Below are 72,089 nucleotides of genomic sequence, written 5' to 3' on the forward strand. Positions count from 1 at the left end.
GGATCGTCATTGGATAAATATTCCAAATAAACTTTCAGCAGAATATGCTGCTGGAATGAATGAATTCATTAGTGTTGCAAGACACTCCATGGCCTCTAATGGGATGGTTCTATGCCCTTGTTGTCGATGCGTGAATAAGAAATCACAATACATGCATGTGATAAAGGTGCACTTGATCACTCATGGATTTCTTAGTACTTACACAAGGTGGTATCACCATGGTGAGCAAGCAGAGGAAGTAGAAGATGAAGGATTATTCGATACCGAGGATAATGTTGAAGATTCAGATCAACGTGATGATTTGGCGGCAGGTCTTCATGATGCTATTGGTAGTAAGTATTTTGACATTGGTCCAACTAGTGACTTCAATGATGAATCTCCACTTAATGTGGATGACAAGTATGATGCATTGTTTGAGTCACTTCATAAGCCTTTGTACAATAATTGTAAAGGTTTCTCTGTCTTAAGCGTGATGGTGAAGTTGATGAATCTCAAAGTTCTTAACAAATGGACAGATAAATCATTCGACGGTCTTTTGGAGTGTTTGAGAGAGATATTGCCCGAGGGTAATCAGTGCCCAGGGAATTATTACCAGACGAGGAAGCTTCTTTGTGAGGTGGGCTTAGGCTATGAGCAAATTGATGTTTGTCAATACGATTGTGCATTGTTTTATGGTGAGAATGCAAATGCAGTGTCATGTCCTGTATGCAAGTCTAGTCGTTATGTACGAAATCAAATCGCACATAAACGACTTAGATGATTCCCAATCAAGGCACGACTTAAGCGATTGGTTAGTTCGAAGCACACTTCTAAAGATATGTGATGGCATAAAGAGGTACGGAAAAATGAAGCTGGGATTTTACGTCATCCTGCTGATGGGGATGCTTGGAAGCATTTCAACAATGTTTATCTTGATTTTGCAGCTGATTCCAGGAGTGTACGAATGGGGTTGGCGTCAGATGGGTTTAACCCTTTGTCTAATATGACATCAACCTATAGTTTGTGGCCAGTGATATTAATTTCGTACAATATGCCACCTCGGGTCTCCTAATGGAACAAACTATCTCATGTCTTTGTTAATTCCAGGTCCTAAATCTCCTGGAAAAGATTATGATGTGTTCTTGAAGCCATTAATTGAAGATCTTAAAGAGTTATGGGATGGAGTCAATGCATATGATTTGGTCAATATGGTCAATGCATGTTTAAACTTCGAGCTGCAGTCTTGTGGACAATTAGTGATTTTCCCGCTTATGCATACTTGTCTGGGTGGAGAACTACTGGTAAATTAGCATGTCCTGTTTGTCTTGAAGATACAAGATCTAGAAGAATTACTGACAAACAATGTTTCATGGGACATCGATGTTATTTGAAAAGAAACCATTCTTGGAGAAAAAGTAAAGAATATGATGGATCTACTGAATTACGTTGCCCTCCTAGAACTTTTACTGGTGATGACATTTTAAAGCAATTGGAAGAAATTCCTATTCATACCCCTGGTAAAGCACCAAGTAATTCTTCTAGAAAACGTAAGCGTGGAGAGAAAGAGCTGAATTGGTGTAAAAGAAGTGTTTTGTTTGAATTGTCATACTGGTCAAAGCTCTTGCTGCGTCACAATCTTGATGTGATGCATATAGAGAAAAATGTATGTGATAACATTATTGGAACACTTTTAGACATTGAAGGTAAATCGAAAGACAATTTAAAAGCTCGTAAGGATTTGCAAAATATTAATATTCGTGAAGAGCTTTGGCTGAAGAAGGACCCTTCTAATAACAAGCTTGAAAAACCTTATGCTAATTACACTTTGACGAGAGAAGAATGCAAAGATTTTTGTAAATTCATTCAAAGTGTTAGATTACCAGATGGATATGCTTCGAATATTAGTCGATGTGCAACAGATAATGACAAACTAAGAGGAATGAAAACTCATGATTGGCATGTTTTACTTCATAAGATATTACCAGCTGCATTACTTCCTTTTCTGACAGACAACATTCGTGGTACTTTGATTGAACTCTGCCAATTCTTTCAAAAAATTTGTGCAAAAACATTACAAATTTCTGACATAGAACAATTGAGAGATGGAATTGTAATAATTTTGTGCAAGTTGGAAAAGATATTCCCCCCATCATTTTTTACCAAAATGGTTCATCTCTGTGTTCACCTACCCGATCAAGTGTTATTAGGTGGTCCAGTTGCTTCGAGATGGATGTTTGGGACAGAACGCCATATGGGTTTGTACAAGAAATATGTGAGAAACATGTCTCGGCCTGATGGTTCAATAGCGGAAGCTTTTGTTGTAGATGATGCTGTAACTTTCTTGTCAAGATATGTTTCTAACATAGAGACAAGATTCACAAGACCCGAGCGTAATTGGGATATACCTTCTCCAAATCATAAGTTAGATGTTTTCAACTCCAATGTTCGTCCATTTGGGGCATCTACTATCAAATTGCTTCAAAATTGGAGAAAAGTCGTTCAATGGTATATATTGAACAATTCTGTAGATGATATCCAAGATTTTATCGAGTAAGTAACAATTTCTTTTCTTCTTCTAAATTATATCAACAAAATATCATTTACTTATTCATAGAAATGAATTTGAATGTAGTGATCATATAAAGTTGTTGGAAGAAAAAGGTCTTTCAGATTCAGAAGTTGCCTTATAGCACAAAGAACAATTTCCTTCTTGGTTTAAGAATAAAGTAAGGGATTATCATTAATTGTTTCTTACTAAATTCTTAAGTTGTGACATCATTCATCATAATTCAAATTCTTTCATACTATAGGTGTCTCAAATGTGAGTTCAAAAATCACCTCTTGCCAATGATGATTTGTACTATTTATCTCAAGGTCCACTTGAACGGCACAACACCTACCAAAGTTGTATTGTAAATGGTGTTCGATTTCGATGTAAAGAGCGTGAAGATACTCTTAAGACACAATGTTCTGGAATTTGCACTGAAGGTGATCATGACAATATTAATATCCTATATTATGGTGTCTTGATTGAGATTTTGCAGTTGTCATTCGTTTTAGATCGGAAGGTGTTCTTATTTCGTTGTAAGTGGTATAACTCCAATCCAAAAGGTAGATCAATTGTTGTGGATCATAATTTGACTTCCATCAATACATCTACTGATTGGTATTCTAATGAACCATTTATCTTGGCAACTCAAGCACAACAAGTTTTCTATTTGCTTGATATGAAGCGTGGTTCAAATTGGCGGATTGTTCAAAAAGTAAATCATCGATCTATTTATGACATTCCTGAAATTATGGAAGAGGCAGTAAATAATGATGTGTTTCAAGAAGAAGAATCATTTCAATTTCCACCTTTTCAACCAACTGAGTATTTCATTGAAAGTTCATCTTTAGTTCGATTAGATGTTCCTTCTGTAACTCTTTCAGACCAACTTGTTGTTGATTTATTTTTAAACCAAAATCAAAATGTTGACAAGGATAGTGACTTAGATGAAGATTTTGATGAAGGAAATATATTCTGTAATAATGAAACATTTCTCTCAAGTGATGACACTAAAAGTTCTACAGAATCATAATGTGATGATGATGCAGATTCTTAATTCATAGTTAGTCATCTTGTCATTGATCAGTTAGTGCCTCGTGAAATTTGTCTACAAATGTTCTTCCCCAACTAGCCAACTAGCCAAGCACCCTGTACACAAACAGAAATACAAGTACAGAAACTAAGGTTTGCAAAAACTGAGATGAAACAAGATATATAGACATCCATATTCTTAATTCATAGTTAGTTTCTTAATATTTGTAAATATTTATTTACTAATCATTTCCTTTGTTTTATTTCACAGAATTTTAGTCATGGCACTTGGTCGTCGCACCACTCGATCTACTACTCAAAGTCAACAAGTTGAACCAGTCATTGATCTTCTTGCTCCACCTTCACAAGTTGTTCGCACTACTCGGTCGAGTATAGAGAATCAACAAGTTGAACCAGTCATTGATCCTCCTGCTCCACCTACACAGGTAATTCGCACTACTCGGTCGAGTTTAGAGAATCAACAAGTTTGTCACACCACTCGATCTATGGCACTAAGTCAACGACCTAGAACCACCACACAATCTAATGTAGAGAGAGAACACCCTCAAGGCTCCACACACCCTACTGTACAGGGTGAACAAGTCAATGTGACGACCCATTTTGATACCGAAGATGATAATCAATCTTCCCAAGTTCCATATGGTAAATTTAATGTCTTTCATGTTCATTTCTTTAAATTTCTATTTATTTTAATTAAGATTATATTGTATTGTAGGACAAACATCTTCCTTTAAGCCACGTGGAGTTACTCGCGGCTTGACAACTACAACTATAGCTAAGGCATCATCAACTGGAAAGTTGTCAGTGACTTTTAATGCGGAGTGTCGTCAACCAATTTGTACTAATGCTGAGAAATTTAATAATGAGATTGGATTCAATATTCGGAATCATGGTACATTTCATTATAAAGAGTGGAGAATGGTCCCTGAAGATGTGAGAGCTCCATTGCGACACTATCTTTTGGTAAGTCATTTCACAATATTACATTTATATTTGTAATATTTATAATTAATATTGTTTTATGTTATAGGAACATTTTGACATCAACTTGAATGATGAGACAACTAAAAAATGCATTGATGAGCAAATGAGAAAAGCTTGGAAGGGTCATAAGTACAAGCTGCACTTATATTTCAAATAAATTGGAGGAGAAAATGATCTTGAGATGGCCAAGAGCAAACGTCATCCAGACTTAAAAGAAGAACATCAAGAAGATTGGATGATTTTGTGTGATCGTTGGTGTTCTTCTGAATTTAAGGTAACATTTTTTATCATAATATTGCTATTATGATAGGAACAAGAGACCGGACATACTATTTGCATATTACTATTGTCCTTAACATCTAGCTTTTTGATATTTTTTCTGTTTTATTGAATTTATATTGTTGTATGTTTCCAAGATTGTCCACAAATGTCGAACTACTGCTTAATTTTGAAATATTGTATTGGCTATAGATGACCTCTTTGTTGAAATTTCTGTCTTTCTTTGACTGTGATACCCAATCAGTTGTTGTGTTTATTTCATTTTGGTTGTGGGAATGAAGTTTTTTCTAACTATGTAGTTGATGTAGTTAAGGTGTTTGGTTAAATGTTTGAATGAAAAAATGAAAGCTAATGTTATTATTTTGGCATCATCTACTCTTTCTAGTATTTGGCCCTACATAAACAACATCTACTCTTTCTAGTATTTTGTTTTGTCTTTGATTTACAGATTTTAGTGTTAAACTGTTCAATAAAGTTCGTAATAAATAGACATTGTGTTGTTCAAAAGAAAAGGTTGTGTAAAAAAATTTCTAATAAATTTTATTTGGATTTATTTCTTCAGGAAAGAGCATTAAAGAATACTACCAATCGATCAAAGAGGAAATGGGAGTCAAAAAATGGTTCAGTCTCCACACCACGACATCACATTCGACGTGGAATGGTGTTAACTTCTCCTACCGGTCAAATTGAGACATGGCGTCTAAAGCATTATGATGCTGAGAAAGGATGGACTGGAATAGAGCTCGAGCCATTATATGTAAGTAATTTAAATTTTTATTTATTATATTTCTTACTAATAATTAATTAAATATATTATTAGGATAAAATGATGGAGTTAAGGGGTCAACATCCTCCAGAAGAACTGTCTGATAAAGAGATTATGGAGCGTGTACTTGAACGTGATTCGGTATACTTGCGAGGGTGGGGGCGGTCACCTAGTGTCACAACTTCTACTTCACATCGTGAAAATATTGTGGGTAACCAACCAACTTATGAAGAGTTAGTTGAACGACTTAATGATACAACTTCCCGCCTTAATGCTACTAACGAACAACTTAGTGTGGTTGTGGATATACTTCGTCATAACAATTTGATGGCACCGCCTCCACCACCTCCAACAGACCAAGCTACAAATGCAAATTTAAGAGAGTCGCCATCTTTTTCAGTTCGGGAGTCACAAGATGATTCTTAGTTTATTTACATTAATTTACTAAGGAATGAACTTTATGAAGTTTTTTTTATTTTGGTAGGGGTAACCTTAAAATGATAACTTTATGACTTATTTTAGTATTGAACATTATAAAGAATTTTAGCATTAAACATTTTATTCTTGTATGGTTATTTTCTAGTTTATTTATAATATAGAACATTTATAAATAACTGTTATTATCTTTTACCTACACATAACCATTAAATTTCAACAAAATATAAATTGTGTAACAGACCAATAAAATAATGCTATGTGGGCTAATAAAATGACACCACGTAGGATGCCATATATGATGCCACGTAGGATGCCACATATGATGCCACATAGGATGCCATGTCATCAGCACATAAAACTATAGAAACCATGTCAGCATACACGTAGGATGCCATGTCATCAAACACGTCATCTGATGACTCATCAATTGATTTATAACTTAGTGGGGTCCACTGATTCTTTTACCTACCAATGTTAATAAGTGTAGGTAAAGACTCTTTCCCCACTAATCTTTACCTACCAATCTCTACCAATTCAATATTTGTAGGTAAACCATATTACCCACCATTAGGCTAGTTTTACCTACACTTACAATTGGTAGGTAAAGACCCCATTTTCTTGTAGTGTGGGAGATGTGGGACACGTGGCACGTCTCCCAGTGGGAGACGTTGGATGTATACGGGGGTACATCCAACGTCTCCCACTGGGAGATGCCACGTGTCCCACGTCTCCCAGTGGGAGACGTTGGATGTCCCCATGGCCACTTCTCAGCCTATTTCCAACGTCTTCCACCATTTTTAATGTCTTCCAATTGTAGTCATTAATAAAAATTTTCAATGTCTTACACCATTAGACATTTAAAACCCCTGATAAGTTTTAATGTCTTACACCAATGGTGTAAGACATTGTAGGGAGTCATTGTATATCAAATTTGTTGTAATGACTGAACGTGCCGAGAATGAAGACAGAAATGCTTTCAAGAATCATGAGCAGTACAAAGATTACACCCACCAGGGAAACCCACTCCCGGAAGGTTGGAAAAGGGGGATGATGAAAGAATTCTTGCAAAAGTTCTCAAAAGGGAGATCCTCCTATTAGATGGACATTGTAGATCTAGCTATAAGGATAGCTGACAAAACTCTGTTTACAAACTAGATCGTGCAAGAGCCAAAGCCCAAAGACTTCGTCATACCAACACTGTCGGTCAGCCTTCAACGAGAAAGGTGATCCCTTGGATCATATCTTTCAATTTCAACAAAAAATGTCCCTAAAAGTCAATAATGAGGCCATTCACTACAAGGTCTTTTCCACTACGTTCCCTAGTCTTGCGCTTCTATGGTTCAGAAAACTACATCCAATGTTCTATCAATGGCTTTGGCGATTTTAGAAAGCAGTTCTTGCAACTATACAACGTCGACCGAGAAGCACCTAATTAAAACTATGGGAGATCTATATCACATTGAGAAAGGTGAGAATGAACATCCAAAAGCATAACTTCAACCTATTATCGATTTACTACACAACATTGACACTGTCATCGTTGCCAATTTGTTCATCAAAAGCATGTGCAAGTTGAATCGCTGTTGTACGAGAACCTCACTATGACCCCATCATACAACCTCAATGACATAAAAATTAGAGTTGGAGGAGTCTTTCGCGTCCTAGAAGCACGAGAACACGCACAGAAGAAGCTGGCAGTGATTTCAGTCCTAGCTGTTAATAACCCTTCTCCACCAACCAAAAAGGACAAGCGGAAGTCAACCAATTTTAGCCAATAAAAGGACTCCAAAAGATCCAAGAACGGAGACGGACCGCCGCGCTATTCAGATTTTGAGTTCAACACTCCTAAAAAAAAGATCTATAAAGAAAATAAAGATCGCCAAATTTGGCGGACCCCATTCAAAATCTAGTCCCCAGCTAACAGAAGAGACAAAAAATATATATTGCATCTTTTATAAAGATCACGGCCACACAATAGTCGAGTGTAAAAGTTTGTACAGACAGATCCAAACACTCATGCAAAATGGGCGAATAACTCAATACATTAAAGTAGCCTCTATTACCAATCCGCCTCTGCCAGTGACCCCAATAACCATTCAAACCGCTGCACCCATATTGCTTGCAGAGGTGACACCTATTAATCATCAGCAACCATTAAAGCAAGTTCCCATAATTCATAGAAGACTCAAGCCAGCTCTTGAAGATGAACGTAAAGCCATGTAAAATTCTTATGTGTCAATTTCAATTTTGCACATTTTATTGTTGTTTTGATAATCTCATCAGACAACTCTCAAAGTTGCTCCTGTAGATTCACAATTTGCACAAACAATTTAAAGTCACTTCCACATATATTTAAGTTATGTTTGTTTAATGACTTAGTAATTATATAAATTGGAATTTCAATTGGTATTAGAGCTGGTTACTAAACTCTTAGTGCGATCCTGTGACATTCCATTTGTCTTGTACCTTGTCATATGAATTTCTTTGTAGAAGGGGGTTCGGGTTCCATAACCCATCCTCCATTACAGAATGACTATAACTATCTCTACTAGAAGGTAAGGATGAAGGCTCTTATCAAATTTCAAGACGAAAAGTCTGTAGATCAATCTTAACTTGCTGGTCTTAACTTGTTGAAATAGATGTTGCGTCTGATAGAACAAAGATAAAATCTGAACTTGAATTGACTGATGTGGAAGATAAATGTTCAAGTTGTAATATATAATAAAACTTTGCATGCTATTTTTAATGTTGTCAGTGAAGAATATACAATGTTAATTTCATCTTGTGAGTCGACCAAACAGGGTTGACAAATTCTTCAAATTCAATTTGAAGGAACTAGTGATGTCAAGTGCTCCAGGCTTGTAATGCTAACCACATGATTTGAAAATCTCAAAATGACTGAAATTGAATCTGAAACTCTCTCACTGAATTTTATGGGAGATAGTTTGATATTGCTAACGAATATTTTTCTTTGGGTAAAAAGTTAATTGGATAACAACACTCTTGTTAGGAAAATTGTTAGAGTTTTTCCTGACATGTTTCAAACAAAACTCACTATAATTGAGGAGGCAAAGGACCTAGAAACCATTAAAGTAAGAGAATTGATGGGCTCTCTCCGAACGTTTGAACTTAACCAACAAATCTTACAAAAGGAGAAACTAAGTGCTCAAAAAGAAATATCCATTGCATTGAAAGTTTCCAAAGAAAAAAAGGTAAATTCAGATGATGAAGGGGATGATGAAATCGCCTTGTTAATAAAAAAACTAAAAAATACATGGAAAAGATAACTAACTAGAAGACCATGTTTAAACCTTAAAAAAGTAATAATTTTTCTAAATTATTTGATTCTAGTAAAAGGTGTGTGAAATGCAGGGAATGTGATGGTTTTGGTCATATTCAATTTGAGGGTGCCAATACTTTAAAGAAAAATAAGCCACTTACAAGTGTGAGATAATTGTTAAAAAATGATGAAATTAAGTGATTGTCAAAAGACCTTGAGCTTATGGAAAAAATGGTAAAAATTCTTACATTTGGATCCACTATTTTTGAAGTTATTCAAAATGCAGGTAAAATAAACAATGCTGGATTAAGATCTAGTGGAACGAATCCTAAATGTAAAGCAATGGATATTAAAAATTGAAAAATTGCCTTGGTTTCCTAAACTGGGAAATCTATGCTATCAACACAGGTTCATGAGGAATCAACTTCGCAATTTGTCCCAACTCTTGGGAATTAGGTAGGTATGAAAGTTGTTTCTCAAAACAACAAATTCATGACATTTAATCCTTTTTGTCATGTGGTGTGAAAGGTCACATTCTCAAATCAAATTATTTTAATCATCATTTTGGAAAGTCAAAACAATTGTTTGAAAAAAAAAACACCCTGCCCAAGAAATTTTGGGTTAGAAAAAATGAATTAAATTGTTTTATTACTATTACTTGTCTAAAAACTCATCCATCTAACTCTTGATGCTTTGATAGTAGATGTTCTAGACATATGATAGGTGTTGAAAGCTTACTTATCAATTTCAAACCTAAAAAATGTGGTGCATTAACTTTTGGCGATGGTATGGATGGTAATATCCTTGGAAAAGTACCCTGAATTTTTAGGGTTACCCAAATTGAAAAATATGTTGCTTGTTGAAGGTCTGAAAGCTAATCTTATTAGTATAAGTCAAATTTGTGACTAAGGATTCCGTGTAAATTTCTCTTGTAATGATTGTCAAGTTGTAAATCAAAATGGTAAATGTGTTTTGAAAGGGTTTAGATCTGTTGACAATTGCTACACACTTAACCAACACTCTCTTGTCACTCAACCACAAGTAATCTGACAAACTTATTATGGCATAAAAAACTTTGTCATATAAATTACGAAAGTTTGAAAAAAAATAGCAAGTGCAGATCTTGTTCGTGGATTACCTAAATTGGGTAAGGAATCCACTAGTAAGTGTGAACCATCCCAATTGGGAAAGCAATTGAAAGTCTCTCATAAAGGTATAACTGACATTCACACTTCAAAAGTTCTAGAATTGTTGCACATAGATCTTATGGGTTCAATCCAGGTGGAAATTATTGATGGAAAAGGTATATATCTTTGTGTGTGTGTTGATGATTTTTCTCACTTTACATGGAGTTGACTTCTTAAAATATAAATTAGATACCTCTGATTCTTTTAAAACTCTGTGTTCTAAATTAAGAGTGCAACATAGGGAAAATTGTGAGAATTAGAAGTGACCATGGTAAAAAATTTGAGAATGTTGTTAATTTGTGATGAATCCAGTAAATCTCTTGGCATAGCTCATGAATTTTTAACTTCCAAAACTCCTAAATAGAATGGAATTGCTGAAAGAAAAAATCATACCCTTCAGGAAATGACAAAGGTAATGTTTAATAGCAAAAAACTTTCAAAAATATTGTGGGCAGAGGCAATTAACATTGCATCCTATATAATCAACTGTGTGTTCTTACGTCCATGTATAAAACACCTTATGAAATTTGGAAAGGTAAGAGACCTAACGTAAGTTATTTTCATGTGTTTGGTTGTATATGTTATATTATTAGGGATCGAGAAAATACTTGTAAATTCGATGCTAAAAATGATTGTGGAGTGTTTTTGGGTTATTCCAATAACAGTAGAGCCTGTCGTGTTTATAACATGAAAACTAAAACTGTTATGGAGTCTCCTAATGTGGTTTTTGATGATTTAAAAGATTCCTCAGAATATTCCAAAGAGAAAATTGAAAGGTTCTTGGAAGAAAAAGAAGAAACCCCTGTTGTGATAGTAGTGGAACTTTTTCCAGTAGCTTTGGAAATTGTTGCACCAGAAATGGAATTTGTTACAATAACATCTGAACGAACAAAATGAGAAATTCCAGAAATCATCTTTGACCCTATTCAGAAGAAACCCTCCACCAGAGTAAAAAAAGAATCATATTTCTGACTTAATTCTAGGTAATATTGAGGAAAGTATGGTCACCGAAATAAGGTATGTCAATCTTGTTCAATTTGAGTGTTTCATCTCCAATCTTGAGCCAAAAATTGTGAAAGAGGCCTTGAATGATGAATATTGGATTAAAGCAATGAAAGAAGAGTTAGAACAATTCACTAGAAATAATGTATATAGTCTTGTACCTAGGCCTAATCATACTAATGTCATAGTTACCAAATGGATTTTTAAAAACAAATCTAATGAGTTTGTTATAATAGATGGAAACGTGGCTAGGTAGGTTGGTGGCTCAGGGATACACTCAAGTATAGGGGGTAGATTTTGATGAAATATTTGCACCTATAGCCAGACTTGATTTGGTTGTTGCCTATATATGTTATCGTTTATACCAAATGGATGTTAAATTCGCCTTTTTAATAAAGAAGTTTTGTGGAACAGCCTAAGGATTTGAAGATCCCTACTTCCTTGATCATGTTTTAAGGTTGAAAAAGGCTCTGTATGGATTGAAACAAGCTCTTTAAGCTTGGTATGAAAGATTAACTTAGTTCTTGGTGTTACGTGGGTGTAGAAAAGGTGGTGTAGATAAAATATTGTTCATAAAAAAATGTAAGTTATGACATTATTATTGCTCAAATTTATGTTGATGATATTGTGTTTGCTCAAAATGTAGTCACATCATCTCTTACCATCAATTGGAGATGAGAAGGATTGGATATATTCCCAAAGACTACTTGAATAAAACTAAAATAAAGAAGTAAATAACAATGATGATCTAACTTTTTTATTACTGAAAGAACTTTTCACTCTTCAATAATATTACATAAAACGAAAATGACAAAAAAAACATGTATTATAAATATAAATACCCTTGAATCTAATCTTCAAAATATTGTACATGATATTAAGTTATACTACTTTATTATATATCTTCTAGTACTTGACTACTATAGGACTCCGGACATAGTGTTTCCCATCTGACCATTTAAGTTGTCCAAACACATAGTCTTCAGTCTTCTTGGCAACCTTTGGCTTCAAAATAATCTCAAATTTCTTTTCCTCACCAATTTTGCCAAAAGTCAAGCTGGTAGGTTTAACATATATAGAAACTCCAATTGGGGCCCTTACATAAGCCTTGTAAGTGCCTGGGGCACCAACATTCTTAATTATTCTAGTAACTATCACAGACGGTGAACTAAGATTGGTAATCACAATCGAAGGGTAGTTGAAGTTGGCTATATTGAATGAGGTGGGGCATTTATATGGCTTCTTGGTAAATGTTTTCAGCATTGTTTCATCATAGCCGTGAGCACATAAAAAGTTTAAATAATCATCAATAGTTGTGTCATAGACAAGCCCAGGGTCCATTGCTCGATTTGGTTGGATATGGCCTGAACCATATTGAAAAGGTGTTGCTTTTTTTCTATTCCAGTCCAACAGTGGTCCCTTGTTGCTATCTTGTATTCTAGCTGTAAATAATTATAACTTTAATGAGAGATAAAGAATTTTATAAGACAAGTATTTGTGGAATATACATATGTATGTATATGTAAAATTAACCTGTTGTCATGATCGCCGAATGAATGATGGCAGGACTCCAATTTGGGTGAAGGGTTTTGAGAAGACCAACAATCCCTGAAACATGAGGACATGCCATTGAAGTTCCTGACATTATGTTAAATTGGACCCGACGTTTATCAAATGGTAGTTGATCACTTGGGCCGAAAGCTTCAGGAAACGCTGCAAGAATATTCACTCCTGGTGCTGTGACATCCGGCTGTAAAGGTGATAATATGGAGAAAGTTATTTAACATATCATTAAACCAAAAAAGAAAAAAGAAAAAAAAGAGCTTGGAAGGTAGACCTTGAGCAAAGCTGGCTCAATGACATTAGGTCCTCTGGATGAAAATGAAGCCATGATTGGGGATGGCTTTACTTCTACTTCAGTTTTTGTCCGAGTTATGTAAGCTTTAGGGTTTCTGAAGTAGTCTCAAAAGTATCATGAGTTAAAGTGAAGCTAAAAATATTATCTTGTTGTAAAAAAAAAAAGATAAAGAAAAGAAACATACAAGGAAATAAGTCACTACCTAGTACTGTTGAGATACTCGTATACAAATTTTCCTTGAGTGCCATTGAGATGAGATGAAGGAAGAAGATGAGGATCGGGATCATTGTCATTAAGCAAGATATCATTAATTAGAACCACTCCTACAGCACCCGCAATAAAAGCTTGGTGACCCTTTTCAAGGGGTGAACTTCCATCCCCAACATAACAAATCAAGATCTTCCCCTTTACTTTCTTTGGATCAAGGCTTTTCGGCAAACATTTTTGACTGAATAAAATATATATACAACTATTAAATAATAATAATACCAGTATGATTTTTTCCAACAAGATTATTGTTAATATTATTTATACTTACGCAGATAAAGGATCTACTTTAGCAGCTTTTGACCCGCTGATCAACGGATAAAATTTTTTAGATGGCAAGCTACTTGAGGAAAGGCTTGATCCCTACCATACGAAACTTTTATTACAAAACATGAAATCAAACTTTGATAGACTTATAAATTATTTTTACCTTAAGTTGCTTCTTGTTTCCAAGAGTTACATAACTATTGAAGTCACGGTCGATTGTACTAGCTGCCACAGTTAATAACCACGGTGACACTTTACTCACAGTCTCAGGATCAGGTCCATTGTTGCCAGCTGAGACAACCACAACAATATTATTCATAATAGCATGAAAACCCCCAATTGAGATTGCGTCCTCAAAAAATTCTTGAGGGGCACCACCAAGAGAGATGGAAAGCACGTCAACACCATCACTTATTGCCTCGTCAAATCCTGCCATAATGTCAGCATCAACGCACGGTATGCCATTGATTGGAGTCCAACAAACTTTGTAAGCGGCGACGCGGGCTTTGGGAGAGCCACCCTTTGCAGTGCCGTTTGCATTGCCAAATATATTTGCACCAGGGACAAAGCTTCCCCCAGCTGTGGAAAGAGTATGAGTCCCATGCCCATTATAGTCATCCCGACTAGTGAAAAAGTTTTTGTTGAGTGTAGAGGCGTTGACGGTCTTTAGATATGCAAGATAACCTTTATTAAAGTACTTTGCTCCTATCAGCTTCCTAACAAATGGAAAATGGTGTATTAGACTATGGTGTCTCACATGGAATAAGTGTAAAATTATTGAACCATTAATAAGAACATGTGTAACTCCACTAATCACCAATTGGTTTTTAGATGGAGCGTCATGATTCTTGTCATGGTATCAAGAGCCAATTGCATTTGATCCACACCAATCCAAAGAGTGAGCAAAGTTGCATGAGATCCACATAGTGCGAAAAGACAAAATAGGCCACTTGTGATCAGGTGATTCAAGATGAGCGAAAAAATCACCACCATCTTGAGGGGGAATATTAGACTATGATATCCCACATAAAATAAGTATAAGAATATTGATGGAGTCTCATGATTCTTGTCATGGAGAAAAGTAGTAATTTTTTAATACTATAAATGAATAGTGGCATTTGGTTGCATTTTTTGCTTATTACAATAGTAAGGAATTAATATATGGATGAGAATGTTACAATTTGTTACTAACATGCACTATACATAAATTTCACATGAATAAAATATTACACATCTATACAATTATACATACATATTAAGTTATCAAAACTTTATCTCATGTTTGATACAAAAGAAAAAAAGTTAATTGTATAGAATTTAAAAAAGAGTAAATGGTGGCTAAAATACGTTTTCAAAATGTTGCACTTTTATACCTAACCATTTTTTTTGCGGTAAATAATATACTCAATGTCTTGAAAATGTTGCACTTTTATACCTAAACTTTTTTTCCCGGTAAATATACTCCATGTTCTTAAAATGTTGCACTTTTATACTCTTATTTTTTTTATTTTGATAAATAATAAGAAAGTGGCGGAAAAATATAGGATTTTAATTATTTTTTAAATTTTAAATTAAACAATAATAAATATTTTATTAAAATTATTTAAAATAATTAAAAACTTATATATTTTCATCAATTTAACATAAGTTTTTGAAAGAAAAGAAGTAAAGCAAAAATGTAAGTTGTAATTATTTTGATTAATTTTAAGAATCTTATTTCTTTTTATTATTTTGAAAGTGAAAATAATTTAAAATTTTAAAAATAACTAAAATCCTATATTTTTCCTTTACTTTCTTATTATTTGTCAAAATAATTAAAAAAGTAAGTATAAAATTTTAACATTTTAAAAATATTGGATATATTTACTGCAAAAAAAAAAGTTTAGATATAAAAGTGCAACATTTGAAGATATTGAATATATTTACCGTAAAAAAATGGGTATAAAAGTACAACATTTTAAAAATATTAGATATTTTAGTCGTCATTTTGTGAATATTGTGAAATTAGAGCACAATTTTCTTATGCTGAAATTTTCTATATATAATAAAGTTTAATAAATGCTTTCATGTAGTGTATAGATTTTATACCCTACGGCAGAAAACAAACTCCATGTGAAAAACATTGTTAGTAATAATAACAGAAAGTGGAGATAAAAGGACCAACCTATTACAATGGATTTTATCATCAATGACTGGTTGACAACTTCCACGCCACTTTGATGGAATAGGCCCAATCCCTTCATACTCGCTAAAGCTTTTTGATTCAGGCCAAACACCTATAAACAAACTCTCACCCCTCTTAAAAATAAAAGGAATATTTTTTCTTAAATACATAATTTTTTAGTTTTTTTTTTTATCAAGAAGGAAATGAGCTTCATTAATCAACCAACCAATACACCTAAACAAGACAATAACCCCACAAAAACCGTGCAAACAGAGGTAATAAAAACAACCCACCCAAACTAATTACATTGTAATCTTGTCTATAAATCTCTGTTACTATAAAGTTAATTTTTTATTGTTCTTAATTTTTTTTAAAAAAATATTTACTCAAATTTTTAAAAATACAATTTTCAAAGTTTCATATAATTATAAAAACATGGTCTTAAGAAAAAAAACTTAAAAATTACTCACTGCATCAAACTAAAATAAACTTAAAACAAAATACAAAAACACAATATTTACCAGAACAACTAAACATAAAAATGAAAAAATTTACTTAAAATCATAAACTTGATATAAAAAATATTTAACCATAAAAATGTAATATTTTAACAAAATTAAGTATTTTCTGTAAAAATTTAAAAATAAAAATAAAAACTATAATTTTATTAGGGACCAATTATGCCATTATTATAGTATAAGAAGAAAATAAAGTATAGTTATAATTAAGATAATATATTTTTGTCTTGCTAATATATATACATATATAAAGAGAATAGACGAGTAAGCGAAATATATACCACCGTCCAAATTTCCAATAATTACATCTTCACCAAAGCGTGCTTTGGTCCAAATAGATTGAGAAGCAACGACTTCGTCATTTCCTTCCAATCTAAGAAATTCCCATGAACGAGTCGTGTGCAATTTCACTCCTTTGCTCAAGAAAATTGATACCACATCTGGATGCTCTGTATTAATTATTATTATTATATATAATTAAACCAGTTGTATATTTAAAAAAAAAACAATTGTTTGAAATATTTAAAAATAGAACACGTGAACATTTGACCCGCTAAACCCGCAAATTCGACCGACCCGCAATCCGAAAACCTATTTTTTGGGAAAACCTGTTGGATTTGGATTAAATCCGATCCGAACCTGAAAAAAGTCAGGTCGGGTTCGGGATTGAAATTTGTTAAAACTCGAGTTCGGGTTCAAACCCGAAATCCGAAAAAAATGGTATTATTGAAAAAATGTGTAAAAAAATAGCATTTTTGAAAATAAGTGTAAAAAATAGTATTTTTGAAAATTTTGGTTTTTCAGCCCAAAACCCAATTGGCCCAGCCCAACCCAAAATTCAAAAATAAAATTATATTTAAAAAATGGTATTCTTGAAAAAAAAATGTAAAAAATGGTATTTTTGCAAAATTTGGCTTTTCAGCCCAAAACACAGATGGCCCAGTCCAACCCGAATCAAACCCAAATAAAACCCAAAAATTTCGGATAGGTTTTGGTACCATTTTTCTTAACCCGAAACCCGAAAATCCAACTCATGTGTACCCCTACGTAATATGTTGTATAATATGTTGTATGCTGCATGAAAAGAAAAGACAAATGACTTACTTTGAATTTCTGCAGCTTCTGCCTCATCAAGAATTGCAGCAAATCCATTAATATATTTATTATACGAGTAAAAGATGGCATCTTTGGCTTTTTCCTCACTGCACAAGAAAATTAAAGAATTATATTTTCATTTTATGAGGAAAATAAAAAGAGAAAAGATGTATGAGATATGATTATTACCTTCCTAAGTATGATCCAAGAAGGTTGTGATGAGAATTTGTGGCCCTTTCAAGATCATCTGAGGAAGGGTTCAGACCATGCGAATGTGTTCCCATGTAAACAATATATGGCTGCATGCATACACATATTGTAACATAAATCTTCAGATTGATTGAATAGAAGAGAAAAATATAACAGATTTAATATATTTACATGGAACGACTACAACGCATCTTTTTTTTTTAACACCGGTGCATCCTTTTTCTATTTTCGGCACCTGGATAGCTATAATACACACATTCATATAAATTAGTTTGGGATTATAACTATTCAGGTGCCGAAATAGAAAAAGGATGCACATGTGTTGCAAAAAAAAGGATACGTTGTAGTCGCTCCCTATATTTATATATATATATATATATGAATTATATTCTTGCCTTTTTAATGGCTTCCACGTCCGGTGATTGAAGCAAAATGAAAATAAAAAATATTGAAAGAAGAGAAGAAGAAACAGCACTACTACAATGTGGTGCCATATTATTCCTTTGAAGGAGAGCTATGGAATTGTAGAGAAGGCTTTGGTTTCAACTCTATTTATAGACAAAGCAATTAACTACATCTATAGACTTTCCATTATAACTATAGTACATCAATAATTTAATTTTGTGGAATTAATATTTACTGATCCAGTACTTTCTTTTGGATAGTGGGACATGGAATACCAGGCCTAGGGAAAAGTACCATGGTAAAACTACAGAAAATATTCTTGTGCCAAAAATATGACTTTTTTGAAGATATGTGATATATATTTGAAATGTGATGAGAATCCAAACACTAAAAAGATATATAGCTTGAATTTTAGTGTCTCAAGTGATAAAGAAAAATTAATATGGATCATTACACATATTTTATTTATTTATTTATTTATTTATTATTCATCTTATTATAAGTATATTTTTTAAACTGGCATTAAATTTTATTTTCTAACTATAGGAAAGTTTAATTAATGTCAGTTAAATAATATATATATATACATATAAGAAGGATATTTTTTATTGACAAAAATAAAAGGGGGACAAATTTTAATTTGTGTGCTGTATTTTTGTAGCACATATATTTATAAGTGTAGGGTTTTAGATAAAGTGATGATGTGCGATGCATTTTGATTTTTTGACAGGACTCAATTAACGTTAAATAATAGAATTAAAGTAATTATTTATTAGATTCCTTGTCACTTTAATTTGAGATATGGGTCCAAGACTCTTTGTTCACCTAAACTGTTTATAATTGAATCAATTAAATTGATTGATATGGAATAATTGTACCATAATGTTTTAAAAGTATGTTAATTGCTTTCATTTTTCTTCATCATCTAAAGTATGTAGTGTCGGTTAAAACTTAAGATATACACAAGCCTAAAATGAAAAAATTGTTTATATCGTTACTAAAATGTTTGTGGCTAGAAGTAAATCAGTTATAAAAGTTACAATTTATTATAACTAAAACTAGGCATTAGTAATAAGTTGTGAATTTTTTTTAGTCAGTGTTAGCATGATTTAAGTAATAAGTTTGATCTTAACATTTAAGTCATGACAAAAATACTCCGACAATCAAGTTACATCCTACCAAACATATTAGACCAAACATATTTACATCCTACCAGCACCTCAAAAAAGGCCTGAATTTTGATGTTCTAATTACAATTGATCCAGCCAATTCAAATCACTAGTTGTGAAGCCTTTGCCTGTGATGTCTTTTATCCTATATTTGACCACATTTTTAATATTTTGTACAAGTAAAACTGCCTGTTTACATTTAAGTTGCCATAACACTTCATTCCTATTTAGCCAGAGCTGATAGCACATAGCAGCCAGAGTGACTGTGAGCACGCCTTTCTTGAACTTGCTATGCCTTATATTGCTCATCAATCCATGGATCGAAGTAGCTGGTGTCCTCCATTTTAGCCAATTCTTTACTTCTGTTAATACTCTACTGCTGTACGTGCATTCAAAGAGAAGATGTTGTATGCTCTCTACAGCAACTTCACACACTACACATTCCACCTCTTGACATATATGAAACTTCTGTAACCTCTCTCTAACTGGCAGTCTTCCACACATGATTATCCAAACACAGAAATCTATGTTTTGGTACCGCTGTGTTATCCCAAACCAGATGATGCCATATGACCTTGCTCTGTATTGGACATAAAAATCGATAGCCTTTTTTTATCTGGTATGCTTCAGACTGAAATTCCTGAGTATCCACCAGCTGTTTGAAGCTATTTTTGACATTGACAATTTGCTTCCAGTACCAGCTACTTGCTGATGGAGCTTCATAACTCCACCAGTCAGCTGTACCCAAGTATACATGGTGAACCCACTTGATCCAAAGATTGTCCTGTTTTGTTGCCACAGCCCATATATATTTCCCTATCGCTTCTTTATTCCACTCTAGGACATTTCTAAATCCCAATCCACCCTCCTTTTTTGATTTACAGAGTGTTTCCCAACCAACCAAGCCAGGCCCCAAGAACTTGGACTTTGCTTTCCATAAAAAGGCTCGGCAAATAGCATTTATTTTCTGCAGCACTCCTTTGGGCAAAATCATGATCTAAGACCAGTATGAACTGATTGTGAGCAAAACTGAATTAATTAAAACAACTCTACCTGCATATGAGAGATTTCTAGAGCTCCAAGTTCTAATTCGAAGAGTCATTTTCTCCACTAACATTTCACACTCTTCAGCTGATATTTTTTTTGAACTAATTGGGATGCCTAGATATCTAAATGGTAACTTACTTCTCCCAAAACCAGAAATATCCATGATTTTTTGAACTTCCATGGTACTCATTCCGCAGCAATATATAGCCGATTTGGCTTCATTAGGATGCAAACCAGAAGTCTGAGAAAATAACTTGAGTCTTTGTAATAACAAATAGATTGATTTAAAATCACCATGGCAAAATAATAGGACATCATCCGCAAAACATAAGTGATGTAACTTGAGTTGGGCACACCTTTCATGATATTGAAATTCTGGTTTGTTACCTATTTTCCTCAAGATACGCGTGAGATATTCCATTCCTAACACGAAGAGTAGAGGTGACATGGGATCTCCTTGCCTGAGTCCTCTTTGTGGTGGAAAATATCCCTGCATTGAGCCATTTAGCAGTATAGAAAATCTGAGTGTTCGAACACAAATCATGATAGGCTTTACTAAATGCTCAGGAAACCTTAAAGCACTTAACATCTCCTCTATAAAATCTCATTCCACCATGTCATAAGCCTTCCTCAGATACGCGTGAGCTCCAAATTATTAACTATTAAATACACACTATTATTAACTGCAATTATTAGTCAGGAAATATATTTAACTAAGAACTCTTTTAAAATCTATAGCTTTTGTTTAAATTATTAAGTGTTTTATTTTTTAACTACACAATCAATCCATAAGGTTATGTGGAAAATTGTTGATAAATGTCTTTCACAGTAATTAATCATTTCTTTTTCAAAACCTAGCTAATATATATATATATATTTATATAATTCCATCCCTAATTGTGGCGTAAAGTAATATATATTACAAGATCTTGAAGCAGAAGAAAAGTACATTAATTCAACTTTATACATATATATACTTCATGTCTTATATACTTTATGCTAGGGGTGCACATAGGTCGGATTTTCGGGTTTCGGGTTCATCGGGTTCGGGTTTTACGGATTTCGGGTTGAGAAAAATGGTACCGAAACCGATCTGAAATTTTCCGGTTTCGTGTTTCGGGTTTTACTTGGGTTCGGGTTCGGGTTTGATTCGGGTTGGGCTGGACCATTTGTGTTTTGAGCTGAAAAGCCAAAATTTGCAAAACTACCATTTTTTTATATTTTTTTTCAAAAATACCATTTTTTCAGATTTCGGGTTGGGCTGAGGCTAATGGGTTTTGGGCCGAAAAGCTAAATTCTGCAAAATACCATTTTTTTTCATTTTTTTTTTCAAAAATACCATTTTTCGGATTTCGGGTTTGAACCCAAACCTGAATTTAACAAATTTTAAACCCGAACCCGACCCAACTTTTATCGGATTCGGGTCGGATTTAACCCGAATCCGTCGGGTTTTTCCAAAAAATGAGTTTTCGGGTTACGAATCAGGCGGGTTTGCGGGTTTTTCGAGTCAAATGTTTACCCCTACTTTATGCATTCACCTACTGAAAACTTTCTATTCTTGTAAGTAGAAAGTTGTTTCATGGTCAATGAGTCTGAATAGGGGAAACATTGCTAATGGGGCAACTGACATACTCCTTTATATTATGGCTTTATTAAAAAAAAATTAATCTTTAAATAACTGAAGTATATTATGGTATTAGAATTCAACATTGCAAATTAGGGTTTTAGGTACCATAATTGAAACAGTGCATGTCTATATATGATTAAGCTTAATATTTTGTATGGTCCATAACGATTCTACAATTTGTTTTAGATAAAGTGATAATTAATGTAAAAAGAGGAATCATCTTGATTTATTATTTAATTCAAACAAAGTATAATTAATTAAGCAATTTAAGAATCTACTTTTTGTGATATTTATATCATTGGTACCCCACATTACAATATCTAAGTACGGCTAGTGTGTGTGGTCATGAAAAAAGAATATTGTGATAATGGGAATAAAATTCAATTGCTTTCTATCTGTCGATCTTTTTATTGGTAAATAATAATTTTTGTGTAATTTCTCAATTATTATTAATTTTACACTAATAACCCTAACTATTATCACTAAGGTAAAGTACGGATATTCGCATTGGTGAGGATTGGATGCACTTTTACTTGTAAAAGTAATTGATGCAATCTAATCAACATCTATATATATATATATATTTAAAGAATTATAAATATATAATTAACATTTTAAATATTCAAAAATAATATATTAATATTTTAAAAAATTAATATATGATATTTTAAATAATTGTATTAATGTGCTTGCTTTACATATATATTTATTTTGTTGCTAGAGATTGAAGCCTTAAAGAGCTTAATGTTATATGCAATTGGAATTTGTTTATTTGTGATATTTAAATTTAATAAGAATACTTTATTTTAATATTTACGTGATTAATTGGTTATGAGAAAAAAATGTATGTATACTTTAGAGAAAATGATTAAATAATTTAATATTAAAAAAATGCACTAAAATAACCAATTCAATCCGCACTATGGCGGATTTGAATGGATTAGAAATTTAGAATTTACACTTATTGCACATCAAATAAATTATGAGCAATATAATGTGGATTGAATTTAATGTACACCCCTAATATATATATATATATATCTTCTATATAAAAAGTGTGTAAATAAAAAAAAAAATTGGTTTTAACGATTTATTTTGTTAATTTTAACGGAATATTATAAATATTTAATAAAATATACATTTAAAACTAACTAAAAATAGATATTTATTAATTATATTAATATAAATTCAAAAATATTATAAAATATCACTATTATAATAATATTTAATATAAGACTACATATATAATAATTATATTAATTCAAAATTCAAATGTTATAAAATATCATTATTATAATAATGTATAATACAAGACTAGATATTTAATAATTATATTAATATAATTTAAATAATATTATATAATTCTAATTTTTTTACTAATTATATTAATATGAATTCAAATATTATAAAATATTATTATTATAATAATATTTAATATTAATATAAATTTAAATATTATAAAATATCATAATAATATATAATACGTAATTTTTATTTGTATTTTTATTATAAAAAATGATCATTTATGTTTAAAAAAGTTATCATATTATATATATATATATTTTTTAAAATCATAAACAATGTTTTTATTTTATTTTTCATTTAATATGTTTATGTCAATATTTTATATATAATATTGTTTATTTATTTGAAATTTATATGACTATGATACAAATTTAATAAAAATAATTAATAAATTCTATAAATAAAACTAAGCAAACGTGTATTACACATTACTTGTATCAAATGTTTATATAAAGGAAAGCTACAATGAGTTAATGTGGCACTCTAAAATCTCTCCAAACTACTTAATCTATTTCCTAAATTTTTCTAATGTTTTTTTCTACATATATATATATAAAAAAATTATTCTACTTTTTTTAGAGATATTTTTACAAATTATTATATATTTTAAGTTTATTGTTATTAATTAATTACGGGAGAAACTCTATCTATTTTATAATTTTTTTTATTCTACTAATAATTATAATATATGTCAATAAAAAATATTTATAATAATAAATAATATATCTCTTCATACTTTTGATCTTTTGACAAAACATGAGGTCTAAAAGTTAATTTTCAAACGATTTATTTTGTTAACTTTAACAGAATGTTCTAAATATTTAATGAATATACTTTTAAAACTAACTAAAAATAGATATTTATTAATTATATTAATATAAATTAAAAAATATTATAAAATATCATTATTATAATAATAATAATCAATATAAGACTACATATATAATAATTATATTAATTCAAATTCAAATGTTATAAAATATCATTATTATAATAATATATAATACAAGACTAGATATTTAATAATTATATTAATATAAATTAAATATTATTATAATAATATTATATAATATTAATATATTTAAATATTATTAATATAAATTTAAATATTATAAAATATCATAATAATAATATATAATACATAATTTTTATTTTTATTTTTATTATAAAAAATGATCATTTATGTTTAAAAATGTTATCATATTATATATATATTTAAAAAAAATCATAAACAATATTTTGATTTTATTTTTCATTTAATATGTTTATGTCAATATTTTATATATAATATTATTTATTTATTTGAAATTTATATGATTATAATACAAATTTAATAAAAATAATTAATAAATTCTATAAATAAAACTAAACACCGGATTGAATTGCTTGTATCTAGTGCTGATATAAGGCCAAAGTAAAACTCCAACAAATTGTTTGGTAGTACAATAACAAGGAATCTCAATCCAACAACATGAGATAATAGTTAGATATATTCCAAATACTATTTGATCACATTAATTAAATAACTCCAATTATATTCTTGGAATTTCTATTAATGAATATTCGTATTATGAATAATTATAGAGTTTATACGTTTTTGGACCTTGTGTTTTGTCTAATTACTTATTTGGATCCTGTGTTTTGACAAATTACTTTTTGAACCCTATGTTTTGTAAAATGGTTAAAATAGAACCCTAAACTCATTTTTAATAAAGAAAAAATTGAATATAACAACACAGTTTTTAAGTAGAATGATTTTATTTTTGTTCTGAATTATTAGTTTAGTAAATTATTTGTGATTTTAGTTGAGAAATCATTGACCAAAATCGGGTTTAGGATTTTATTTTAACAATTTTACAAAATATAAGGTTTAAAAAGTAATTTGTCAAAATAAATAGTCCAAACACATAATGGAACAAAACAAATAGTCCAAAAATATATAAACACGTAATTATACTAAATTCATATGACAGACAATGCATACAATCTTTCTCGATGAATGTGCTTGAATAAAATAAATATTTTACATTTTAATCTGCCATACTAATTTCTGACTCCTTTTAGTACTTGACTACTATAGGACTCCTAACATAGCGCTTCCCGTCTGTCCATTTCAATTGTCCAAACACATAATCTTTAGGTTGTCCAACAATTTTTGGCTTCAAAATAATCTCAAAATTCTTTTCTTCACCAATTTTGCTAAATTGTAATGTTGTGGGCTTAACATAAACAGAAACTCCAGCTGGGGCTCTCACATATGCTTTGTAGGTGCCTGGTGGGCCAACATTCTTAACTTTTCTAGTAATGATTGTTGTTGATTGTGAACTTAGATCTGTAACTGTAATGGAAGGGTAGTTGAAATTGCCTAGAGTGAATGATTTGGGACATTTATACGGTTTCTTATAAAATTTCTTAAGCATTGTTTCATTGTAGCCATGGGCACATAAAAAGTTCATGTAATCGTCAATAGTTCTTTCATACACAAGTCCAGGATCCATAGCTCGGTTTGGTTGAATGTGGCCTGAACCATATTCAAAGGGTGTTGCTTTTTTCATGTTCCAATCCAACATCGGTTCATTGTTGTTATCTCTAACTCTTGCTGCAAATAGATTAGCTCGATGAGAAGTAAAGAATAATACCAGTATTTGTCAAATATTCATATATATATATATATAGATTAGCATCACTTTGAGTCCTACCGATGGAGCTCTCAGTGTTCTCGACCTGTGAACAGTTTTTGGCGCGATTTTTTTTTTGCCGCGTATATTGTAGCTATTTAGAGTATCCTGTAAATTTATAGAAAAATCCAAATTATTTACAGTACCGAAAACTAAGTTCAAACATATTATTGCACGCGTAACTAATTATTTTTATACGCGTGGAAAACATATTTGAACCTAGTTTTTGGTACTGTAAACTATTCAGAATTTTCTGAATAAATTGCAGGAAGCTCTAAACAACTACAATATACACGGTCATAAAAAAAAAAATTTGCCGAAAAACTGTTCAAGAGTCAATAACACTGAGCCCCACCGGTAGGACTTAAAGTGAAACCCCTATATAAAAATTATCCATTATATTTGGGCATATGTGAATAAATATACCTGTTGTCATTATAGCTGAATGAATTGCAGCTGGACTCCAATCTGGATGAAGAGTTTTGAGAAGGCCAACGATCCCAGAAACATGAGGGCATGACATTGAAGTACCTGAAATTGTGTTGAATTGGACTCGACGCTTATCAAATATTTCATCAGTTGGTCCAACAGCTCCACTATATGCAGCAATAATATAGACTCCTGGTGCTGTGATATCCGGCTGTGTGTGCAATTGAGAAAATTGGTTAACATTTCTTTATACAAAAATAGTAAAATCTAAATAAGAAAATTTTCAAAGTAGACCTTAAGCACAGCTGGCTGAATAACATTAGGTCCTCTCGATGAGAATGAAGCCATGGCTGGAGCTGGCTTAACTCCAACTCCAGTTTTTGGTCGAGTCATGTAAGCCATGGGAGCCCTAGAATCACAAAAGTATCATAATTATTATGTCAAATTAAATTTATTGTCTTTGATATAAAATCTACAAAGAAATACAGCTTTTAAGATTATTTGTTTGTACTTGGTAGTTTTGAGGTATTCGATCACTAAATTTCCTTGAATAGCATTGAGATGAGATGCAGGGAGCACATGAGCCTCAGGATCTGTTTCATTCCCAATTAAGGGATGATTAACTAGAATCATTCCAACAGCACCTGCAAGAAATGCCTGGTGGCCCTTTTCAAGTTTTGAAGTCTCATCCCCAACATAACAAACCAAAATAGTCCCATTTACATTCTTTGGATTTAGGCTTTTAGGCTTGCAGAACTCCCTGGAAAACACATAAACATACAGTGACGTGTCACTACTTTTTAAAACAGTGGGTAATGTTTTTATAAATGTGATTGGCTAGGCTAAACTGCCACATCACTGTGTGTAATGTTTGAGTGTATATTTTAGGTGCACGTATTATTACTCTTATTTTTTATACTAACCCATAGGTCAATGGATAAAACTTTTGAGATGGCAAGCCGCGTGAAGAAAGACTTGATCCCTGTGATTATATCAAAAAATGAACACTTAATTATATTTGTTTTCATATCAAAAGTTTGAGATACTTCAGGGCGTTTTACGTACCTCAAGGTGTTTTTTATTGCCAAGAGATACATAACTGCTGAACTCACGGTCGACTGTGCTAGCTGCCACGGTTATGGTCCATGGTGATGCATTAGTTACAGTCTTTGGATCATGTCCTTCGTTGCCAGCCGAGGCAACCACAACAATGTTATTCATAACGGCATGAAAACTCCCTATTGAAATCACATCTTCATAAAACTCAATCGGGTGATCACTACCAATAGAGGCCGAGATTATGTCCACACCATCACTTATTGCAGCATCAAAGCCAGCCATAACATCAGCATCGGTGTAAGCAGGTGCATCTTCAGTTTGCAGCCAACCACCAATCTTGTAAGCGGCGACACGGGCTTTGGGGGATCCACCCTTGGCTGTGCCATTCCCATTGCCGAGCACATTTGCTCCAAAGACGAAACTACCACCAGCCGTGGAAAGAGTATGAGTCCCATGCCCATTAAAGTCTCGACTGGTGAAAAAGTTTGCCTTGCGTATATAAGTTTGAAGAGAAGAAGTGTTGAGAGTCTTTAGAAGTGCCATATAGCCCTTGCTAAAGTACTTTGCTCCTATTAGCTTCCTAGAGCATTGGAAAACAGAGAAGAGATTATTTAATTTAAAAAATGTACAGTGACATGTTTAGAAATTTAAATTTGGCTCATTCACCTCTTCATTGGGAAGAGAAAGATTTAAATCTCACCATTTACAGGTTAAGAAATGTAAGTGCAAGAAGCATATATATATTTGATATGCATCAACAAAATTGTCCTTCCATATAGATATGTCGTAGCAATTCATTTCTTATTTTTTTCTTAATTACTTTATTATGTATTGTGGAAAATAAAAAAGTATTATTCAACAAAATTTTGGTATGAAAAAAAGTGCACTTAAGTCTCAAAATAATTAGCTATTTCTTTAAATGATAAGCATGTATATGGTGGTATGGATTTCCCACTCTAATTGGCCCGTATCAATGAGGAACTAGCACGTGTTCTAGCTCCTGCAAGTCAGTAATTAATAGAGAAAAACGGATGAGATAGTAACATAATCACTAGTTTAGTAAGATTGTGTATTTTTGCCAAAAAAAAAAAAAAGTATATAACTACATCAAAGTAAAAATATTGAGTTTTTATGTCAAAAATTTACTTTTTTTTTTAAATTTTATTTTTCATTCAACCATATATATATATATATATAAAAAAAAAAGAATGTGGACCAACCTATTACAGTGGACTTTATCCTTGATGACTGGTTGACAACCTCCATGCCATTTTGATGGAATAGGTCCGATTCCTTCAAACTCATGAAAGCTCTTAGATTCAGGCCAAACACCTACCAAACCAACACTTACTATCCTTAAAAAACACAGATTATTGTCATCTATTACTATATATATATAACAATCATTATATATAATATATATAAGAGTTAGCTAGTGAGATGATAGATCAGTGGCTATAGTTTATTTGATAATGAGTTAATGAAGCATCAAAATATAAATTAGTAAATATTTACCACTATCCAAGTTTGCAATAATTACATCTTCACCGAATCTAGCTTTGTTCCAAATTGATTGATAAGAGACAGCACCACCATTTTTTTCCAATCTAAGAAATTCCCATGAATGAGTTGTGTGGAATTTCTTTCCTTTGCTCAAGAAAACTGATACCACATCTGGATGCTCTATATGTAATAATTAATATTATTAGATATACAACAAAACAATAGAGTTCATATATTTTGCATCACATTGAGTAAAAAAAAAGCTTACTTTGAATCTCTGCAACTTCTGTCTCATCAAGAATTGCAGCAAATCCATTTATATGTCTATTATAAGAGTAAAAGATTGCATCTTTTGCTTTTTCCTCACTGCACAAGAATTATGCATTCATTAAGAAAGAACCAATTAGATATATTTTTTTTTTTTTAAATTTGTGTTTGTCTAGACTTGCCCGAAAATCTTTTTCAGAAATGGTGAGAAAAATCTGCCCTATTTACATTCCTAAAATTAAAAATAAAATAAAATATTGTGTGAGAATGAATTATTATTACCTTCCTAAGTATGATCCAAGAAGGCTGTAATGAGAATTTGTGGCCCTTTCAAGATCTTCTGAGGAAGGGTTCACACCATGTGAATGTGTTCCCAAGTAGACAATATAAGGCTGCATATATACATATAAGAAAAACTTCAGAAAATAGAAGCAAAATGAAAATATATATGTATATATATAAAAATGCATATTTGTATATACTTATATGCCTGCCTTTTTAAGGGCTTCCACCGGTGATTGAAGCAAAATGAAAATAAGAAATATTGAGAGAAGAGAAGATGAAACAACACTACTACATTGTGGGGCCATAGTTTTTCTTTAAAGCATAGATGGAATTGGAGAGTAGGCTGCCATAGTTTTTCCATATTTATAGATAAGAAAATTACATATTTTGCATCTTGTAATTAGAGATGCATATTTTGCATCTTAGCACTCTCCGTTCTGATAGGACTTGTTGTAATTTTTATACATTTTTATAATATATATATATGTATTTTATATATATTTTTATGTGTTATTATAGTATAGTAGTAATTTTTTTAATATTTTAAATTTTATTTTGAATAATGTTTAATATTTTAAATAATAAATATTGTGTAATATTTTAATTTACATATAATTTACTATTTTTATTTTAAAATTTATTTTTTAAATAAATAAGATTTTATGTGGGGATTCCCCGCCCCAATAGAGGATACCCCACCTCGCCTTCGACAAGAAATAAGAGGGCATAAGGCGGAGACAGGATTAAAAATATAAATGAGGACAGGGACGGGGGAGCACTTCCCGCCAATTCCCTGCCTCATGTGCATCACTACTTGTAATCGAAAGAAGGTCCTACATTACTCTTACTTCTATTATTGACTAAGTAAATTAATAGGATTCCTTGTCACTTTAGATGTCCCTATCTTTCCGATGAACGAGGTAAAAGAAAAAAAAATATTCAGAATATTGTATTAATGTGATAAAAAAATTTATTGCTTTTATAATTCACCACTTGATTGGGAATTACAAATTCATTTTTTCTTCCTTTAATTTAAAATACAACAGAATTGATATTGTGTGTATTGTATGTATATCTTCTTTTTTTCTTGGCCTGAAAAAAAAAGAGTTTTATGTTATATTAATAAATTGTTTAAATTAAAAATAAATATTAAAAATTATATAACTAAACCTACATTCTTACTATCATAAACGATCATCTTAGACTTTTGTCACCTCTCATGTAATCTTATCTTTTTATATTGTTGGTATTATGATATAAAAAATATATCTATATATATATTACTTTCACGGTAAATAAATATACCTTTTAGTGATAACTTTTTAGTCACAACATATATTTGTATGACTAAATACTATTTTTAGTCCCAACAAAAAATTATCTCTTATTTTTAAAAAGTACTCTTTAGTAACAATTATTAGTCACAACATATTGAAAGAAGAGAAGCAGAAACAACACTACTACAATGTAATGACGTAGTTTTATATTTTCTTTGAAGCAGAGATAAAGCAATTGCTTTTGTGGAATATAATTTACTCCAACACTTTATTTTGGAAATTGGTTTCAATGAGGGGGCAAAACATTAAGGGGAAAATTACAGTGAAAATATTTTCATAATTTTTTTTTTCTGAGAAATGAGTAAAACTTTTATTGCTCAACAATCTCTTTACAACTCTTTACAACAATAATCAAAGAGCTCCATAACTAGAGCTCAAAGTCTCATACCAATCTCTATCTACTTTACTTGTTTTCTCTCTTTTAAAATGAGAAAACATATTACAAACATCATATTTAATCTTTTTGACTATATTATTTACAGTATAGACTTTTTGCTCCCACAAACTAACATTCCTTGCTTCCAAAATACAATAAACAACAGCATTCATAATAGCCACAAGGAATTCTCTCCTGAATTTTGACAATTTCCTTCTCTTAATGCTCTTCAAACAAGCTTCTATTTAAAAAAAAAAACACACAATTGAAAAAAACACATTCGGTTATTTCACCTCTTTTTTTTTTAGAATTAACTCCGGTGTGAAAATTGTTATTTTGATAGTGATGACAACCATGATAAGAATATGAAAGAGTGGACAAAGGCTCACTCCTTATTATTAGTACACTTACTATAGTGTCACAACTTCTACTTCACATCGTGAAAATATTGTGGGTAACCAACCAACTTATGAAGAGTTAGTTGAACGACTTAATGATACAACTTCCCGCCTTAATGCTACTAACGAACAACTTAGTGTGGTTGTGGATATACTTCGTCATAACAATTTGATGGCACCGCCTCCACCACCTCCAACAGACCAAGCTACAAATGCAAATTTAAGAGAGTCGCCATCTTTTTCAGTTCGGGAGTCACAAGATGATTCTTAGTTTATTTACATTAATTTACTAAGGAATGAACTTTATGAAGTTTTTTTTATTTTGGTAGGGGTAACCTTAAAATGATAACTTTATGACTTATTTTAGTATTGAACATTATAAAGAATTTTAGCATTAAACATTTTATTCTTGTATGGTTATTTTCTAGTTTATTTATAATATAGAACATTTATAAATAACTGTTATTATCTTTTACCTACACATAACCATTAAATTTCAACAAAATATAAATTGTGTAACAGACCAATAAAATAATGCTATGTGGGCTAATAAAATGACACCACGTAGGATGCCATATATGATGCCACGTAGGATGCCACATATGATGCCACATAGGATGCCATGTCATCAGCACATAAAACTATAGAAACCATGTCAGCATACACGTAGGATGCCATGTCATCAAACACGTCATCTGATGACTCATCAATTGATTTATAACTTAGTGGGGTCCACTGATTCTTTTACCTACCAATGTTAATAAGTGTAGGTAAAGACTCTTTCCCCACTAATCTTTACCTACCAATCTCTACCAATTCAATATTTGTAGGTAAACCATATTACCCACCATTAGGCTAGTTTTACCTACACTTACAATTGGTAGGTAAAGACCCCATTTTCTTGTAGTGTGGGAGATGTGGGACACGTGGCACGTCTCCCAGTGGGAGACGTTGGATGTATACGGGGGTACATCCAACGTCTCCCACTGGGAGATGCCACGTGTCCCACGTCTCCCAGTGGGAGACGTTGGATGTCCCCATGGCCACTTCTCAGCCTATTTCCAACGTCTTCCACCATTTTTAATGTCTTCCAATTGTAGTCATTAATAAAAATTTTCAATGTCTTACACCATTAGACATTTAAAACCCCTGATAAGTTTTAATGTCTTACACCAATGGTGTAAGACATTGTAGGGAGTCATTGTATATCAAATTTGTTGTAATGACTGAACGTGCCGAGAATGAAGACAGAAATGCTTTCAAGAATCATGAGCAGTACAAAGATTACACCCACCAGGGAAACCCACTCCCGGAAGGTTGGAAAAGGGGGATGATGAAAGAATTCTTGCAAAAGTTCTCAAAAGGGAGATCCTCCTATTAGATGGACATTGTAGATCTAGCTATAAGGATAGCTGACAAAACTCTGTTTACAAACTAGATCGTGCAAGAGCCAAAGCCCAAAGACTTCGTCATACCAACACTGTCGGTCAGCCTTCAACGAGAAAGGTGATCCCTTGGATCATATCTTTCAATTTCAACAAAAAATGTCCCTAAAAGTCAATAATGAGGCCATTCACTACAAGGTCTTTTCCACTACGTTCCCTAGTCTTGCGCTTCTATGGTTCAGAAAACTACATCCAATGTTCTATCAATGGCTTTGGCGATTTTAGAAAGCAGTTCTTGCAACTATACAACGTCGACCGAGAAGCACCTAATTAAAACTATGGGAGATCTATATCACATTGAGAAAGGTGAGAATGAACATCCAAAAGCATAACTTCAACCTATTATCGATTTACTACACAACATTGACACTGTCATCGTTGCCAATTTGTTCATCAAAAGCATGTGCAAGTTGAATCGCTGTTGTACGAGAACCTCACTATGACCCCATCATACAACCTCAATGACATAAAAATTAGAGTTGGAGGAGTCTTTCGCGTCCTAGAAGCACGAGAACACGCACAGAAGAAGCTGGCAGTGATTTCAGTCCTAGCTGTTAATAACCCTTCTCCACCAACCAAAAAGGACAAGCGGAAGTCAACCAATTTTAGCCAATAAAAGGACTCCAAAAGATCCAAGAACGGAGACGGACCGCCGCGCTATTCAGATTTTGAGTTCAACACTCCTAAAAAAAAGATCTATAAAGAAAATAAAGATCGCCAAATTTGGCGGACCCCATTCAAAATCTAGTCCCCAGCTAACAGAAGAGACAAAAAATATATATTGCATCTTTTATAAAGATCACGGCCACACAATAGTCGAGTGTAAAAGTTTGTACAGACAGATCCAAACACTCATGCAAAATGGGCGAATAACTCAATACATTAAAGTAGCCTCTATTACCAATCCGCCTCTGCCAGTGACCCCAATAACCATTCAAACCGCTGCACCCATATTGCTTGCAGAGGTGACACCTATTAATCATCAGCAACCACTAAAGCAAGTTCCCATAATTCATAGAAGACTCAAGCCAGCTCTTGAAGATGAACGTAAAGCCATGTAAAATTCTTATGTGTCAATTTCAATTTTGCACATTTTATTGTTGTTTTGATAATCTCATCAGACAACTCTCAAAGTTGCTCCTGTAGATTCACAATTTGCACAAACAATTTAAAGTCACTTCCACATATATTTAAGTTATGTTTGTTTAATGACTTAGTAATTATATAAATTGGAATTTCAATTGGTATTAGAGCTGGTTACTAAACTCTTAGTGCGATCCTGTGACATTCCATTTGTCTTGTACCTTGTCATATGAATTTCTTTGTAGAAGGGGGTTCGGGTTCCATAACCCATCCTCCATTACAGAATGACTATAACTATCTCTACTAGAAGGTAAGGATGAAGGCTCTTATCAAATTTCAAGACGAAAAGTCTGTAGATCAATCTTAACTTGCTGGTCTTAACTTGTTGAAATAGATGTTGCGTCTGATAGAACAAAGATAAAATCTGAACTTGAATTGACTGATGTGGAAGATAAATGTTCAAGTTGTAATATATAATAAAACTTTGCATGCTATTTTTAATGTTGTCAGTGAAGAATATACAATGTTAATTTCATCTTGTGAGTCGACCAAACAGGGTTGACAAATTCTTCAAATTCAATTTGAAGGAACTAGTGATGTCAAGTGCTCCAGGCTTGTAATGCTAACCACATGATTTGAAAATCTCAAAATGACTGAAATTGAATCTGAAACTCTCTCACTGAATTTTATGGGAGATAGTTTGATATTGCTAACGAATATTTTTCTTTGGGTAAAAAGTTAATTGGATAACAACACTCTTGTTAGGAAAATTGTTAGAGTTTTTCCTGACATGTTTCAAACAAAACTCACTATAATTGAGGAGGCAAAGGACCTAGAAACCATTAAAGTAAGAGAATTGATGGGCTCTCTCCGAACGTTTGAACTTAACCAACAAATCTTACAAAAGGAGAAACTAAGTGCTCAAAAAGAAATATCCATTGCATTGAAAGTTTCCAAAGAAAAAAAGGTAAATTCAGATGATGAAGGGGATGATGAAATCGCCTTGTTAATAAAAAAACTAAAAAATACATGGAAAAGATAACTAACTAGAAGACCATGTTTAAACCTTAAAAAAGTAATAATTTTTCTAAATTATTTGATTCTAGTAAAAGGTGTGTGAAATGCAGGGAATGTGATGGTTTTGGTCATATTCAATTTGAGGGTGCCAATACTTTAAAGAAAAATAAGCCACTTACAAGTGTGAGATAATTGTTAAAAAATGATGAAATTAAGTGATTGTCAAAAGACCTTGAGCTTATGGAAAAAATGGTAAAAATTCTTACATTTGGATCCACTATTTTTGAAGTTATTCAAAATGCAGGTAAAATAAACAATGCTGGATTAAGATCTAGTGGAACGAATCCTAAATGTAAAGCAATGGATATTAAAAATTGAAAAATTGCCTTGGTTTCCTAAACTGGGAAATCTATGCTATCAACACAGGTTCATGAGGAATCAACTTCGCAATTTGTCCCAACTCTTGGGAATTAGGTAGGTATGAAAGTTGTTTCTCAAAACAACAAATTCATGACATTTAATCCTTTTTGTCATGTGGTGTGAAAGGTCACATTCTCAAATCAAATTATTTTAATCATCATTTTGGAAAGTCAAAACAATTGTTTGAAAAAAAAAACACCCTGCCCAAGAAATTTTGGGTTAGAAAAAATGAATTAAATTGTTTTATTACTATTACTTGTCTAAAAACTCATCCATCTAACTCTTGATGCTTTGATAGTAGATGTTCTAGACATATGATAGGTGTTGAAAGCTTACTTATCAATTTCAAACCTAAAAAATGTGGTGCATTAACTTTTGGCGATGGTATGGATGGTAATATCCTTGGAAAAGTACCCTGAATTTTTAGGGTTACCCAAATTGAAAAATATGTTGCTTGTTGAAGGTCTGAAAGCTAATCTTATTAGTATAAGTCAAATTTGTGACTAAGGATTCCGTGTAAATTTCTCTTGTAATGATTGTCAAGTTGTAAATCAAAATGGTAAATGTGTTTTGAAAGGGTTTAGATCTGTTGACAATTGCTACACACTTAACCAACACTCTCTTGTCACTCAACCACAAGTAATCTGACAAACTTATTATGGCATAAAAAACTTTGTCATATAAATTACGAAAGTTTGAAAAAAAATAGCAAGTGCAGATCTTGTTCGTGGATTACCTAAATTGGGTAAGGAATCCACTAGTAAGTGTGAACCATCCCAATTGGGAAAGCAATTGAAAGTCTCTCATAAAGGTATAACTGACATTCACACTTCAAAAGTTCTAGAATTGTTGCACATAGATCTTATGGGTTCAATCCAGGTGGAAATTATTGATGGAAAAGGTATATATCTTTGTGTGTGTGTTGATGATTTTTCTCACTTTACATGGAGTTGACTTCTTAAAATATAAATTAGATACCTCTGATTCTTTTAAAACTCTGTGTTCTAAATTAAGAGTGCAACATAGGGAAAATTGTGAGAATTAGAAGTGACCATGGTAAAAAATTTGAGAATGTTGTTAATTTGTGATGAATCCAGTAAATCTCTTGGCATAGCTCATGAATTTTTAACTTCCAAAACTCCTAAATAGAATGGAATTGCTGAAAGAAAAAATCATACCCTTCAGGAAATGACAAAGGTAATGTTTAATAGCAAAAAACTTTCAAAAATATTGTGGGCAGAGGCAATTAACATTGCATCCTATATAATCAACTGTGTGTTCTTACGTCCATGTATAAAACACCTTATGAAATTTGGAAAGGTAAGAGACCTAACGTAAGTTATTTTCATGTGTTTGGTTGTATATGTTATATTATTAGGGATCGAGAAAATACTTGTAAATTCGATGCTAAAAATGATTGTGGAGTGTTTTTGGGTTATTCCAATAACAGTAGAGCCTGTCGTGTTTATAACATGAAAACTAAAACTGTTATGGAGTCTCCTAATGTGGTTTTTGATGATTTAAAAGATTCCTCAGAATATTCCAAAGAGAAAATTGAAAGGTTCTTGGAAGAAAAAGAAGAAACCCCTGTTGTGATAGTAGTGGAACTTTTTCCAGTAGCTTTGGAAATTGTTGCACCAGAAATGGAATTTGTTACAATAACATCTGAACGAACAAAATGAGAAATTCCAGAAATCATCTTTGACCCTATTCAGAAGAAACCCTCCACCAGAGTAAAAAAAGAATCATATTTCTGACTTAATTCTAGGTAATATTGAGGAAAGTATGGTCACCGAAATAAGGTATGTCAATCTTGTTCAATTTGAGTGTTTCATCTCCAATCTTGAGCCAAAAATTGTGAAAGAGGCCTTGAATGATGAATATTGGATTAAAGCAATGAAAGAAGAGTTAGAACAATTCACTAGAAATAATGTATATAGTCTTGTACCTAGGCCTAATCATACTAATGTCATAGTTACCAAATGGATTTTTAAAAACAAATCTAATGAGTTTGTTATAATAGATGGAAACGTGGCTAGGTAGGTTGGTGGCTCAGGGATACACTCAAGTATAGGGGGTAGATTTTGATGAAATATTTGCACCTATAGCCAGACTTGATTTGGTTGTTGCCTATATATGTTATCGTTTATACCAAATGGATGTTAAATTCGCCTTTTTAATAAAGAAGTTTTGTGGAACAGCCTAAGGATTTGAAGATCCCTACTTCCTTGATCATGTTTTAAGGTTGAAAAAGGCTCTGTATGGATTGAAACAAGCTCTTTAAGCTTGGTATGAAAGATTAACTTAGTTCTTGGTGTTACGTGGGTGTAGAAAAGGTGGTGTAGATAAAATATTGTTCATAAAAAAATGTAAGTTATGACATTATTATTGCTCAAATTTATGTTGATGATATTGTGTTTGCTCAAAATGTAGTCACATCATCTCTTACCATCAATTGGAGATGAGAAGGATTGGATATATTCCCAAAGACTACTTGAATAAAACTAAAATAAAGAAGTAAATAACAATGATGATCTAACTTTTTTATTACTGAAAGAACTTTTCACTCTTCAATAATATTACATAAAACGAAAATGACAAAAAAAACATGTATTATAAATATAAATACCCTTGAATCTAATCTTCAAAATATTGTACATGATATTAAGTTATACTACTTTATTATATATCTTCTAGTACTTGACTACTATAGGACTCCGGACATAGTGTTTCCCATCTGACCATTTAAGTTGTCCAAACACATAGTCTTCAGTCTTCTTGGCAACCTTTGGCTTCAAAATAATCTCAAATTTCTTTTCCTCACCAATTTTGCCAAAAGTCAAGCTGGTAGGTTTAACATATATAGAAACTCCAATTGGGGCCCTTACATAAGCCTTGTAAGTGCCTGGGGCACCAACATTCTTAATTATTCTAGTAACTATCACAGACGGTGAACTAAGATTGGTAATCACAATCGAAGGGTAGTTGAAGTTGGCTATATTGAATGAGGTGGGGCATTTATATGGCTTCTTGGTAAATGTTTTCAGCATTGTTTCATCATAGCCGTGAGCACATAAAAAGTTTAAATAATCATCAATAGTTGTGTCATAGACAAGCCCAGGGTCCATTGCTCGATTTGGTTGGATATGGCCTGAACCATATTGAAAAGGTGTTGCTTTTTTTCTATTCCAGTCCAACAGTGGTCCCTTGTTGCTATCTTGTATTCTAGCTGTAAATAATTATAACTTTAATGAGAGATAAAGAATTTTATAAGACAAGTATTTGTGGAATATACATATGTATGTATATGTAAAATTAACCTGTTGTCATGATCGCCGAATGAATGATGGCAGGACTCCAATTTGGGTGAAGGGTTTTGAGAAGACCAACAATCCCTGAAACATGAGGACATGCCATTGAAGTTCCTGACATTATGTTAAATTGGACCCGACGTTTATCAAATGGTAGTTGATCACTTGGGCCGAAAGCTTCAGGAAACGCTGCAAGAATATTCACTCCTGGTGCTGTGACATCCGGCTGTAAAGGTGATAATATGGAGAAAGTTATTTAACATATCATTAAACCAAAAAAGAAAAAAGAAAAAAAAGAGCTTGGAAGGTAGACCTTGAGCAAAGCTGGCTCAATGACATTAGGTCCTCTGGATGAAAATGAAGCCATGATTGGGGATGGCTTTACTTCTACTTCAGTTTTTGTCCGAGTTATGTAAGCTTTAGGGTTTCTGAAGTAGTCTCAAAAGTATCATGAGTTAAAGTGAAGCTAAAAATATTATCTTGTTGTAAAAAAAAAAAGATAAAGAAAAGAAACATACAAGGAAATAAGTCACTACCTAGTACTGTTGAGATACTCGTATACAAATTTTCCTTGAGTGCCATTGAGATGAGATGAAGGAAGAAGATGAGGATCGGGATCATTGTCATTAAGCAAGATATCATTAATTAGAACCACTCCTACAGCACCCGCAATAAAAGCTTGGTGACCCTTTTCAAGGGGTGAACTTCCATCCCCAACATAACAAATCAAGATCTTCCCCTTTACTTTCTTTGGATCAAGGCTTTTCGGCAAACATTTTTGACTGAATAAAATATATATACAACTATTAAATAATAATAATACCAGTATGATTTTTTCCAACAAGATTATTGTTAATATTATTTATACTTACGCAGATAAAGGATCTACTTTAGCAGCTTTTGACCCGCTGATCAACGGATAAAATTTTTTAGATGGCAAGCTACTTGAGGAAAGGCTTGATCCCTACCATACGAAACTTTTATTACAAAACATGAAATCAAACTTTGATAGACTTATAAATTATTTTTACCTTAAGTTGCTTCTTGTTTCCAAGAGTTACATAACTATTGAAGTCACGGTCGATTGTACTAGCTGCCACAGTTAATAACCACGGTGACACTTTACTCACAGTCTCAGGATCAGGTCCATTGTTGCCAGCTGAGACAACCACAACAATATTATTCATAATAGCATGAAAACCCCCAATTGAGATTGCGTCCTCAAAAAATTCTTGAGGGGCACCACCAAGAGAGATGGAAAGCACGTCAACACCATCACTTATTGCCTCGTCAAATCCTGCCATAATGTCAGCATCAACGCACGGTATGCCATTGATTGGAGTCCAACAAACTTTGTAAGCGGCGACGCGGGCTTTGGGAGAGCCACCCTTTGCAGTGCCGTTTGCATTGCCAAATATATTTGCACCAGGGACAAAGCTTCCCCCAGCTGTGGAAAGAGTATGAGTCCCATGCCCATTATAGTCATCCCGACTAGTGAAAAAGTTTTTGTTGAGTGTAGAGGCGTTGACGGTCTTTAGATATGCAAGATAACCTTTATTAAAGTACTTTGCTCCTATCAGCTTCCTAACAAATGGAAAATGGTGTATTAGACTATGGTGTCTCACATGGAATAAGTGTAAAATTATTGAACCATTAATAAGAACATGTGTAACTCCACTAATCACCAATTGGTTTTTAGATGGAGCGTCATGATTCTTGTCATGGTATCAAGAGCCAATTGCATTTGATCCACACCAATCCAAAGAGTGAGCAAAGTTGCATGAGATCCACATAGTGCGAAAAGACAAAATAGGCCACTTGTGATCAGGTGATTCAAGATGAGCGAAAAAATCACCACCATCTTGAGGGGGAATATTAGACTATGATATCCCACATAAAATAAGTATAAGAATATTGATGGAGTCTCATGATTCTTGTCATGGAGAAAAGTAGTAATTTTTTAATACTATAAATGAATAGTGGCATTTGGTTGCATTTTTTGCTTATTACAATAGTAAGGAATTAATATATGGATGAGAATGTTACAATTTGTTACTAACATGCACTATACATAAATTTCACATGAATAAAATATTACACATCTATACAATTATACATACATATTAAGTTATCAAAACTTTATCTCATGTTTGATACAAAAGAAAAAAAGTTAATTGTATAGAATTTAAAAAAGAGTAAATGGTGGCTAAAATACGTTTTCAAAATGTTGCACTTTTATACCTAACCATTTTTTTTGCGGTAAATAATATACTCAATGTCTTGAAAATGTTGCACTTTTATACCTAAACTTTTTTTCCCGGTAAATATACTCCATGTTCTTAAAATGTTGCACTTTTATACTCTTATTTTTTTTATTTTGATAAATAATAAGAAAGTGGCGGAAAAATATAGGATTTTAATTATTTTTTAAATTTTAAATTAAACAATAATAAATATTTTATTAAAATTATTTAAAATAATTAAAAACTTATATATTTTCATCAATTTAACATAAGTTTTTGAAAGAAAAGAAGTAAAGCAAAAATGTAAGTTGTAATTATTTTGATTAATTTTAAGAATCTTATTTCTTTTTATTATTTTGAAAGTGAAAATAATTTAAAATTTTAAAAATAACTAAAATCCTATATTTTTCCTTTACTTTCTTATTATTTGTCAAAATAATTAAAAAAGTAAGTATAAAATTTTAACATTTTAAAAATATTGGATATATTTACTGCAAAAAAAAAAGTTTAGATATAAAAGTGCAACATTTGAAGATATTGAATATATTTACCGTAAAAAAATGGGTATAAAAGTACAACATTTTAAAAATATTAGATATTTTAGTCGTCATTTTGTGAATATTGTGAAATTAGAGCACAATTTTCTTATGCTGAAATTTTCTATATATAATAAAGTTTAATAAATGCTTTCATGTAGTGTATAGATTTTATACCCTACGGCAGAAAACAAACTCCATGTGAAAAACATTGTTAGTAATAATAACAGAAAGTGGAGATAAAAGGACCAACCTATTACAATGGATTTTATCATCAATGACTGGTTGACAACTTCCACGCCACTTTGATGGAATAGGCCCAATCCCTTCATACTCGCTAAAGCTTTTTGATTCAGGCCAAACACCTATAAACAAACTCTCACCCCTCTTAAAAATAAAAGGAATATTTTTTCTTAAATACATAATTTTTTAGTTTTTTTTTTTATCAAGAAGGAAATGAGCTTCATTAATCAACCAACCAATACACCTAAACAAGACAATAACCCCACAAAAACCGTGCAAACAGAGGTAATAAAAACAACCCACCCAAACTAATTACATTGTAATCTTGTCTATAAATCTCTGTTACTATAAAGTTAATTTTTTATTGTTCTTAATTTTTTTTAAAAAAATATTTACTCAAATTTTTAAAAATACAATTTTCAAAGTTTCATATAATTATAAAAACATGGTCTTAAGAAAAAAAACTTAAAAATTACTCACTGCATCAAACTAAAATAAACTTAAAACAAAATACAAAAACACAATATTTACCAGAACAACTAAACATAAAAATGAAAAAATTTACTTAAAATCATAAACTTGATATAAAAAATATTTAACCATAAAAATGTAATATTTTAACAAAATTAAGTATTTTCTGTAAAAATTTAAAAATAAAAATAAAAACTATAATTTTATTAGGGACCAATTATGCCATTATTATAGTATAAGAAGAAAATAAAGTATAGTTATAATTAAGATAATATATTTTTGTCTTGCTAATATATATACATATATAAAGAGAATAGACGAGTAAGCGAAATATATACCACCGTCCAAATTTCCAATAATTACATCTTCACCAAAGCGTGCTTTGGTCCAAATAGATTGAGAAGCAACGACTTCGTCATTTCCTTCCAATCTAAGAAATTCCCATGAACGAGTCGTGTGCAATTTCACTCCTTTGCTCAAGAAAATTGATACCACATCTGGATGCTCTGTATTAATTATTATTATTATATATAATTAAACCAGTTGTATATTTAAAAAAAAAACAATTGTTTGAAATATTTAAAAATAGAACACGTGAACATTTGACCCGCTAAACCCGCAAATTCGACCGACCCGCAATCCGAAAACCTATTTTTTGGGAAAACCTGTTGGATTTGGATTAAATCCGATCCGAACCTGAAAAAAGTCAGGTCGGGTTCGGGATTGAAATTTGTTAAAACTCGAGTTCGGGTTCAAACCCGAAATCCGAAAAAAATGGTATTATTGAAAAAATGTGTAAAAAAATAGCATTTTTGAAAATAAGTGTAAAAAATAGTATTTTTGAAAATTTTGGTTTTTCAGCCCAAAACCCAATTGGCCCAGCCCAACCCAAAATTCAAAAATAAAATTATATTTAAAAAATGGTATTCTTGAAAAAAAAATGTAAAAAATGGTATTTTTGCAAAATTTGGCTTTTCAGCCCAAAACACAGATGGCCCAGTCCAACCCGAATCAAACCCAAATAAAACCCAAAAATTTCGGATAGGTTTTGGTACCATTTTTCTTAACCCGAAACCCGAAAATCCAACTCATGTGTACCCCTACGTAATATGTTGTATAATATGTTGTATGCTGCATGAAAAGAAAAGACAAATGACTTACTTTGAATTTCTGCAGCTTCTGCCTCATCAAGAATTGCAGCAAATCCATTAATATATTTATTATACGAGTAAAAGATGGCATCTTTGGCTTTTTCCTCACTGCACAAGAAAATTAAAGAATTATATTTTCATTTTATGAGGAAAATAAAAAGAGAAAAGATGTATGAGATATGATTATTACCTTCCTAAGTATGATCCAAGAAGGTTGTGATGAGAATTTGTGGCCCTTTCAAGATCATCTGAGGAAGGGTTCAGACCATGCGAATGTGTTCCCATGTAAACAATATATGGCTGCATGCATACACATATTGTAACATAAATCTTCAGATTGATTGAATAGAAGAGAAAAATATAACAGATTTAATATATTTACATGGAACGACTACAACGCATCTTTTTTTTTTAACACCGGTGCATCCTTTTTCTATTTTCGGCACCTGGATAGCTATAATACACACATTCATATAAATTAGTTTGGGATTATAACTATTCAGGTGCCGAAATAGAAAAAGGATGCACATGTGTTGCAAAAAAAAGGATACGTTGTAGTCGCTCCCTATATTTATATATATATATATATATGAATTATATTCTTGCCTTTTTAATGGCTTCCACGTCCGGTGATTGAAGCAAAATGAAAATAAAAAATATTGAAAGAAGAGAAGAAGAAACAGCACTACTACAATGTGGTGCCATATTATTCCTTTGAAGGAGAGCTATGGAATTGTAGAGAAGGCTTTGGTTTCAACTCTATTTATAGACAAAGCAATTAACTACATCTATAGACTTTCCATTATAACTATAGTACATCAATAATTTAATTTTGTGGAATTAATATTTACTGATCCAGTACTTTCTTTTGGATAGTGGGACATGGAATACCAGGCCTAGGGAAAAGTACCATGGTAAAACTACAGAAAATATTCTTGTGCCAAAAATATGACTTTTTTGAAGATATGTGATATATATTTGAAATGTGATGAGAATCCAAACACTAAAAAGATATATAGCTTGAATTTTAGTGTCTCAAGTGATAAAGAAAAATTAATATGGATCATTACACATATTTTATTTATTTATTTATTTATTTATTATTCATCTTATTATAAGTATATTTTTTAAACTGGCATTAAATTTTATTTTCTAACTATAGGAAAGTTTAATTAATGTCAGTTAAATAATATATATATATACATATAAGAAGGATATTTTTTATTGACAAAAATAAAAGGGGGACAAATTTTAATTTGTGTGCTGTATTTTTGTAGCACATATATTTATAAGTGTAGGGTTTTAGATAAAGTGATGATGTGCGATGCATTTTGATTTTTTGACAGGACTCAATTAACGTTAAATAATAGAATTAAAGTAATTATTTATTAGATTCCTTGTCACTTTAATTTGAGATATGGGTCCAAGACTCTTTGTTCACCTAAACTGTTTATAATTGAATCAATTAAATTGATTGATATGGAATAATTGTACCATAATGTTTTAAAAGTATGTTAATTGCTTTCATTTTTCTTCATCATCTAAAGTATGTAGTGTCGGTTAAAACTTAAGATATACACAAGCCTAAAATGAAAAAATTGTTTATATCGTTACTAAAATGTTTGTGGCTAGAAGTAAATCAGTTATAAAAGTTACAATTTATTATAACTAAAACTAGGCATTAGTAATAAGTTGTGAATTTTTTTTAGTCAGTGTTAGCATGATTTAAGTAATAAGTTTGATCTTAACATTTAAGTCATGACAAAAATACTCCGACAATCAAGTTACATCCTACCAAACATATTAGACCAAACATATTTACATCCTACCAGCACCTCAAAAAAGGCCTGAATTTTGATGTTCTAATTACAATTGATCCAGCCAATTCAAATCACTAGTTGTGAAGCCTTTGCCTGTGATGTCTTTTATCCTATATTTGACCACATTTTTAATATTTTGTACAAGTAAAACTGCCTGTTTACATTTAAGTTGCCATAACACTTCATTCCTATTTAGCCAGAGCTGATAGCACATAGCAGCCAGAGTGACTGTGAGCACGCCTTTCTTGAACTTGCTATGCCTTATATTGCTCATCAATCCATGGATCGAAGTAGCTGGTGTCCTCCATTTTAGCCAATTCTTTACTTCTGTTAATACTCTACTGCTGTACGTGCATTCAAAGAAAAGATGTTGTATGCTCTCTACAGCAACTTCACACACTACACATTCCACCTCTTGACATATATGAAACTTCTGTAACCTCTCTCTAACTGGCAGTCTTCCACACATGATTATCCAAACACAGAAATCTATGTTTTGGTACCGCTGTGTTATCCCAAACCAGATGATGCCATATGACCTTGCTCTGTATTGGACATAAAAATCGATAGCCTTTTTTTATCTGGTATGCTTCAGACTGAAATTCCTGAGTATCCACCAGCTGTTTGAAGCTATTTTTGACATTGACAATTTGCTTCCAGTACCAGCTACTTGCTGATGGAGCTTCATAACTCCACCAGTCAGCTGTACCCAAGTATACATGGTGAACCCACTTGATCCAAAGATTGTCCTGTTTTGTTGCCACAGCCCATATATATTTCCCTATCGCTTCTTTATTCCACTCTAGGACATTTCTAAATCCCAATCCACCCTCCTTTTTTGATTTACAGAGTGTTTCCCAACCAACCAAGCCAGGCCCCAAGAACTTGGACTTTGCTTTCCATAAAAAGGCTCGGCAAATAGCATTTATTTTCTGCAGCACTCCTTTGGGCAAAATCATGATCTAAGACCAGTATGAACTGATTGTGAGCAAAACTGAATTAATTAAAACAACTCTACCTGCATATGAGAGATTTCTAGAGCTCCAAGTTCTAATTCGAAGAGTCATTTTCTCCACTAACATTTCACACTCTTCAGCTGATATTTTTTTTGAACTAATTGGGATGCCTAGATATCTAAATGGTAACTTACTTCTCCCAAAACCAGAAATATCCATGATTTTTTGAACTTCCATGGTACTCATTCCGCAGCAATATATAGCCGATTTGGCTTCATTAGGATGCAAACCAGAAGTCTGAGAAAATAACTTGAGTCTTTGTAATAACAAATAGATTGATTTAAAATCACCATGGCAAAATAATAGGACATCATCCGCAAAACATAAGTGATGTAACTTGAGTTGGGCACACCTTTCATGATATTGAAATTCTGGTTTGTTACCTATTTTCCTCAAGATACGCGTGAGATATTCCATTCCTAACACGAAGAGTAGAGGTGACATGGGATCTCCTTGCCTGAGTCCTCTTTGTGGTGGAAAATATCCCTGCATTGAGCCATTTAGCAGTATAGAAAATCTGAGTGTTCGAACACAAATCATGATAGGCTTTACTAAATGCTCAGGAAACCTTAAAGCACTTAACATCTCCTCTATAAAATCTCATTCCACCATGTCATAAGCCTTCCTCAGATACGCGTGAGCTCCAAATTATTAACTATTAAATACACACTATTATTAACTGCAATTATTAGTCAGGAAATATATTTAACTAAGAACTCTTTTAAAATCTATAGCTTTTGTTTAAATTATTAAGTGTTTTATTTTTTAACTACACAATCAATCCATAAGGTTATGTGGAAAATTGTTGATAAATGTCTTTCACAGTAATTAATCATTTCTTTTTCAAAACCTAGCTAATATATATATATATATTTATATAATTCCATCCCTAATTGTGGCGTAAAGTAATATATATTACAAGATCTTGAAGCAGAAGAAAAGTACATTAATTCAACTTTATACATATATATACTTCATGTCTTATATACTTTATGCTAGGGGTGCACATAGGTCGGATTTTCGGGTTTCGGGTTCATCGGGTTCGGGTTTTACGGATTTCGGGTTGAGAAAAATGGTACCGAAACCGATCTGAAATTTTCCGGTTTCGTGTTTCGGGTTTTACTTGGGTTCGGGTTCGGGTTTGATTCGGGTTGGGCTGGACCATTTGTGTTTTGAGCTGAAAAGCCAAAATTTGCAAAACTACCATTTTTTTATATTTTTTTTCAAAAATACCATTTTTTCAGATTTCGGGTTGGGCTGAGGCTAATGGGTTTTGGGCCGAAAAGCTAAATTCTGCAAAATACCATTTTTTTTCATTTTTTTTTTCAAAAATACCATTTTTCGGATTTCGGGTTTGAACCCAAACCTGAATTTAACAAATTTTAAACCCGAACCCGACCCAACTTTTATCGGATTCGGGTCGGATTTAACCCGAATCCGTCGGGTTTTTCCAAAAAATGAGTTTTCGGGTTACGAATCAGGCGGGTTTGCGGGTTTTTCGAGTCAAATGTTTACCCCTACTTTATGCATTCACCTACTGAAAACTTTCTATTCTTGTAAGTAGAAAGTTGTTTCATGGTCAATGAGTCTGAATAGGGGAAACATTGCTAATGGGGCAACTGACATACTCCTTTATATTATGGCTTTATTAAAAAAAAATTAATCTTTAAATAACTGAAGTATATTATGGTATTAGAATTCAACATTGCAAATTAGGGTTTTAGGTACCATAATTGAAACAGTGCATGTCTATATATGATTAAGCTTAATATTTTGTATGGTCCATAACGATTCTACAATTTGTTTTAGATAAAGTGATAATTAATGTAAAAAGAGGAATCATCTTGATTTATTATTTAATTCAAACAAAGTATAATTAATTAAGCAATTTAAGAATCTACTTTTTGTGATATTTATATCATTGGTACCCCACATTACAATATCTAAGTACGGCTAGTGTGTGTGGTCATGAAAAAAGAATATTGTGATAATGGGAATAAAATTCAATTGCTTTCTATCTGTCGATCTTTTTATTGGTAAATAATAATTTTTGTGTAATTTCTCAATTATTATTAATTTTACACTAATAACCCTAACTATTATCACTAAGGTAAAGTACGGATATTCGCATTGGTGAGGATTGGATGCACTTTTACTTGTAAAAGTAATTGATGCAATCTAATCAACATCTATATATATATATATATATTTAAAGAATTATAAATATATAATTAACATTTTAAATATTCAAAAATAATATATTAATATTTTAAAAAATTAATATATGATATTTTAAATAATTGTATTAATGTGCTTGCTTTACATATATATTTATTTTGTTGCTAGAGATTGAAGCCTTAAAGAGCTTAATGTTATATGCAATTGGAATTTGTTTATTTGTGATATTTAAATTTAATAAGAATACTTTATTTTAATATTTACGTGATTAATTGGTTATGAGAAAAAAATGTATGTATACTTTAGAGAAAATGATTAAATAATTTAATATTAAAAAAATGCACTAAAATAACCAATTCAATCCGCACTATGGCGGATTTGAATGGATTAGAAATTTAGAATTTACACTTATTGCACATCAAATAAATTATGAGCAATATAATGTGGATTGAATTTAATGTACACCCCTAATATATATATATATATATCTTCTATATAAAAAGTGTGTAAATAAAAAAAAAATTGGTTTTAACGATTTATTTTGTTAATTTTAACGGAATATTATAAATATTTAATAAAATATACATTTAAAACTAACTAAAAATAGATATTTATTAATTATATTAATATAAATTCAAAAATATTATAAAATATCACTATTATAATAATATTTAATATAAGACTACATATATAATAATTATATTAATTCAAAATTCAAATGTTATAAAATATCATTATTATAATAATGTATAATACAAGACTAGATATTTAATAATTATATTAATATAATTTAAATAATATTATATAATTCTAATTTTTTTACTAATTATATTAATATGAATTCAAATATTATAAAATATTATTATTATAATAATATTTAATATTAATATAAATTTAAATATTATAAAATATCATAATAATATATAATACGTAATTTTTATTTGTATTTTTATTATAAAAAATGATCATTTATGTTTAAAAAAGTTATCATATTATATATATATATTTTTTAAAATCATAAACAATGTTTTTATTTTATTTTTCATTTAATATGTTTATGTCAATATTTTATATATAATATTGTTTATTTATTTGAAATTTATATGACTATGATACAAATTTAATAAAAATAATTAATAAATTCTATAAATAAAACTAAGCAAACGTGTATTACACATTACTTGTATCAAATGTTTATATAAAGGAGAGCTACAATGAGTTAATGTGGCACTCTAAAATCTCTCCAAACTACTTAATCTATTTCCTAAATTTTTCTAATGTTTTTTTCTACATATATATATATAAAAAAATTATTCTACTTTTTTTAGAGATATTTTTACAAATTATTATATATTTTAAGTTTATTGTTATTAATTAATTACGGGAGAAACTCTATCTATTTTATAATTTTTTTTATTCTACTAATAATTATAATATATGTCAATAAAAAATATTTATAATAATAAATAATATATCTCTTCATACTTTTGATCTTTTGACAAAACATGAGGTCTAAAAGTTAATTTTCAAACGATTTATTTTGTTAACTTTAACAGAATGTTCTAAATATTTAATGAATATACTTTTAAAACTAACTAAAAATAGATATTTATTAATTATATTAATATAAATTAAAAAATATTATAAAATATCATTATTATAATAATAATAATCAATATAAGACTACATATATAATAATTATATTAATTCAAATTCAAATGTTATAAAATATCATTATTATAATAATATATAATACAAGACTAGATATTTAATAATTATATTAATATAAATTAAATATTATTATAATAATATTATATAATATTAATATATTTAAATATTATTAATATAAATTTAAATATTATAAAATATCATAATAATAATATATAATACATAATTTTTATTTTTATTTTTATTATAAAAAATGATCATTTATGTTTAAAAATGTTATCATATTATATATATATTTAAAAAAAATCATAAACAATATTTTGATTTTATTTTTCATTTAATATGTTTATGTCAATATTTTATATATAATATTATTTATTTATTTGAAATTTATATGATTATAATACAAATTTAATAAAAATAATTAATAAATTCTATAAATAAAACTAAACACCGGATTGAATTGCTTGTATCTAGTGCTGATATAAGGCCAAAGTAAAACTCCAACAAATTGTTTGGTAGTACAATAACAAGGAATCTCAATCCAACAACATGAGATAATAGTTAGATATATTCCAAATACTATTTGATCACATTAATTAAATAACTCCAATTATATTCTTGGAATTTCTATTAATGAATATTCGTATTATGAATAATTATAGAGTTTATACGTTTTTGGACCTTGTGTTTTGTCTAATTACTTATTTGGATCCTGTGTTTTGACAAATTACTTTTTGAACCCTATGTTTTGTAAAATGGTTAAAATAGAACCCTAAACTCATTTTTAATAAAGAAAAAATTGAATATAACAACACAGTTTTTAAGTAGAATGATTTTATTTTTGTTCTGAATTATTAGTTTAGTAAATTATTTGTGATTTTAGTTGAGAAATCATTGACCAAAATCGGGTTTAGGATTTTATTTTAACAATTTTACAAAATATAAGGTTTAAAAAGTAATTTGTCAAAATAAATAGTCCAAACACATAATGGAACAAAACAAATAGTCCAAAAATATATAAACACGTAATTATACTAAATTCATATGACAGACAATGCATACAATCTTTCTCGATGAATGTGCTTGAATAAAATAAATATTTTACATTTTAATCTGCCATACTAATTTCTGACTCCTTTTAGTACTTGACTACTATAGGACTCCTAACATAGCGCTTCCCGTCTGTCCATTTCAATTGTCCAAACACATAATCTTTAGGTTGTCCAACAATTTTTGGCTTCAAAATAATCTCAAAATTCTTTTCTTCACCAATTTTGCTAAATTGTAATGTTGTGGGCTTAACATAAACAGAAACTCCAGCTGGGGCTCTCACATATGCTTTGTAGGTGCCTGGTGGGCCAACATTCTTAACTTTTCTAGTAATGATTGTTGTTGATTGTGAACTTAGATCTGTAACTGTAATGGAAGGGTAGTTGAAATTGCCTAGAGTGAATGATTTGGGACATTTATACGGTTTCTTATAAAATTTCTTAAGCATTGTTTCATTGTAGCCATGGGCACATAAAAAGTTCATGTAATCGTCAATAGTTCTTTCATACACAAGTCCAGGATCCATAGCTCGGTTTGGTTGAATGTGGCCTGAACCATATTCAAAGGGTGTTGCTTTTTTCATGTTCCAATCCAACATCGGTTCATTGTTGTTATCTCTAACTCTTGCTGCAAATAGATTAGCTCGATGAGAAGTAAAGAATAATACCAGTATTTGTCAAATATTCATATATATATATATATAGATTAGCATCACTTTGAGTCCTACCGATGGAGCTCTCAGTGTTCTCGACCTGTGAACAGTTTTTGGCGCGATTTTTTTTTTGCCGCGTATATTGTAGCTATTTAGAGTATCCTGTAAATTTATAGAAAAATCCAAATTATTTACAGTACCGAAAACTAAGTTCAAACATATTATTGCACGCGTAACTAATTATTTTTATACGCGTGGAAAACATATTTGAACCTAGTTTTTGGTACTGTAAACTATTCAGAATTTTCTGAATAAATTGCAGGAAGCTCTAAACAACTACAATATACACGGTCATAAAAAAAAAAATTTGCCGAAAAACTGTTCAAGAGTCAATAACACTGAGCCCCACCGGTAGGACTTAAAGTGAAACCCCTATATAAAAATTATCCATTATATTTGGGCATATGTGAATAAATATACCTGTTGTCATTATAGCTGAATGAATTGCAGCTGGACTCCAATCTGGATGAAGAGTTTTGAGAAGGCCAACGATCCCAGAAACATGAGGGCATGACATTGAAGTACCTGAAATTGTGTTGAATTGGACTCGACGCTTATCAAATATTTCATCAGTTGGTCCAACAGCTCCACTATATGCAGCAATAATATAGACTCCTGGTGCTGTGATATCCGGCTGTGTGTGCAATTGAGAAAATTGGTTAACATTTCTTTATACAAAAATAGTAAAATCTAAATAAGAAAATTTTCAAAGTAGACCTTAAGCACAGCTGGCTGAATAACATTAGGTCCTCTCGATGAGAATGAAGCCATGGCTGGAGCTGGCTTAACTCCAACTCCAGTTTTTGGTCGAGTCATGTAAGCCATGGGAGCCCTAGAATCACAAAAGTATCATAATTATTATGTCAAATTAAATTTATTGTCTTTGATATAAAATCTACAAAGAAATACAGCTTTTAAGATTATTTGTTTGTACTTGGTAGTTTTGAGGTATTCGATCACTAAATTTCCTTGAATAGCATTGAGATGAGATGCAGGGAGCACATGAGCCTCAGGATCTGTTTCATTCCCAATTAAGGGATGATTAACTAGAATCATTCCAACAGCACCTGCAAGAAATGCCTGGTGGCCCTTTTCAAGTTTTGAAGTCTCATCCCCAACATAACAAACCAAAATAGTCCCATTTACATTCTTTGGATTTAGGCTTTTAGGCTTGCAGAACTCCCTGGAAAACACATAAACATACAGTGACGTGTCACTACTTTTTAAAACAGTGGGTAATGTTTTTATAAATGTGATTGGCTAGGCTAAACTGCCACATCACTGTGTGTAATGTTTGAGTGTATATTTTAGGTGCACGTATTATTACTCTTATTTTTTATACTAACCCATAGGTCAATGGATAAAACTTTTGAGATGGCAAGCCGCGTGAAGAAAGACTTGATCCCTGTGATTATATCAAAAAATGAACACTTAATTATATTTGTTTTCATATCAAAAGTTTGAGATACTTCAGGGCGTTTTACGTACCTCAAGGTGTTTTTTATTGCCAAGAGATACATAACTGCTGAACTCACGGTCGACTGTGCTAGCTGCCACGGTTATGGTCCATGGTGATGCATTAGTTACAGTCTTTGGATCATGTCCTTCGTTGCCAGCCGAGGCAACCACAACAATGTTATTCATAACGGCATGAAAACTCCCTATTGAAATCACATCTTCATAAAACTCAATCGGGTGATCACTACCAATAGAGGCCGAGATTATGTCCACACCATCACTTATTGCAGCATCAAAGCCAGCCATAACATCAGCATCGGTGTAAGCAGGTGCATCTTCAGTTTGCAGCCAACCACCAATCTTGTAAGCGGCGACACGGGCTTTGGGGGATCCACCCTTGGCTGTGCCATTCCCATTGCCGAGCACATTTGCTCCAAAGACGAAACTACCACCAGCCGTGGAAAGAGTATGAGTCCCATGCCCATTAAAGTCTCGACTGGTGAAAAAGTTTGCCTTGCGTATATAAGTTTGAAGAGAAGAAGTGTTGAGAGTCTTTAGAAGTGCCATATAGCCCTTGCTAAAGTACTTTGCTCCTATTAGCTTCCTAGAGCATTGGAAAACAGAGAAGAGATTATTTAATTTAAAAAATGTACAGTGACATGTTTAGAAATTTAAATTTGGCTCATTCACCTCTTCATTGGGAAGAGAAAGATTTAAATCTCACCATTTACAGGTTAAGAAATGTAAGTGCAAGAAGCATATATATATTTGATATGCATCAACAAAATTGTCCTTCCATATAGATATGTCGTAGCAATTCATTTCTTATTTTTTTCTTAATTACTTTATTATGTATTGTGGAAAATAAAAAAGTATTATTCAACAAAATTTTGGTATGAAAAAAAGTGCACTTAAGTCTCAAAATAATTAGCTATTTCTTTAAATGATAAGCATGTATATGGTGGTATGGATTTCCCACTCTAATTGGCCCGTATCAATGAGGAACTAGCACGTGTTCTAGCTCCTGCAAGTCAGTAATTAATAGAGAAAAACGGATGAGATAGTAACATAATCACTAGTTTAGTAAGATTGTGTATTTTTGCCAAAAAAAAAAAAAAGTATATAACTACATCAAAGTAAAAATATTGAGTTTTTATGTCAAAAATTTACTTTTTTTTTTAAATTTTATTTTTCATTCAACCATATATATATATATATATAAAAAAAAAAGAATGTGGACCAACCTATTACAGTGGACTTTATCCTTGATGACTGGTTGACAACCTCCATGCCATTTTGATGGAATAGGTCCGATTCCTTCAAACTCATGAAAGCTCTTAGATTCAGGCCAAACACCTACCAAACCAACACTTACTATCCTTAAAAAACACAGATTATTGTCATCTATTACTATATATATATAACAATCATTATATATAATATATATAAGAGTTAGCTAGTGAGATGATAGATCAGTGGCTATAGTTTATTTGATAATGAGTTAATGAAGCATCAAAATATAAATTAGTAAATATTTACCACTATCCAAGTTTGCAATAATTACATCTTCACCGAATCTAGCTTTGTTCCAAATTGATTGATAAGAGACAGCACCACCATTTTTTTCCAATCTAAGAAATTCCCATGAATGAGTTGTGTGGAATTTCTTTCCTTTGCTCAAGAAAACTGATACCACATCTGGATGCTCTATATGTAATAATTAATATTATTAGATATACAACAAAACAATAGAGTTCATATATTTTGCATCACATTGAGTAAAAAAAAAGCTTACTTTGAATCTCTGCAACTTCTGTCTCATCAAGAATTGCAGCAAATCCATTTATATGTCTATTATAAGAGTAAAAGATTGCATCTTTTGCTTTTTCCTCACTGCACAAGAATTATGCATTCATTAAGAAAGAACCAATTAGATATATTTTTTTTTTTTTAAATTTGTGTTTGTCTAGACTTGCCCGAAAATCTTTTTCAGAAATGGTGAGAAAAATCTGCCCTATTTACATTCCTAAAATTAAAAATAAAATAAAATATTGTGTGAGAATGAATTATTATTACCTTCCTAAGTATGATCCAAGAAGGCTGTAATGAGAATTTGTGGCCCTTTCAAGATCTTCTGAGGAAGGGTTCACACCATGTGAATGTGTTCCCAAGTAGACAATATAAGGCTGCATATATACATATAAGAAAAACTTCAGAAAATAGAAGCAAAATGAAAATATATATGTATATATATAAAAATGCATATTTGTATATACTTATATGCCTGCCTTTTTAAGGGCTTCCACCGGTGATTGAAGCAAAATGAAAATAAGAAATATTGAGAGAAGAGAAGATGAAACAACACTACTACATTGTGGGGCCATAGTTTTTCTTTAAAGCATAGATGGAATTGGAGAGTAGGCTGCCATAGTTTTTCCATATTTATAGATAAGAAAATTACATATTTTGCATCTTGTAATTAGAGATGCATATTTTGCATCTTAGCACTCTCCGTTCTGATAGGACTTGTTGTAATTTTTATACATTTTTATAATATATATATATGTATTTTATATATATTTTTATGTGTTATTATAGTATAGTAGTAATTTTTTTAATATTTTAAATTTTATTTTGAATAATGTTTAATATTTTAAATAATAAATATTGTGTAATATTTTAATTTACATATAATTTACTATTTTTATTTTAAAATTTATTTTTTAAATAAATAAGATTTTATGTGGGGATTCCCCGCCCCAATAGAGGATACCCCACCTCGCCTTCGACAAGAAATAAGAGGGCATAAGGCGGAGACAGGATTAAAAATATAAATGAGGACAGGGACGGGGGAGCACTTCCCGCCAATTCCCTGCCTCATGTGCATCACTACTTGTAATCGAAAGAAGGTCCTACATTACTCTTACTTCTATTATTGACTAAGTAAATTAATAGGATTCCTTGTCACTTTAGATGTCCCTATCTTTCCGATGAACGAGGTAAAAGAAAAAAAAATATTCAGAATATTGTATTAATGTGATAAAAAAATTTATTGCTTTTATAATTCACCACTTGATTGGGAATTACAAATTCATTTTTTCTTCCTTTAATTTAAAATACAACAGAATTGATATTGTGTGTATTGTATGTATATCTTCTTTTTTTCTTGGCCTGAAAAAAAAAGAGTTTTATGTTATATTAATAAATTGTTTAAATTAAAAATAAATATTAAAAATTATATAACTAAACCTACATTCTTACTATCATAAACGATCATCTTAGACTTTTGTCACCTCTCATGTAATCTTATCTTTTTATATTGTTGGTATTATGATATAAAAAATATATCTATATATATATTACTTTCACGGTAAATAAATATACCTTTTAGTGATAACTTTTTAGTCACAACATATATTTGTATGACTAAATACTATTTTTAGTCCCAACAAAAAATTATCTCTTATTTTTAAAAAGTACTCTTTAGTAACAATTATTAGTCACAACATATTGAAAGAAGAGAAGCAGAAACAACACTACTACAATGTAATGACGTAGTTTTATATTTTCTTTGAAGCAGAGATAAAGCAATTGCTTTTGTGGAATATAATTTACTCCAACACTTTATTTTGGAAATTGGTTTCAATGAGGGGGCAAAACATTAAGGGGAAAATTACAGTGAAAATATTTTCATAATTTTTTTTTTCTGAGAAATGAGTAAAACTTTTATTGCTCAACAATCTCTTTACAACTCTTTACAACAATAATCAAAGAGCTCCATAACTAGAGCTCAAAGTCTCATACCAATCTCTATCTACTTTACTTGTTTTCTCTCTTTTAAAATGAGAAAACATATTACAAACATCATATTTAATCTTTTTGACTATATTATTTACAGTATAGACTTTTTGCTCCCACAAACTAACATTCCTTGCTTCCAAAATACAATAAACAACAGCATTCATAATAGCCACAAGGAATTCTCTCCTGAATTTTGACAATTTCCTTCTCTTAATGCTCTTCAAACAAGCTTCTATTTAAAAAAAAAAACACACAATTGAAAAAAACACATTCGGTTATTTCACCTCTTTTTTTTTTAGAATTAACTCCGGTGTGAAAATTGTTATTTTGATAGTGATGACAACCATGATAAGAATATGAAAGAGTGGACAAAGGCTCACTCCTTATTATTAGTACACTTACTATAGTGTGGTAGCTGGCTAGCTAGTGGATGTCTATAATGATTCGGATAGTGACCACTATTATTAGAATATTTTTAATACAAGATGTAAATTTTGTACTGATTTTGACACAAAAAAATAAGTTAATATTATATTTTGCTTAATATTTATAATTGTGTTACAACGCACAAGATAAAAATTAATTAAACAAAATTAATAGTTCATTTAATATTTATTAATAATATACAAAAAATAATTGTTTTTTCAAATTTTTATTATAAAAAAGTAGTAATTAATCTTCAATTAATAAATTAATGTCAATATGATAAATAAAATATAATAGTTAGTTCATGTGCTAAATTTGATATAATTTTTAGTATTATATGTCAAATTTAACATAATTTTTACAACATTATTAGAGTGATAATTTGCTAAATATAATAATGCACCACATTCTTAACACTCTATTAAAAATACTCTTAATTTAAGACATTTGGATAAAAATATAAAAATTAAGCAATTTACGAGCCTAGATTTAAACACTAGAATTACTGTGAAACCCAATGGAATTGGAGCTGTATATATAATTATTACGAAAAGACACGAGTCCAATAAATACATCTTTTGGTCACCTCAAGATTCCTTATCCCTAACTATTAATAATTGATGAATAGATAATAATACTTAGAAAGAGACAAAAGTAATCATTTCACATGTGCTCTACATGGCTAGTGTGTATAACGTGTAAGATAATCGGTCAAAACATATATTATTGTATTAGTGGACTCGATTAAAAGTGATTTGCTTTAATTGTTCAACTAGTCATTAAAATCAATAAATAAATGGGTGAAAATAATTTTTTTTTTAAGTAATTTTGTATTCTGGTCTATTTTTGATAATTTTTTGCAAAATAACATTTGTCTAAAATTCGACTAGTTATCTAAATTTTTCGGTCATTTGTCTAAAATTTTCAACTGACTATTTAAATTTTTCGACCACTTGTCAAAATTTTCGACAATCTGTCTAAATTATGAGAGACTATTTACAAATAATTATTAAAACTAGACTAGAGTGCAAAATAACTTTAAAAAATAAATCATTGTACCAAGACACCCTAAATTTAAATATATATATAATCTTTTAGTAGATATAAATTGAAGTATTTTGCTAGTGTGTATAACTCTCATTTCATATTAACTCTTTTAGTAGATATAAAATAAGTAATATATATAGCATATTCTTTAGTCATTTCCATGTTGAAAGTGTTGCGGCACAACTCAACTTTTGAGTAGTTTTGTGTCGCTCACTCTTTGATCGTAGCCTATGTCTTCATAGGCTACAATCAGCAAATTTTTCCAACCGCCACAATTAATGCAATTTAAAAAATTCTTGGATTATTGAAAGGCTCATTGTTTCAACGAGCTCGAGTAAGCAACACATTGTCATACCATTATTTGTTATTAGTTTTGCAATTTAAAAATTCTTATAATTTTTATGGTTACACGAACTTTTTACTTGTTGAATGGATTTTGAGGAGGGTTATTATCTCAATAGATATTTTCTTGCCAAGAAATGTACTTGTTGATTAATTAATAAGGGTTCGATAGTAGTTTTGGTAACTGATTTTTAAGTAATATTGCAGAGATCTTTAAAGTATATGTATTTAGTTTGACTTAACCTCATCAAATTGATTTTATAATCTTATCTTATTTTAATTGTCTTTTGTTGTGAAGACAACTTCTTTTCCTCACCAATTTTGCTAAATTTCAAGCTTGCAGGCTTAACGTAAATAGAAACTCCAATTGGAGCCCTCACATATGCTTTGGAAGTACTTGGAGGACCCACATTTTTAACTTTTCTAGTAACTATCATTGATTTTGAACTTAGACTAGTAACCACAATGGAAGGATAGTTGAAGTTGGCTAGGTTGAATGAGGTAAGACATTTATGTGGTTTCTTGGAGAATTTTTTAAGCAATTTTTCATCATAGCCATGAGCACATAAAAAGTTCAGATAATCATCAATACTTATATCATACACAAGTCCAGGGTCCATAGCTCGATTTGGTTGGATATGGCCTGAACCATATTCAAACGGTGTTGCTTTTTTCATATTCCAGTCCAACAATGGTTCCTTGTTGCTATCTTGTATTTTTGCCGCAAATAGTTTACCTTAATGAGAAATAATATGGAATATCCTAACACATATAATATTTGTTGTATATAAATATAGTGAATATTTAAGTCTTATTGGTAGAGCTTTCACTATTCTCGATCTTTGAATAGTTTTTTGCGCATTTTTTATGATCGTGTATATTATATCTATTTAGACCATCGGCGCGATTTTTAGAATATTTTGAATAGTTTACAGTACCGAAAACTAGCTTCAAACATGTTGGTTTTTCACGACCTAAAGGGATTCTAAAATGTATATAATCATCCTTAGGTCGTTGGTTTTTGATCATCTCTCTTGGTGTATTATTTTCCAAATATTTTTCAAGTTTTAGAGAGACTTTTTATTATGTGAATAACTTGAGTCCAGCAAGTTCTTAGTGGTTTATTACAGTGTACTTCTGTATTGTTTTCTTTGTGTTAATTGTGCAAGTTGAACACACTTGGACATTGGTCATCAAGCTTCGGGAGAAGTCTTGTTCGTGAGTCACTTTTCGGGAGGAAAAGTGCAAGTGTTATGATTTGAAGGGAGTTCAAGATCTTAGCACTTCAGAAATTTGATTAGGAGTTTAGATTACAACAGTTGCGACAAATTCAAGAGGGAGTCTTTATTTGTATAAGTCAATTTGGTTTTGTAATCGTTTAGATATTCTTCTAATAAATTTCATTCTCTGGGCGTGGCCTCGTGGACTAGTAGCAATCTGCAAAGATTGCTGATACTACGTAAAAATTCGTGTGTTCTTTACTTTATGTTCGTTTTTATCTTCTCGTCACAAACTGTTTAAACATATCTGGTTTCTGTTCAAACAGTCTTTGTATCTGTTTAAACATTTCTGTAACAGTTCAACAATTAATTATTTAATTTGAATAATTAAGTTGGTAATCATAAAAAACGGAATTTCAATATATATACTTCATGTCTTATATACTTTAAGCTAGGGGTGCACACAGGTCGGATCTTCAAGTTTCGGGTTCATCGGGTCCGGGTTTTACAGGTTTTGGGTTGAGAAAAATGGTACCGAAACTGATCCAAAATTTTCGAGTTTTCGGTTTTACTCGGGTTCGGGTTGGGCTGGACCATTTGTGTTTTGGGCAGAAAAGCCAAATTTTGCAAAAATACCACTTTTTTTATATATTTTTTTCAAAACTACCATTTTTTTTTTCAGATTTCGGGTTTGATTTTGGGTTGGGCTGGGGCTAATGGGTTTTGGGCCGAAAAGCCAAATTTTGCAAAAATACCATTTTTTTACACTTTTATTCAAAAATACCATTTTTTCGGATTTCGGGTTTGAACCCGAACCCAAGTTTAACACAATTCAAACCTGAACCCGACCCGACTTTTTTTTTGGGATTAAGGTCGGATTTAACCTGAATCTTTCGGGTTTTCCCAAAAAATGAGTTTTCGGGTTACAGATCGAGCGGGTTTTCGAGTTTTTCGGGTCAAATGTTCACCCCTACTTTATGCATTCACCTACTGAAAACTTTCTATTCCTATAAGTAGAAAGTTGTTTCATGGTCAATGAGTCTGAATAGGGGAAACATTGCTAATGGGGCAACTGACATACTCCTTTATATTATGGCTTTATTATATTTCTTTTAATCTTTAAGTAATTGAAGTATATTATTGTATTAGAATTCAACATTGCAAATTAGGGTTTTAGGTACCATAATTGAAACAGTGCATGTCTATATATGATTAAGCTTAATGTTTTGTAAAATCCTTTTTTGGCTAAACTTTAATTTAGACAAAATATTTTAATTGTTTAAAGAAAAATCAGTAGCATACCTCCATATTGATTTTCGGTTTTATTGGCAATATTTTCAGCTGGTTTGGTAATGTGAAAAGATCTTTAAGTGTGAATATATTTGTTGCCTTATTTATCTCAAATAATCAATTTTTGGTAAAAATATACTGTGCAAATATCTTGAGATTATTTTCAGGGATTATATGGGATTATGTCTATTTCGGAAATAAAGAATGTGTCGAAAATAAACATGGTCAAAAGAAACAACCATGTTCGTTCTGCCAGATAAAACTGATTACGTTGCTGACTCATCAATTTCCTTTTCTGTCGACACAGAATCCATCTGGCTGGCTGTTTTCCTAAATCTAAGGAATTCGCAAATTGATTTCAAAGATACCAGAATATGATGGCCTTGGACGATTTCCCTGCCTATAAATTCCTTGCCAAGGCCTTTGGATTTCTCACCTCTTCCATTTGGAATATTTGTAAACATTATGTTATTTTGAAGAGTGTGTTTATTTGTAGAGATTAAGTTTGTTCACCTTAATCTTTGTGAGAGTGCTGAGTGTACTTGTGGATATCTATCTAGTCCATTATAAACAGATAGTGTCTATTGTGAACGTGTTTATAAGGATCTTCGGGAGAGGATTCTATCCAAGTCTCACTTCGGGAGGAAGTGTGCACTCGCTATTCTTTGAAGGGAGTTCAAGAGAATCAGCGTTTCATCAAACCAGATTCGTAGAGAAGAGTACAACAAGATTGCGGCAATAGTTTAAGATGGAGTCTTATATTGTTTAAGTCAATGCTTTTGTACACTTTGTTTCTTTACTAATTGGTTTATTCTCTGGGCGTGGCCCCAAGGAGTAGGTTATCCGGAAGGGTTTCTGAACCTTGTAAAAATTCGATGTGTTCTTTAATTTTTGCACTGTCTATTTATTGTGTTCAGTTCTGTCGTGACAAGTTCGGATTCTGTTCCGACAGAACTGCTTTCTGTGTAAACAATTAATTACCATTCTGCATTTTAATTAATTCATGGTTTAATTAATTTGGTAATTACTAAAAACGGAATTTCAGTTTTGTATGGTCCATAACAATTCTACAATTTGTTTTAGATAAAGTGATAATCAATGTAAAAAGAGGAATCATCTTGATTTATTATTTAATTCAAACAAAGTATAATTAATTAAGCAATTTAAGAATCTACTTTTTGTGATATTTCTATCATTGGTGCCCCACATTACAATATCTACGTACGGCTAGCTAGTGTGTGTGTGGTCATGAAAAAAGAATATTGTGTTAATGGGAATGAAATTCAATTGCTTTCTATCTGTCGATCTTTTTATTGGTAAATAATAATTTTGTGTAATTTCTCAATTATTATTATTTTTACCCTAATAACCCTAACTATTATCACTAAGAATGTACCCGTGATGATGCTATTATTGGTTACTAGTCCGTACTCATATAAAAAAATAATTATATGATAGTAAGTGTTTTTCACTACAATATTTCCATAGCTATAGTACGAAATTATTTTAGAGAAAATTGAAAAGAAAAAAAAAACCTTTACGTTAAGAACTTAATAATAATGATAATAATAATAAGGGTCAACTGAACGATAACTAATTGAATTTTTAGATAGATGCTATTTTATAGAAAATTATCAAAAGTAGGTCAGAGTACAAAATTACTTAAAAAAAAAGTAATCATTCTAACTAATTTCTCTAATAGTTATAAATAATAATAAAAATTATATTTACACTTTTGTTTAAGAATTAAAATTATATATAAAATTAAAAAATTAAATTAATTATTCATTAAAATACATAATACGTGATTACAGTCTAAGTAGAAAATTATTAATTAACATTTTTATAATTTAATTTATTGTTGACACTTTAATACTAATTTAAAATTTCAACATTTAAATAATTTTATGATTTAAAATAATGGTTAGGATGATACAGTTTTTAAAATTCAAAGGTGGTGATTGTACCACGACAAGGTTACTTATAAATTTTAAATGGTTTTGTCAAAAACATAATTATATTTCAACTATATATATATATCTTCACTTTAAAAAAATTCTATGAAATAAATGGATTCAACATCGTGGGAAAAGGCAAAACCACACTCACAAATTGACAATAATAATGAAAATGATAACAAAAATCCACCAATATAATCTTCACACAAAATGCTCCAATCAATTATTTGTTTTTAAAAGCCACAGAAAACATTAAAAGATGTACATATGTTTTTTCACTTTCACTTTAACCCACCAATCAATATATGATGTGGAAAATGATGTCTCATTCAACGTGCACTACTACAAAAACGGGCTTTCCTGAGAGTTTTTAACTGTCGCTATTGAACAATGACGAAAGTCGAATAACTGTCGTATTTGCTTATGCTGGCGTAGAAGTAGCTACGCCGACAGTTAATAAGTGTCGTCGTTGCTGGCTACGTCGACAGTTAATAGGTGTCACCATTACTGGCAACGCCGACAGTTAATATGTGTCACCGTTGCTGGCAACGTTGACAGGTAAAAGATGTCGGCGTTCCTGGCAACGCCGACAGTTAGTAAATGTCGTCGTAACATTAAATTTATATATATAAATAATAATATTTCAATATATATATTTTTAAGACTATAAAAATTTTAACAATTGGAGTTTGATATAAATTTAAATAAAAAAATTACTCACATAATTAATTGTTATTACCATAACTTGTAAAAAAATCATATTTATCATAATAAAAATTCATATACATACAACATTTATTCATACAATTGAAATGTAAATAATACATCAAATCCCTATGAGACTAAATAATTCTCAATAAAAATTCATTATTCTCAATGTAAATAATACATCAAATCCTCAATGTACATAATTCTTACAAGCAAAAAGATAATAATACCCAACAACTTAAAGAATAATTTCTTGTTGCCTTGGTTCTCTTATATAATTGTCTTAGTTCTCCTAAATATCCAAGTAGAGTTTTTAGCTTACGATACAGAATAAACATTATTAAAGTCAAACCAAAACTAAAATAAATAATTCAGCTTGCAATTTTTTGTCTTTTGCATATGATGATAATTTAGTATACAATTAAATATGCTAAGTCGATTAGGAAGAGCATGCAACGGAGTTGCAAAGTAAATCAACCTATCAGTTCATTCTCATTGATATGATGTATTATACATATAGAGAGCATAAAACAAGAAATTCATTTCAGACATAGATAAATCGGTCATTGTGTTGCCTTCAAGAATATTTTGTTTGTTGCTTGTCTTGGAGCCCATAATGGCGCTGAGATTTGAAGAGTTCACCAAAGTTCCAATGCAAATGCAGCATATATTGTCCAACTAAATATTAAACCTGATAAATATAGATATATATATATATGATATGATAATTATCTATTTCACTCTATAAAAATGAAAAATAATGAATAGATATGCTATAACTCAGACCTTGGGGTGATGTATATATTTTTTCTATATATAATTAGAATAGCAACAAGACAAATTTGATGGTTTATAAAACTATATCAATGAATAACTTGAGAAAGTTTCACAAATTCTAGCAGAAAATTAGAACAAAGAAAATTTCCCCAAATAATTTCAAAGAAAATAAAAGATAAAGAATAACACTAACATCATAAATAATAATAAGAAGCCACAGAGCATGATTGATAAAAATATAAAATTCTCCTTCAAGAACTCATTGCCAAAATAATTAAACACCAAAGAAGCCATATCACGAAAAACTCAAAATGTTAAAGAAGCTAAGAAGAAAAAAAGTTCACAAGGTTATACCTCGGAACTAGCTAAATTATAAACTTTACTAGGGATCACTCCAGCATAATATTAGCTGGTAAATATTTGAAAAGATAAAAAAACTAAACAATAATACACCCAAATCATCAATGACTCTAAGATGTTGAAGCTTTTAAGTGATGAATTCTTGCTAATTAATTTATAGACAAAGCACTACTATAAAAATGGGTTTTCCCGACAGTTTTTAATTGTCGCTATTGAGCAATGACGACAGTCGACTAACATCGTACTTGCTTATGCCGGCGTAGGGATAGTTACGCCGACAGTTAAACACTATAACTGTCGGCGTAGAGTCCCGCTAAACAATTACGACAGTCAACAGAATTGACTGTCGTGGTTGAGTGTCAGAATAACCCAGTTTTGTAGTAGTGAAACAATTAACTACATTTATAGACAGAATATGACACTGTATTTCCATTATAACTATAGTACATCAATAATTTAATTTTGTGGAATTAATATTTACTGATCCAGTACTTTCTTTTGGATAGTGGGACATGGAATACTAGCCCTAGGGAAAAGTACCAAGAAAAACTACAGAAAATACTATGTGCCAAAAATGTGACTTTGAAGATATGTGATATATATTTGAAATGATGAGAATCCAAACACAAAAAACATATATAGCTTAAATTTTAGTGTATCAAGTGATAAAGAAAAATTAATATGGATCGTTACCCATATTTTTTATTTATTTATTATTCATCTTATTATAAGTATATTTTTTAAACTGACATTAAATTTTATTTTCTAACTATAGGAAAGTTTAATTAATGTCAGTTAAATAATATATATATACATATAAGAAGGATATTTTTTTATTGACAAAAATAAAAGGGGGACAAATTTTAATTTGTGTGCTGTATTTTTGTAGCACATATATTTATAAGTGTAGGGTTTTCGATAAAGTGATGATGTGCGAAGCATTTTGATTTTTTTGACAGGACTCAATTAACGTTAAATAGAATTAAAGTAATTATTTAGATTCCTTGTCACTTTAATTTGAGATATGGCTCCAAGACTCTTTGTTCACCTAAATTGTTTATAATTGAATCAATTAAATTGATTGATATGGAATAATTGTACCATAATGTTTAAAAAGTATCTTCTAAAGTATGTAGTGTCGGTTAAAACTTAAGATACACAAGCCTAAAATGAAAAAAAAATGTTTATATTGTTACTAAAGTGTTTGTGGCTAGAAGTAAATCACACTACAACAAAAATCAGTTTTAGGGGCGACAATATCAAGGGCGACGTAATGTTAAGTTTTCAATTTTGCAAACATTTTATAAATGTCGAAACTGGAATATGTTGGATGCAATTTAATAAGAGTAAAATAAGTCCAATAGTCTAGTTGAGTCCCTACCTCTTTAGAATTTAATTCGAACCCAAAGCAACGCTCCTAAGCTTATCGATGATCTTAGAATGATTTAGTCCGGTTTTAATATCACGTTTTTCCTACGTGCACCAAATGAACAAACGATTATCATCATAGTATTCCTTATTCAAAATCGTGCCCAATGACATATAATATGACCATATTTAAAATTTCAAGTTCCGGAAGCTCACCCAAGCGGTGCACTATAGCGGTTGGTGGCGGTACTGGAAACGTCGACGAATATATGCATGGCATATATCAAAACCATCCTCTCGATGAGTACATCACGAAAGTAAAGCTCCTCCGCCCAAATGACCTCCGGTGTCGCCGAAAAACGCTTCCAAAGGGCGGAGATACCCAAAATCTTGCCGGAGAAAAATAGCGAGTTGACCGGAATGAATTAGTGGGTTTTGTTCCTCTCTTCATGCTGGTTCCAAAGGTACCAACCACTTGCCAGGTGGTGGTCGGATTTGGCCGGAAAACACAGTCAAAATTGACGGACCAAAACTTTGACTGACTATTCCGAACAACTTACGGCGAGTTGGGCAGTGCCGCTTGGTGGTTGAGGTCGCCGGAGCAAGGTGAATCCAATGAGCCGCCGTATGCCAAAAATGGTGGTTTCCGGAGGTTGGGTCTTAGTGGTGGTGGTGTGTTGTCGTGGAGAGAAGAGAGAAAGAAGAGAAAAAGAAGAGAGAGAGGGCAATCGGGGAAAGAGAAAGAAAAGAAGGAAAAGGAAAAGGAAAAGAAAAGAAAAAAAAGACTCTTTTCACTTAAGTGGGTCCCACCCATTTATATATTTTTTTTTCTCAGTCATTACATTCTTCCCTCCTTAAACAAATTTTGTCCCGAAATTTTCCGACTCTGACTCTCCAATAACCTCGTCTTCTCTTTGGTTCTGCCATAAGACCTTGACTACGAGAATTCCTCTATCCCTTATCACCTTTAACTATCTCGCTAGGATTCTGATAGGTTGTTCTTCACATGTCACGTCCTCTTAAAGAGGGATAGCCTCATACTCAATGATGTGCGATGGGTCTAGAGTATACTTCCTCAGCATCGACAAATGGAACACAATTTGAACATGCCCCAACCGCGCTGGTAAGTTTAATCGATAAGCGACCTCCCCATCCCTCTCGATAACCTCGAAAGGTCCAATATACCTCAGGACTAGCTTACCCTTCACTCCAAATCTCGTCACACCAAGCATGGGAGCAACTTTCAAGAAGACATAGTCACCAACCTCAAACTCAACTTCTCATTAGAGGAGATCAGCATAACTCTTCTGACAACTTTGAACGAAATCCAAAATCCAAAATACAAGAACGAAGCATGTCCTCCATAGTTCGGATAGCCCTCTCAAATTGTCCATCTGTCTGAGGGTGGTGAGCGGTGCTCAAGTTAAATTCAGTTCCTAAAGCTTCATGCAATGCTCTCAAAATCCTTGATATAAATTGAGGATCTCTCTCAGAAACAATGCTGGAAAGCAGCCCATGCAGTCGAAGTATATTACCCACATAAAGTCGAGTTAGTTCAGAAACCTTACAATCCTTCCTAATTTGAATGAAATGAGCAGATTTGGTCAAATGTTCGACAACCAACGGGACAGTGTCATGCTTTAATGGTGTTAATGGTAATCCCATCCAAAGTCCATCGTGATCTCATCCCACTTCCATTCTGGTATAGGTACAGGTTGAAGCAACCTTGAAGGTCTCTGGTGCTCAGATTTAACCTGTTGGCAAACCATACACTTAGCTACAAAGTTAGCCACACCTCTCTTCATACTTTCCCAACAATATTGTCTTTTCAAATCTTGGTACATCTTTGTGTTTCCAGGATGTACAACAACCTTAGACCTATGGGCCTCAATCATAACAGACTCTCTAAGATCAGGGATATTTGCAACGACTATTCTTCCCTTATGGTATACGAATTCTTCAGCATTTACTGTCCATCCATCTAATTGCTCACCGTTTTGGATTCGATTCTAGATAAGTCTCAATTTCTCATCTTGCCACTGACATTGCTTAACTTGTTGAAGTAGCACTGTGTAGAAACCGCATTTGCTTTTCCATGAGGATATTTCAAAGTGAAATCATAATTTTCCCTCTACTCGACCCTTCTTCTTTGCCTCAAATTCAAATCTTTTTAAGTAAAGATATACTTTAAACTCTTATGATCAGATTATAATTCAAAATTTTCCCCATATAAGTAGCATCTCCACATTTTCAAGGCAAAAATCACTGCTGCAAGTTCCAAGTCATGTGTGGGGTAGTTCTTCTCATGTGTCTTATATTGGCGTGAAAGATAGGCAACAACCTTGCCATTTGGCATGAGAACTCCACCTAAACCAATACTACCAGAAGCATCAGTAAATACCACAAACGGTTCATCACTATTAGGCACAGCGAATAGTCGTCGTAGTCAATCTTGGCTTAAGTTCTCTAAAAGCTTCTTCACAACTGTCATCCCACACGAACTTTAAATCCTTTCTTGTTAGCTTTTTCAAAGGCATAGAAATTCGAGAAAAATTCTCCACAAAGCGACGATAGTAACCTACTAACCCAAGAAAACTTCGAATCTAAGTAAGGTTCTTCGATTTTTCCCACTGTAAGACAGAATCTATCTTCGCATGAATTCACAGTAATGTCCTCTTGATATTTTACATGCCCTAAGAATTTGACCTCAGTCCTCCAAAAGTCACATTCTTCTTTCTTAGCATATAATTGATGGTCCCTCAAAGTTTGCAACACAACTGTTTAATGTTCTGTATGGTCCTCAGGTGTCTTGGAATACACTTAAAGGTCATCAATAAAAATAACCACAAACTTATCCAAATAGGGTCTAAAGATTCTATTCATAAGGTCCATGTTAAAGGTGCATTCGTTAACCCAAATGGCATCACCAAAAACTCAAAGTGTCCATAACGCGTTTTGAAATTAGTTTTAGGAATATCCTCTTCCTAAATCCTCAATTGATGATAGCCTGAGCTTAAGTCAATCTTGGCAAAACACTTTGAACATTTGAGCTGATCAAACAACTCATATATCATTGGCAATGGATACTTGTTCTTAATTGTCATCAGAATTAATTTCTTATAATCGATGCACAATCACAAGGATCCATCAGATTTCTTGGCAAACAAAACTGGAGCTCCCCATGGGGAAGTACTGTTCCTGATGCACCTTATTCATTAGCTCATCCAATTGCTTCTTCAATTCATCCAACTCTGCAGGTGCCATGCGATAAGGGGTAGTAGAAAATGGTGGAGTCCTGGGAATCAAATCAATGCAAAACTTGGTCTCTCTATCAGGTGGTAGTCCTGGCAAATCCTCAGGAAACATATCTCGAAAGCCACTAACCACTGATATCCAAGGAAACTTGTTTAGAGGCCTAGACTCATCCTCAATTGCAAACAGACTCCCATAACACTCTAAGTTTCTTTTCCCACCTAAACATGCCTTAAGGATAGGATTATGCCTTACTGCATTTATGTTGGATCGATATACAATGAAATCTCCACTTGGAGTTGAGTCACCCTTTTGCGTGAGCAATCAACAAGGGCTTGGTACTTAGACAACCAATCCATGCCAAGAATCACATCAAATTGTCCTATAGGTAACACCATCAGGTTTCCTAATAAATTATGCCATTCAAACACAATACAACCAATTTGCAGATGGTTGATACTTCACCATGCCCTCCCAGGTACACTCAACTGCAATGTAGGACTAAAAGTTTCCCAACTCAAACCCAACATGCTAGCAAACATTAATGATATACAAGAATGAGATGCACCAGTATCAAATACTACATGAGCCCAAAAGTGTGAGATAAGAACCGCACCATCCACAACTCCCTGGCATGCTCGAATCCTGCCAGAATGTCGGCCTCGTTGCTCCCTGGCCATAAGACTTTGTAAGTAGCCACACGAGCTTTTGGAGAACCACCCTTAGCGGTACCATTTCCAAATCCCAAAATATTTGCTCTGGGGACAAAGCTACCCCCAGATGTGGAAAGAGTATGAGTCCCATGTCCATTTGTGTCTCGACTAGTGAAAAAGTTTTCCTTAGGTATAGAGGCGTTGGACATCTTTAGTTGTGTCAGAATGCCTTTGCTAAAGTACTTTGCTCCTATTAGCTTCCTATGGTGGAAATTGGAGAGCAAGTAAAATAATCTATAGAATATGTATATATATATATATGTGTTTATATATGTATGTATATCAAAACTTTCATGCCTGCCTGACAAAATAAATAAATTTATGCATAACGTAGTTGTGAAATCATATGTTATTTTGATTAAAAAAATTAAAGATTTAGACTACTTTAACCCAAATGCATCCCTTAAGTATGCTGGACTATATAACTAATAATTATTGGTTTTATGTCAATGTTTTTCTACCCTTAATCCCAAAACAAATCATATACATATATATATATATGTATATGTATATGAAATACAATTCATAGAAATATGTATATGAAAAAGAAAAAAAATAAAAAGTAGAAATAAGAGCATCAACCTATTGCAATGAATTTTATCTCCAATGGTTTGTTGACAACTTCCACGCCACCTTGATGGGATAGGTCCAATTCCTTCGTACTCGCTAAAGCTTTTTGATTCAGGCCAAACACCTATACCAACCAACTCTCACCACATTTAAAATTAATTATCTAGAAAATAAAGAAAAGGAAAAAAATTCAAAAATTAAAAAAAAAAAAGAATATATATATTTATGGAGCTGATTTTGTTAATCATTGAAAGAATAAACACTTCAAACCAAGCCTCTAAAGTACATTAATATAGGCATTCCATTTTTTTTTTACTAAAATGGGATTAAATTTATTGCCTATATATATATTTAGAGAGAGAGAGAAAGTACCAGTGTCCAAGTTTCCAATAATTACATCTTCACCAAAGTGTGCCTTGTTCCAAATAGATTTAGAAGGAACGACTTCGTTATATCTTTCCAATCCAAGAAACTTCCATGAACGAGTTGTGGCTGGTTTCCCTTCTTTGCTTAGGAAAACCGATATCACATTTGGATGCTCTGTAATAATCAACATTGCATATAGTTAAATCAATTCTTAAAAATTAGTTAACATAATAACAACAAAAATAAAATGCTTACTACGAATTTCTGCAGCTTCTACTTCATCAAG

At 31.5% G+C, this 72,089-nt stretch overlaps 6 protein-coding genes across 6 annotated transcripts in view; 2 read left to right on the forward strand and 4 right to left on the reverse strand.

Moving 5' to 3' along the window:
- The window catches only part of LOC133786147 (uncharacterized), a 3,562-nt gene extending 2 nt beyond the window's left edge, over positions 1–3,560 (forward strand). Inside the window, exons 1-7 of the mRNA XM_062225357.1 lie at positions 1–703; positions 836–998; positions 1,087–1,200; positions 1,311–2,529; positions 2,625–2,705; positions 2,790–2,886; positions 3,024–3,560. The exon at positions 1–703 is cut by the window's left edge and continues 2 nt beyond it. Of these exons, the coding sequence (XP_062081341.1) occupies positions 1–703; positions 836–998; positions 1,087–1,200; positions 1,311–2,529; positions 2,625–2,705; positions 2,790–2,886; positions 3,024–3,560 (2,914 nt within the window). The remainder of the gene's footprint in view (positions 704–835; positions 999–1,086; positions 1,201–1,310; positions 2,530–2,624; positions 2,706–2,789; positions 2,887–3,023) is intronic.
- A 280-nt stretch (positions 3,561–3,840) lies between these two features.
- On the forward strand, positions 3,841–6,165 carry LOC133786148 (uncharacterized). The gene is made up of 4 exons (XM_062225358.1): positions 3,841–4,222; positions 4,296–4,543; positions 4,611–4,838; positions 5,406–6,165. The coding sequence occupies exons 1-3, from the start codon at positions 3,841–3,843 to the stop codon at positions 4,719–4,721; spliced, it is 741 nt and encodes a 246-aa protein (XP_062081342.1). The 3' UTR covers positions 4,722–4,838; positions 5,406–6,165.
- A 6,175-nt stretch (positions 6,166–12,340) lies between these two features.
- Positions 12,341–20,463, reverse strand: LOC133786149 (subtilisin-like protease SBT5.3). Its single transcript, XM_062225359.1, has 11 exons — positions 20,008–20,463; positions 17,875–17,984; positions 17,695–17,792; positions 16,872–17,039; positions 16,073–16,184; positions 14,072–14,624; positions 13,913–14,004; positions 13,577–13,822; positions 13,354–13,468; positions 13,050–13,266; positions 12,341–12,958 (listed from the first exon to the last, which is right to left on the reverse strand). Exons 1-11 carry the CDS (start codon positions 20,461–20,463, stop codon positions 12,423–12,425), a joined length of 2,703 nt encoding a protein of 900 aa, XP_062081343.1. The 3' UTR covers positions 12,341–12,422.
- Positions 20,464–25,384: 4,921 nt separating this feature from the next.
- LOC133783459 (subtilisin-like protease SBT5.4) lies at positions 25,385–29,989 on the reverse strand. The gene is made up of 11 exons (XM_062223089.1): positions 29,879–29,989; positions 29,667–29,776; positions 29,386–29,483; positions 29,130–29,297; positions 28,835–28,946; positions 27,621–28,194; positions 27,479–27,537; positions 27,067–27,315; positions 26,850–26,964; positions 26,553–26,766; positions 25,385–26,047 (listed from the first exon to the last, which is right to left on the reverse strand). The coding sequence occupies exons 1-11, from the start codon at positions 29,972–29,974 to the stop codon at positions 25,509–25,511; spliced, it is 2,334 nt and encodes a 777-aa protein (XP_062079073.1). The 5' UTR covers positions 29,975–29,989; the 3' UTR covers positions 25,385–25,508.
- Positions 29,990–38,356: 8,367 nt separating this feature from the next.
- Positions 38,357–46,479, reverse strand: LOC133786150 (subtilisin-like protease SBT5.3). The gene is made up of 11 exons (XM_062225361.1): positions 46,024–46,479; positions 43,891–44,000; positions 43,711–43,808; positions 42,888–43,055; positions 42,089–42,200; positions 40,088–40,640; positions 39,929–40,020; positions 39,593–39,838; positions 39,370–39,484; positions 39,066–39,282; positions 38,357–38,974 (listed from the first exon to the last, which is right to left on the reverse strand). The coding sequence occupies exons 1-11, from the start codon at positions 46,477–46,479 to the stop codon at positions 38,439–38,441; spliced, it is 2,703 nt and encodes a 900-aa protein (XP_062081345.1). The 3' UTR covers positions 38,357–38,438.
- A 4,920-nt stretch (positions 46,480–51,399) lies between these two features.
- LOC133783465 (subtilisin-like protease SBT5.4) lies at positions 51,400–56,004 on the reverse strand. The gene is made up of 11 exons (XM_062223098.1): positions 55,894–56,004; positions 55,682–55,791; positions 55,401–55,498; positions 55,145–55,312; positions 54,850–54,961; positions 53,636–54,209; positions 53,494–53,552; positions 53,082–53,330; positions 52,865–52,979; positions 52,568–52,781; positions 51,400–52,062 (listed from the first exon to the last, which is right to left on the reverse strand). Exons 1-11 carry the CDS (start codon positions 55,987–55,989, stop codon positions 51,524–51,526), a joined length of 2,334 nt encoding a protein of 777 aa, XP_062079082.1. The 5' UTR covers positions 55,990–56,004; the 3' UTR covers positions 51,400–51,523.
- Positions 56,005–72,089: the final 16,085 nt, after the last annotated feature.

The sequence above is a fragment of the Humulus lupulus genome, chromosome 6, assembly GCF_963169125.1.
Source record: "Humulus lupulus chromosome 6, drHumLupu1.1, whole genome shotgun sequence".
In the NCBI taxonomy this organism is placed as follows: domain Eukaryota; kingdom Viridiplantae; phylum Streptophyta; class Magnoliopsida; order Rosales; family Cannabaceae; genus Humulus; species Humulus lupulus.

Excerpts from the sequence above, each read along its gene's own strand:
- LOC133786148 (XM_062225358.1), top strand. The coding sequence starts at position 3,841 with ATGGCACTTGGTCGTCGCACCACTCGATCTACTACTCAAAGTCAACAA. Across the intron at positions 4,223-4,295 it reads ATCTTCCCAAGTTCCATATG|GACAAACATCTTCCTTTAAG; the intron begins GTAAATTTAATG and ends ATTGTATTGTAG. Across the intron at positions 4,544-4,610 it reads CATTGCGACACTATCTTTTG|GAACATTTTGACATCAACTT; the intron begins GTAAGTCATTTC and ends TTTATGTTATAG.
- LOC133786149 (XM_062225359.1), bottom strand. The coding sequence starts at position 20,463 with ATGATTTTGCCCAAAGGAGTGCTGCAGAAAATAAATGCTATTTGCCGA. Across the intron at positions 16,185-16,871 it reads TATTGGAAATTTGGACGGTG|GTGTTTGGCCTGAATCAAAA; the intron begins GTATATATTTCG and ends GTTTGTTTATAG. Across the intron at positions 13,823-13,912 it reads AAAGTAGATCCTTTATCTGC|TCAAAAATGTTTGCCGAAAA; the intron begins GTAAGTATAAAT and ends TATTTTATTCAG.
- LOC133783459 (XM_062223089.1), bottom strand. The coding sequence starts at position 29,974 with ATGGCCCCACAATGTAGTAGTGTTGTTTCATCTTCTCTTCTCTCAATA. Across the intron at positions 29,298-29,385 it reads AGAAGTTGCAGAGATTCAAA|AGCATCCAGATGTGGTATCA; the intron begins GTAAGCTTTTTT and ends TATTACATATAG. Across the intron at positions 26,048-26,552 it reads TTCAGCTATAATGACAACAG|CAAGAGTTAGAGATAACAAC; the intron begins GTATATTTATTC and ends ATCTATTTGCAG.
- LOC133786150 (XM_062225361.1), bottom strand. The coding sequence starts at position 46,479 with ATGATTTTGCCCAAAGGAGTGCTGCAGAAAATAAATGCTATTTGCCGA. Across the intron at positions 40,641-42,088 it reads GATAAAATCCATTGTAATAG|GAAGCTGATAGGAGCAAAGT; the intron begins GTTGGTCCTTTT and ends TCCATTTGTTAG. Across the intron at positions 38,975-39,065 it reads TTCGGCGATCATGACAACAG|CTAGAATACAAGATAGCAAC; the intron begins GTTAATTTTACA and ends AATTATTTACAG.
- LOC133783465 (XM_062223098.1), bottom strand. The coding sequence starts at position 55,989 with ATGGCCCCACAATGTAGTAGTGTTGTTTCATCTTCTCTTCTCTCAATA. Across the intron at positions 55,792-55,893 it reads CGGTGGAAGCCCTTAAAAAG|CCTTATATTGTCTACTTGGG; the intron begins GCAGGCATATAA and ends GTATATATGCAG. Across the intron at positions 52,980-53,081 it reads GAATACCTCAAAACTACCAA|GGCTCCCATGGCTTACATGA; the intron begins GTACAAACAAAT and ends TTGTGATTCTAG.